Source organism: Sinohyriopsis cumingii, chromosome 6, assembly GCF_028554795.1.
Source record: "Sinohyriopsis cumingii isolate HCF-2022 chromosome 6, ASM2855479v2, whole genome shotgun sequence".
Lineage (NCBI taxonomy): Eukaryota > Metazoa > Mollusca > Bivalvia > Unionida > Unionidae > Sinohyriopsis > Sinohyriopsis cumingii.
Window position 1 is genome coordinate 57,528,074 of NC_142966.1, and position 64,682 is coordinate 57,592,755.

General features: G+C 38.2%; 1 protein-coding gene across 2 annotated transcripts; it reads left to right on the forward strand.

The window, feature by feature from the left end:
- Nucleotides 1–21,691: 21,691 nt before the first annotated feature.
- LOC149797018 (copper transport protein ATOX1-like) lies at nt 21,692–59,266 on the forward strand. 2 transcript variants are annotated; one of them, XM_089961676.1, is made up of 4 exons: nt 21,692–21,725; nt 43,510–43,585; nt 46,327–46,469; nt 54,873–59,266. In XM_089961676.1, exons 1-3 carry the CDS (start codon nt 21,714–21,716, stop codon nt 46,458–46,460), a joined length of 222 nt encoding a protein of 73 aa, XP_089817802.1. In that variant the 5' UTR covers nt 21,692–21,713; the 3' UTR covers nt 46,461–46,469; nt 54,873–59,266. The 2 variants fall into 2 exon arrangements, with proteins under 2 accessions (XP_089817802.1, XP_089817801.1); XM_089961675.1 differs by lacking the exon at nt 21,692–21,725 and adding an exon at nt 33,938–34,009.
- The last annotated feature ends 5,416 nt before the right edge of the window (nt 59,267–64,682 follow it).

Sequence of the window (64,682 nt, forward strand, 5' to 3'; positions counted from 1 at the left end):
CCTCATCCACACATTCCACATCATCATCGCATGGCTGTCCAGGATTCGCCAAGAATATAATAAATCTAATCTTGCAAATAAACACCAAAGATTGCTAAGTACCCTCTCCAATAAATGTTGAGTCCTTCGAACAGAATTATATTTTCGGCGGCCAATGGTTCTTATAGTGTAAATAGGAAACATTCTGCAACATTACCGTCGATTATACGTGTTCCTGGCTTACTAATATGCCTTTTATCATTTTATAATATTGTTATTGTACCCAACTCGCGTTTATTTCCGCTTTAGGTGAACACGTATGTTCTGAACTTGAGACCATTTAAGATGAGGTTTAGGAGTGTCAAAGGCATCCCCAAACCATCGAAAATCAGTGGACCATTTGGTACACTCGGGGTTTATTTCTCTGCTTCAGTGGCTATTATTCCTGTAATTTCAGCAGATGAACTTACTATATGTATTTGTAAAGGTAAGGCAGATAGCACTGGGTGGCCTTTGTATTGACGAAGTCTTTGATAAAAGTAACCGACATACAAGCGTATATAATTACCCAGTTTCCAGTGATTTCGACTACAATCTTCGCGAATGCGCCTCGCGACTTCAAAACGGTATCATTTTATCGCGATCGTAAATGACACCAGGTATTAAATATACTATCATATGTAGTTTCAGACTGATAATATATAGTCAGTAAGTGTTTCCAAGGTTGGGGAACTTTTCGCGAGTGCATGCAGTGTCTCAGCAACATGATGTCAACATATTGGGCCATCCATTCAAGTTTGTAACTAGCGCTCAAGGTTAACCGACGACTTCAAGTCGCGGTGCAAACCCGTGCGAGACAAGTGACAATAGACGTCCAAGCGTTACCACGTATGTAAACCAATGAGTTCTATGTCCCGTTGTCTAACCGCCATTTTCAAAGGCACTCGGGATGCAGTTTCTGCGGCCTATAATGTATCCGCTTTTTGCAATAGCGTGAGTCTCGGTAGCTAACAAGGCTTGAATGGCCGCGATGAACATAAATATTCAACCGCTCATTTCCAATCGCGTCACCTCTGACTTAACATTAATACCACCGAGGTGTTCTTTTGTTTGGCGGCTATGATCTGATTAATATATGCTTGGGTTAACCACATAGGGACATTTACAGTTAACGTTGCCAGAAGAAAAGTTTTAATGTGAGCCTGCTCATGTTTCTCTTTATTTTTCGCAAGCTGGTTTTCGCTAAAGCCTACCTTAACTCCATGATATTACATTACTTTAAATTGTGATGTTCAGATACGAATTTTTCCTCAGGCGCATCAGTAACCCTATTCAGGCCGCATATACCCTTCGACAAAAAAAATATTGTCAAAGAGAATCATATCAATGCATCTTTCTCTATTGTTGGGGTTAGCAGGTGGATTAACATGTACTTGAAGTACATGTCAACCACGAACTGCCTGAACAACTCCATTTATTCCAATGAAAAGTTAGAAATCATGTACAATGTGATGAAGTCGTGTTGGAAAATTTACAGAACTGTGTCATGGTTCGATGCCGATGCACGAACAATCATAGCTTGTGATATGCACATGCGACTTGATTGCTTTTCAAGTTAAGCAAATATTTTTCATTGGTTTGCTGATGAACGTTTTAACCACAGAGAAACGTCGGACACTCCATGCTGGTCACATATAATCGCACTACACTCTTGATTCTTAGCATGGATTCTATTTTTGAAACGCCACAAACACGTGTATTGGTGCGCTGAGAAAATCTTAGTACTTATGTGACATGTAAACTGACCATTATGGCGTCAGATAAGTGGTGATCGTGAGACACAACAGCGTTGACAAGCTTCTAGACTACATAAACGATAAAAGCGCGCCTCCGTGTCCATTATAGGGATTAGCTCAGACATCCACAATGTCAATATTGCCTATGCAACTTGGTTATCAATAGCGCAGTTGGAATGTCAGTCGTTAGCTGTCCCGTTATTAATTAACATGACTATGTTGGGCTCTGGATATAGCATTGGGAACATATCTGCCAAACCCGAATATATGACCTAGGGGAATCGTACACGAAAACATTTACGAACCTTTATAAAGTTATCCTGGACGCTGTAGAATACAAAGTTGTAATTTGGGTTGACATCGATGACTACATCTTGTACATCTACGTCTGCGGAAGCTACGTGATTTTGAGGATGCCCACGTACGTGTGGGAGAGGATATGCTTTTGTGGATCCATCCTTGTGAAACATCATTGTCGGGTCAGCAGATCTCGTATAATCATCGTTGTATCTTGGGAGTCCAAAATATCCTCGTGGCACTATCAACGTTGCTTCGATAATAAGTCGCGTGCTGAACAAGGCCATGTTGTTGCTGCTGTTGTTGTATGGTTTAACGCCATTTTCCGCACACGATAGGCTATACATTGCGGCCAGTATTAGTGGTGGAGGAAGAACCCGGGAAAACCCCGGAAAGAACCACCGACCCACGACAAGCTACTGGCAAGCTTTCTCACATACCCACATTGGCCGAAACCAAGACTCGAACCCACCCAGACAGAGGTGAGATGGCAATGGTCCGTAACGGAGAGCGTTTTAGACCACTCGGCCACTCGGGGACCCCGAAGAAGGCCATGATACGTTAAAATGTGTAACTACCGGGATAATTAGTTTTAGCGTCGACGTTTTGTAAAAGTTTTCCCTCGATTTCAAAAAAGGCCTTATACGGAAGAAAAAGTCTTGACATGTTCTGAACTTGTAGTTTTATTTTTAATGACCTGAGGTAGTTAGCTGGATACGAATAATACTGAAAATCTCGGACGCTGCGATCTAGCGTCACATGTGCACCCAGTTCAAACGCGATATTGGGCACATCTTTGAAATGAGACATTGTTTTCATTTATATATTATCTGTTTCGTCAAATACTTTTTTGGTGAATTCGCCATTGGCGTCCTCGACCATACTCCGCTCCCATTGCCACATTTGTAATCGTCGAATCGGCTACAGGTTGTAGACCGGCTGCATGAATCTACCAACCAGTGCTGACACAGATGTTGTTGATGGAAGTATAACCCCTTTATAGTACTTGAGTTACTAATCGTCGGAGTTGGTCTCGAATCAATTAAACCGCTTGCAATCCCAGAATTTTTAACTGATTCCGGAGCTGCGCTTACATTAATGTTGTCAGTGATCCACATTGCGACTTGCTTAGCGGCTGGTGATGCACGCGAGGTCAGGGCCGCAAGAAACTTTGGGGCTTCTATTAACAATTCCCGGAAAGCATCACCGAGGCACCAAAACACGGGCGCAAAAGATCTCAGGGCGCCATGGCTCCATTGGACCATCATCGTCGCCCCGGGCGCCATTTACCCTTAGTACGCCACTGATTGTATTGTCAAGGTCTCTCCATGGAAATCCAATCGAGAATTGTTCGACGCAAAGACTGTATAATATCAAACACGTGCGGTGAAGATTTAATCGAAACGACAGAGCTGGGTGTGGGTTTGTAATCAAGTATGAAAATTGTTGAGTCTTTACCGGTCATCAACAAATACTCCTTCAGATCTCACCATTGATTGAATCAGCAGTAGTTAAGTGGGCCACATTAGGGACAATGGGACTTAGCATTAAAAACACCCCTGGGCCACTTTAGGGACAATGGAAATTTAACATGGAGAAAAACGCTGGGCCACTTTAGGGACAATGGGAATTTAACATAGAGTTTGGGTCTGTCTAGGGACAAGGGAAATTAACATGGGAATAGAGTTTGGGTTTGTCTAGGGACAAGGGGAATTGAATATGGGATTTTTTTAATTTTTTTTAAAAAAGTTTTTTTAAATTTAAATTTAAATTTAAATTTAGAAAAGGGGTAGGCAATGGAAAGGCTATTTCTTTTCGAGAAATATGGCTGGCCCTGAAAAGGGCCTTTGGGTTTTTTTCTTCTTCTTCTTTTAACTTCTTAACTTTTTCCACCATCCTCTTATTTTGTCCATCATTCCTTTCTTCTTTTTCTTTTCTGTTTCTGGTATCCAGTCCGGGTGACCCATGGCTCGGAACTTGGCCTGTATTTTCATCCAGTTGCTATTCAGTTGGTCGAATTCTAATTTCTTCTTCTTATTCTGTTCTTCCTTTCTTTCTTTAGTCCACCTTTCCTTTATGTTTTCTACTTCTTGGGTCATCACTTGTTTCATTATTTCTTCTCCTTTTTTCAACCTGTTCAGTCCCCTCTTCATATATGACAACTCCGTCCAATACACTATATGTTCTAGGAAGCACCGGACTTGGATGACAGAATCCAGTGCTTCCTTCAAACTCCCCACTCTTACATAAGGTGGGTCAATAAATCCTCTTGATTTGTTGACTTCATCTTCTATCATTCCTTCTATTATATGTCTGGCGGCCTTTATACGTTCGACTTGACTGGTTACCAAGTGTTCTTTATCTTCATACTCCCATTCCTTTTGTATCCTTTCTATAGCATATTCTGCATCTATTATCCAGAAATAGATATGCCTCAATTGATTAAATAAATCAGTCACTTGCGTCATCTTGTCTAGATTATTCTTTGTAGAATGGTTTGAACGACGAATACTGTGGGTTCTTATACGAAAAGCGCGGACGTGAAGGAAAACATCCCCCTACTTTTTCATTTCATATAATAAAACCCAAACTATACTCTCCACATACGCTAAGAAACAATAAACAAATCCATAATCTACTATCCACACAATCGTACGTGAGCGGGTACAAACACAAACACACAAACACAAACACACAAACACATACGCTAAGAAACAATAAACAAATCCATAATCTACTATCCACACAATCGTACGTGAGCGGGTACAAACACAAACACACAAACACAAACACACAAACACATACGCTAAGAAACAATAAACAAATCCATAATCTACTATCCACACAATCGTACGTGAGCGGGTACAAACACAAACACACAAACACAAACACACAAACACATACCCTCACACTATCTTAAAAAAGAGTTAGTGTTTATATTCACACTACTCTACCTACACATTGGCAAATTGATGGTTATTTCTTTTCTAGAGTATTGGGTAGCCCTGAAAAGGGCTGTTTTTTTGGAACTTTATGGACACCTGGTTAATGGTGGCACCTTCCAGGCCTGGCGCCACATACACATCTTATCCCCCAGTTACTTTTTAGTTTCTTGGGGGAGAGAGCAGAGGCAGGATATGTCGCTTCAGAATCCCAATTTTCGCTCTCTGGGATTCTGAAATTTATTCTTCTTCTCTTCTTTTCCTTCTCCTCCTCCTCTTCTTTGTTTCTTCTCTCCTCCTCTTTGTATCTTCTTTCCTCTTCTTCTTTATATCTTCTCTCCTCCTCTTCTTTTTTTCTTCTTTCCTGTTCTTTCAACAGGCGCCTGGCATATTCCAGATGCACATGAAGTTCCAACAGTTTAGACAGTCTCGTGTTCATTTTTGGTGTTGATCAATCAACAAGGGTAGCTAGACTGCCCAGCGAGTTTCAATGTATAGTGAAAGCGCGGACGTGAAGGAAAACATCCCCCTAAAAAAACATAAAATTGATGTTACCTACATCATGACCAAAAACAACAACGCGCGGACCTAAAAGAAACACTCACTCACTTTTTTATGCTACCCATCACTATTTTAAAAATTTTTATAAATCACTTCATTAGACTATCCACATACGCAAAGCAATCCAATCTAACTCCAAATATACACCTCAAACACCACAAAAACATGATTTTAATCTACTATTCATACCAACTTACTTAAGCACTTACTAACACACAAACACATACCCTCACATTTTTTAAAAAAGAGTTAGTGTTTATTTTCACACTACTCTACCTACACACACTGGCAAATCGATCGTTATTTCTTTTCTAGAGTATTGGGGTAGCCCTGAAAAGGGCTGTTTTTTTTGTTTGCTATGGCATTCTTTTTTTAGTTTCTAAGAATGCGATGTCCTCTGAGGATAGACTTTCTGGCGATAGGTCTGCTTCTTCGGAAAGAAAAGAAGAACTCTTTGGTGTCGATACGGCAATCGACAAAGCCTCTGTCAGGTTCAGGTTGCTGCTGCTGCTGCTGTTGTTGTTGTTGCTGCTGTTGCTGCTGTCTCTGAAGTCTGTACTTCTCTGTCCATTCTTCTTTCTCCCTGTTCATTTCTTCTCTGAAGAGCTCTTCTATCAGGTCTTCAGTGACTTTTAACATTCTCACATTCTCTATTTCTTCTGGCTTCGGTATCAGACTGTGTCTGACCCTATGCAAATTCACGTAGGCTTCGTTGAGTTTAGCTAGTTTGGAGCACATCTTCTTAGGAGGATGAGTCGACAATGGATGGTTAGACTGGAAACAACCCGGTTCTTAAAGTCAAAGCGCGGACGTGAAGGAAAACATCCCCCACACGGTTTTTGAGTCGCAACGTTTAGTGAGTGTCATGAGAGGGATAGTAAGAAATGAAAGAGCATCAATCCAACAGCTAAACAAAAGACAAAGGCATTTTTTTCAAAACACAACATTTTTTATTCAAAAATCACTTAACACTAAACAACAACTCTAACATTTTTAACAATAATCCAACATCATAACATCAAACAATTTTTTTCAAAACACAACATTTTTTTCCACAGTCTCATCACATTCCATCTTTAAAGTTTCTCCACTAGGTAAAGAGGGATAACAGTCTTCCATGGTTTCTAGTAATCTAGGATGACTTCTCTCAAACTGTTGATTTCTATGGTATTATCGAATTCTGCATACAGGATGACGTTCACCGTTTCATCAGGGTCTCGGTCTTTAAACTGAATTTCCACACGAATCTGGCCGGATTTTATAGGGTGGAAATGTCCCTCGTCGCTGCCTTGGTCTGGAGTGAAATTGAAAGCCCACAAAGCGTAGCCTCCTGCATAATCCTCGTACGTAATGCCGTGACTGGTATTGGTTCCTAACTGTCCGGTGGCTTCGTACAGGGACAAGTACGATCTCAAGTAATTCTTCTTGGTAAAGTCAGGTTCGAAAGGTCGGGTACACAAGGTCTTGCCATCGCGACTGACTTCGATTTTGGACACGCCAAAGTGTTGAAAGTAGAAAGGATTTTTTTCGGCAGCTCCGTTGAAGGCTGTATTCTCGACGATACCAACGATCAAACGTTTGGGTAACTGTCCTTGGAACAGATGATCTTCGATCATGGATCGCTGTCCCTTGGGAATGGTGAAGGTTTTCACTTCCACGCGTCGTATGGGATACTTGGCGGTCGTTCTGCTCAACGTCTGACTGATGTCGTTTCCCACTTTAGGTAACACTTCCACACGGCGTACGTAGAGTCTGGCTTCTAGGATTTTGGTTTTGTAACCGTCACTATCAGCCATCAAATGGAAAGCGGCACTGCTACGATTCAGTCTCAGGCGGACATCCACCCCGTTCAGCAAATACTTTTCTTGCAACCACATGTCCAAATGCAAACGATCCATCAGTTCTAAACTTGTGTCGGCTCCCGTGATTCTCTTTCTTCGTTCTACAAATCCATTATTGTTGTCTTTCTTTTCATCAGTTTCCAATATTTCAAACTTGGTAGGTTCGTCAGCTTCCCATACCACACAGGCATTGAGATGAGTGTTCTTGGCATCTATTCCGTACGTCAAGAGATTTTCCAGGTAGGCACGATAAGGGTAAGTATCCATGCTGCTACTGACCAGTTTGTTATTCAAGTACAAGTCCACTCCACTGAACAAGGAGTGCATGAAATTGTTGACGGGAGCTACTGCTTCATCGTCTATAGCACCTCCAGTCTTATCTAGAATTTTGACTTTCAGGTACAAGTAACTGCTATTCAGATCGATGTAATCTTCGGGCTGTCCTTTGATTTCAAACTCGATGGGAGCGGAATCGGTCAGTGAGGAGACGGGGTGAAATTCCACCCACTGGGATTCTTGCATGGTCATCATGGTAGGGGGCATGGCAAACAGATCCAGTTCCGTCTTGGAACAAGCGCAAGATTCTCGGTGCATCATTTTTTTGTCTCTTTTCTCAATAATCGAAAACGTCTAAGTCTCGAACGGTTCTTCTTTTCTTGGCCTTTCTCGCTTGAAGTCTGGTGAAAGGGTGTTTTCTTCGTCGTCTCTTTCTGCCTTGTCCTTGCTGAATGCCTGACTCGGTAGCGTGCAGGGCATTTATAGGTGTTTCTCGTTGGCCTAAAATGTCTTTGCCCGTTTGCAGCAAGACATTTTTGCCTGCCCTCATGAAGGCTTCTTTAGGGTTTTGTTTGTCGATGATGACATTTTGGAGAAATTCTTTGCCTTGCGTCAGTGCCGCATCTTTCAAGGCGTGCAATCCGCGTGTCACCATCGGTTTCAACACCGGGGCCACCGAACGAAAGGCCGATTTTAACATGTCTCCTAAACCGTGTCCTCGCTGTCGAGCAACCCCTCGGTACACTGGATACATGACTTAAGAGTCGTGAGAGAACCGTTTTCGAAAATGGAGTTTCACCGTGACTTTTCCTTTGGTGAATGGAATATTTTGTCCCAGATCTCCTTTTATAGCAATGTTGACCGTGTCCAAATACGGCTTACTGGCAGGCAAATAGTGAGGATGTACAAATTCGCGGTGGACGTGGTAAGTGTTTCCACCTTCCTCGTCAGCGTCCGTGGCAGAATCCACTTTGAAAGGAATGACACGCAGTAACGGTACGGAGGTGTGTCCCACCACGTTATACTCCACCACATCGGAATACACAAACATCAAATTCAGTCCTTGGTTCAGTTCTACCGGGGCACGAAATAACTTGCTAAAAGACTCGTTGTCGTAAACGATGGGTAATTCGTTTTTCTTGAGCATGGTCTTTCTCATGTCCATGTCTCCGCCCAACATGTCAAACAATTCAGGACAAAATAAAATGGACATGATTTTACTTCGTTCAAATTTCATCAAGAAGCGACGAGCTGCTTTGTGGTACTCCATGGTGACACTTTTGTTGACATGCTCCAAAGCTTTCAGAAACACGACATTAAACCTGGAGGTTATGGTGCTGACCAAATGTTGACCACTAAAATAATAGCCTGGGGGAATGAACAAGTGATAGGTGGTGTACTTTTGTGTACGGGTTTTCTTGTCATATTTGACATTGCTATCCATCCACTGTTGCATTTGCTCGTCATGAACTTCCACATCAAAAAAATTTTGATTGGGAAGGACATTGAGGACTTGGGTCGGGTGAATGATTTCTACTAAAGCCACTTCCCAAAGGGCTTCGTGATCTAACTGGATGGCTTGAGGTAATTTTGCCGTGTAACAGCACAACGTGTTCTTGGGAAACACCTCCATGGAACTGTCACTGGGTAAAGTTAAGTAAAATTGGTTTTGGTGACTCATAATTCCAGAGTTCTGTGGCTGTCCGAGGGGTTAGTGGACGTCAGAGGCGTGTCTCCGTCTAAAATGGGGTTCTGGTTGTGATTGAAGTGGTGACTGGCACTGGCACTGGACACAAGGTTCCCGGGGTTCCCGTTCGAGGTGAATTTCAGGGAGGGATTGGGAAGCAGGTAACCGATGCAACTGCTCAATAAAATGGTCCACAATTGTTTGTCTCCTTGTTGCAAACTCAAATTGGCGATGGCTGCCCCGATGACACAATACACCACGAAGATTTGGCAGAAAAAGACGATTTGCGTTTTAGGCACACGTTCTCCACACCACACCCACAAGGGTTGTTTTTGTAAATCTTGCACAGAAGAACTAGGTGAAGGAGGAGTGGTCGACGTAGCTGCGTCTGTGTGAAAGGGCATGATGGTCACTTCTTTTTATAGTCGATGACTTGCGAAGCGTCGATCCAAGAATCGAAACTGGGTGGATATCCTTTCCAACGTACTTTGACTTCTTTGACACGTCGTTTGCCCACTTTACGGGTTCTGCGTTCGAGAATGCTTTCGATGTCGTACACGTCGTCTTCTTTTTTGGTGACACGTTGTAACTCGGGCAAATAAAACGTTCCTTTGAGCACTTCTCCGTTCATGTCTTCCAATTTATAGACGGCAGGATGACGGCCATGCACTCGTCCAGTGACGCGAAACAATTCGGTCGTCCAGTTAGGTAAGTAACCTTTGTCGAAAGTGCGTTTGGTTTTGCCAATGCGCACCCAATCTCCTACGACCAACATTCCACTTTTCTCGGGGACAGCCCTCGTCGGGGACGTACCAAACAGGCGCTCAAACATCAGCACTTCGTTGTCGGGAGTCACGTCTTGCGGGGCACGTCCGATGCTTCGATGGTAAGATTGGTTGTACGCTTGCACCAGGTGCGGTAAGATGTCGATGTACTTCAGAGTGTGGTGATGCGTAAAATATTTCCACATGCGTTCTTTCAAAGTGCGTTGAAAACGTTCCACGATGCTGGCTTTGGTTTCGGGATTCTCGGTGGTAAAAAAATGAATGTCACGTTTCTTTAATTCTTTTTGGAAAGCTTGGTTCAGAAATTCGGTGCCTTTGTCCTTTGCCATCGAAGAGGGTGACGACCGCTTTGTTTCAACACCCGTTGCAGGGCTCGCACTAACTCGCTGCTCGATTTGGAAGTCAAGGGCACGACCCAGCCAAATTTGGAAAAGACGTCGATGACACAAAACAAATATTTGTAGCCACGATTGTAGCTGGCCAAATGAGAGACATCGGCTAAATCGGCTTGCCATTGATGATCGATGCCTTCCACTCGGGTGCGACTTCTGGCAAACTTGCGTCGAATGGGTTTGTGTAAAGTGTCGGTAGCTTGTTCTTGTAACCATCGTTGCACTTGAGGTAAACGGAGACTTTTCAGTCGCGTTTTGGCAGCACGATACAATTTTTGAACTCCTGCGTAACCTGCAGGATGGGAGGGATCGTAGTAAATGCTGGCTAAGACTTTTTCCATTTTTTTGTGTTGGTTGGTGTGTTAATAAGACACCCACTCTTGGAGGATGCTACTCTTTTTCTCTTGGGGTATTTTCTTGGATTGCAATGCTTTGCGTGTGCGGCCAGCAATAGGTGTCGAAGAGGAGAAGGATGTCTGAGCGGGGGATATCGGTTCTTGTTTCACTTCTGTCTTCACTTCTGTCTTCACTTTCTTTTTCTCTTGTGATGAAGAAGGGGTGGCCATCATCTTTTTAATCCATCCAATTCTGGAGGTAGGTGGTGTTGTTAACTTGCGTACTTTTTCTGGTGGAGTTTGAAACCCTTCCTCTTCTTCTCCTTTTTCTGTCTTGGTCACGGGTACTGGTGGTACTGGTACTGGTACTGGTACTGGTGATGGTGCTGGACTTTTCATCAAGGTCTTAAAATCTTTCAGAGTGGGTAGAGCTGTTTCGTCTAAAGCTTTCTGGTGAAAGAGTTGCAGTCGTTGCAAGAGTTGACCGTACTTTTGCGATTTTTCTGTTTCGGACAAATCTTGGCGATCCATCAAGGACTGCAATTCGTGTTGTAACTGGGACATCTCGCTCAAATGGGGATTGGGAGGTAAATGCGGGGTGTGTTGTTCTTGCCACCGATGGTATTCCATCCATCGTTTGTAAGGCACTAAAGCTAGTTTTCGTCCTTCCATGGGGTTGTCAGGGGTCGATTCTGAGATCTTGGAACTTCCGAGGCCTTTTTATCTTGCTCCCACCAGTCCTCCCAACATGGTTCCCAAGACTCCTTTCAGTATGGGGCCTAACAAGAGAGGTAAAATACCTCCACGTTGCACTAACATCTTCTTTTTTTGACGAATGGGAATTTTCTTTTGAACCATTTGGCGAAGAACGTGACGATGTTTGCCTAAGCATTGTTTCTGGTGTTTGGACAAAGGGATCGTGCCTTTCAAAACGTTCAAACAACATTCGCACACGGTATCGATGACCTCTTTGGAGGCTGTTTGAATGAGTTTTTTTCGTAGGGGTGGAGAAGCTTTGGACAGGACAGATAACATGTCCCCATGTTTGGCTAAACGTGGTGGCAGTCCTTTCCTTTTCTTTCCTTGGGGTTTTCTGGAGGGTGACATCTTTGAGTCTTCAGGAGCACCAAAAAAACACTGATACCCGACTTGGTCACAGGCCTTTTTTATACTGGAACGCGTCGCCACTGATTGTCTTTACGTCGTATCAGTTTGAGGGCAGGCATGACACGTCGTGCAGGGGTACGTAACGGACTAAATCGAGCCAGTTCTTGCTTGGACAAATCCAGTAAACTTTGTAACATGCCCGATCTTTCTTGAACTTTGATTTTGGGAGAAGGTACTTTGTGAGCAGCAGCCACTGCCACTAAATTGGAAGGTCCTGCCACTGGGGAAGTTCTTTTGGGGGTCATCAACGGAGAAGTTCTTGGTGTGATCAACGTCTCCAAGTACTCTTCAGTTCTGGGTGTCATTAACGGAGAAGTGGACAAACGTGGCAGGTCGTGGTTTGCGAGTGTAAGGTTGCGTCCTGGCCGAAGTGCCTCTCTTGCGACTAGTTTTCTGTGGACTTTTCTTTTTCTGGGGGCTTCTTTTTTTCTTTTTCCGGGCTGGTGGTGGTGTCTGGTCAGAGGAAGGTCCTGCCACTGGAGAAGTTCTCCTTGGGGACCTGGTCTTTTTCTTCTTGGGGCTTCGTTGGACTTTTGTCTTGGGGATAACTTTGGGGGCATTAGGATCCCATCTTAAGAGTGAGCGAATGATGACCCCTCCTAGAGTACCGCTCCCTCCAGGTTTCAAAATGATTTGTTTTTTGGTTTGAGTGTCGATGCGGGGATCGGCCAGTTGGACCAAAGCGACTTTGTTTCGATCGAAAAAGCGTTTGGTTTGATGAGGAATCTGAATGATTCCTTGGAGTAATTGACGTGCCGTCACCGTGAACCATCGTAAGACTTCTTTGAGACTAGCTTCTAAGACACGAGCTCGTGTTTGTGGATCTTTTTCTCGACTGATGCCATACAAGGCACGAATCAATTTGACAGGAAGATGCGACTGAAGGGACGTCATGTTCGCACTGAGAGTGAGACAGACGAAAAAGGGTCTGAGGTTTTTATAGATTTTTTTATGTGGAGTGAAATGAAGTCGAGGACGGAGACGTGTACAGGACAGGCCCTCCGTCTTGGCACCAGTGGTGAAACAAGTGGGTACGAAATCGCAAATCCTCAGGAGTCGTAGGTTTCAAATCGACGAGTAAATAGGCGTGTGGCGTTTGAGTGGCATCGTCGTACGCCTGAGTCAGCCAAGGCGTTCCTAACTGTTTGGCTAAGACTTGCACTTGCGATTTATCTCGAGGGCTTTTAAACAAGACCACGTAATGCGCATTGAGACTGATGGTGCGATGGGCTTTACTTTGTTGAAACAAATTTTGGGTGATGTAAACGACACTGGCATTACGGTGATGCCCTTTGCGCGTGAACCACAGTTTAATTTCTTCTTCGTCTTCTCCTAACATGTCGTCGAAAATGACCAAATGGGTTAGACGGGAGTCAGAGACGATGCCATCGTCTTCTTTAGGAATGCCTTCCACAAACACGATGGAATCGCCTTGACTTTCTCGCAAGAGGCTGTACGCCGATTGCCACTCTTTGTAACACCACACGATTCGTTGAGGGGGTCGATCGATCAAATGATGTTTATGTTCGATCAAACGTTTGACGAATTCGGTTTTGCCTGAACCGCTAGGTCCAGCAATGAGCATGTTAAAGGGATGGCGAAGATACAAAGCCTCCCAACTGGCACGATCTAAGTGTTCGTCGATGACTTTGACAGTAGAGGAAGAGGGTGCAGAGACAGCAGAGGTAGCCATGGTGTGAGAAATGTCACTTGTGAGACGAAAAACAAACAAGACAAGAGTTTATATACTTTTTCAGAACACGTTTATTGAATGTTTCAAACATGAATACGAAAGACAAAAATGCATAAAAGCCAAAGGCTTAAGTACAAGAATAAAAGGCACATGATAACCATGAACGTGGAATAAACACAAGTGTCTGTACAACATGTTTTGGGTAAAGTTCTAACCAGTTCTATAGTAGGGGGTAAGGTCACACAAGTGTCCTCCCGAAAGGGTCTTTCAGGCCTGTCCACGACAGTCCTGTCCTGGGTGACGGGTTCTTCTGGCACCGTCACTAACACAGGTTGAAAAGTAACTTTTTTCCTTGAATAACTCTCGTGCATACTGGGCCACCTCTTGTGTCCAAGCCTCAAAAGCCTGGTCTCGGTGATGTCCAACATTTGACTCCTAACCAATGACATGGTAAGTTACTTCAATGAACAATGAACTATCGATCTTGCCTAGGGTTCCTTTTCATATACAGACCAATACCAACGTGACCGTACGGTAAGGTGAAGTGATTGGGAAGTCGCACTCGCTTCTGGTATACAATTTGATAGACTTTTTCCAAGGGTCGACTGACGATGTGGTGAGTGGGTAAACGTACAATCTTGTTCGGTTGATAGGTGGTCACTTTAAAGTTTCCATCCTCTCCCGATTGCAAGGCTTCTTTCAATACCCCAAAGTTGACCACACGACTGGTACGATGATTCAGAGTCAGTCCTTTCACTTTGCACGTCGTGTGCACTTCTCCTTGTTTGTCCCGGTATTCGTAGCCGTAATTTTTGGGACCACCACTGACGAAACTTAGAATCTTGTCGTCGGGATGCTCGTTTGTCCAGGCTCCTAAACGGTCTCCTTCGATGTCAGGGTGCTGTTGACTCGGGTGATGGATGTAAATGCAACTGTCCGTGTCAAAGTACAGGACGCGTTCTTCTAACAGTTCTAAAGCTTCGTACAATTTTAAGCGAGCATGAGCTGTCACGTAAGCCGCAATGATGACGTTTCCAAAAGGGTCGTCTTGTACAAAGTCCAGATCTTCTTCGTAATTGACCAAGATCAAATCCTCTCGAACGACGTCCACGTGTTTCATGTATTTGGTTTTGTCGTGAATCATCTGGAAGTAGCGGAAGGTTCTGTCAAATATTCCGTCTTGGGTAAACATGGTCGTTGTGCCATTTTACCCCACAAGCAATTTAACATCACTTTGGCAAACGATCGCCTGCCTTCGTTTTTTTCGATGTGGTCTAAAGAGATGCCTTCTTGTGCGTAGTATTTCTCTTTGAATTGTATTTGGTCTTCGGGAGTGTGACACCAGGAAGGATAGCCGCTGGCTTCTTGCTTCAGTTTCAAAAAGGCATCCACGTAGTCGGCAAAAATGCCTTTCTGAGTAGGGTCACCCTTGTGGTACTGTTGTGTCTTGGGAAAGTGGCAAATTTCGTACACTTCTAACAGTTGGTATCCCATGTCCAGAGCTTTGAACAATTCTACGCTGACCCAGGTTCCCGTCAAGGCACGTTCTTCCTGGCTGTGATGGCAAGGTTGGTCCTGGTTGCACGTTTCGGCACAAGTACGGCACAAGGGAAACATCAGTTTGCCTTGACAATGGTGAGGTAAGACGGGATGGTATAGGTTCGTGGGAGGCAAAACTTTACACTTGATCAAGCCTTCGTATTGTCGAATGTTTTTCAGGTCGATGTGTTCCGTCAACAATTGCGGGTGCCCTACAGGAAAGCGACAATATTTGCACACGTAGGGATACAGCGAACACACGTCCAAGTATTTGATTTCTTCTCCTTTCTCTTCGTCGGCTTGGTACAGCAAACAGGTGGCATTGGTCCTTCCTCCGTACAAACTATCCCTCGGGTTCAGCGGGTCCATGAACTGGTAACTTTCCACGAGGTGTTTAAACTCGGGATCGGTTTTCAAACGGTGATCGTACTCGTGTTCCCACATTTCCACCACTTGGTATCCTTGCTGTTCTAACTTTAGGCGTCGCTGACAAGTGTCCTGGTACAAGTCTTCCATGGTTCGTTGCAAAAACTGATTTTTAGTGCCACGGTCAGGGTAACAGACGGGACATCCGTGAAATAAGCAACCGTTAAACTCGTACACGATCTTGGGGTTTTCTAAGTCCCAGCCATCTACCGAATACGTTCCGATGGTCTTTTCGCCTCCTCCGTTGCGGGCATGCTGAATCCATTTGTCTTCCTTGTCGCACAAGTAATGTAACCAACGTAGGGCTTTGACCGAGTATTGACGCTTGACATAGTGGGTCGTTTGAGGACTGATGACAGCCACGGTGTTTTCAGGCATGAATCGTTGGCGGTACACTAAGGAACACGCTTTGGCAATGGTGCAAGCTTCTTTCAAAGGATCGACCCCTCCGTGTTCCATGAACAGTTCTTGAAATTTTCCACAGCAACGCCGTAAAATGTCCACGTCGGAACGACAATACTTTAACATTTCTTCCTGAAAGTCCAAAGGGTCCGAGGCGTGACCTTGGTACCAAGCGTAGAAAGCTTCTCGTTGTTCGGTACGCATGTTGTCGGGGTCGTAATAGTGAGCCTCAGGCAAATGGGGTAGAACAGCATGTTGATTGGCTTCCGTATTGAAAAAGTGTGGAAAGTACCCTTTAGCCATTTCTGTCATTCCAAACGTTTTAGGCATTCGGCTCAAAGGCATGGCCAAGTAACTCATCGAATCTTTAAACTGTACTTGTCCTACTTGCATGAAAATGATTTTGGCTCCGTTCAAAATCACTTTAGGACGTTCGGTGCCATGTTCCGTATAGTACCTCAAAAGAAACTGTCCATCGTATCCGGAGAAATTGTGAGCCATCACCGTGGCATGACGATGACAATCTCCGTAACGTTCGATGTCCTCTTGGCTCCACGTCTTGTCGATGGGGTCTAAGACCCATTGGGCAAAATCGGCTAACGTGTTTGGTCCCCGAAAGATTTTTTCACGTCCTCCAGCAATCTTGCTGCAGTGAGGGCAATGACTGAAGATAGGTTCTTGAATGCACTTCTCGCACGCTCGATGAGCCACGCAGAAATTAGGGATGTGAATGCCAGTCTCTTGCATGCATTCGAAATCGAAAAAGATGAAATTGCCTTTCTTCTTGTGACCGTCCTCTTTCTCTGGTGGGGGTTGGTATTTTTGCACGTAACATTCGTGTTCCAAGTCCACGATGTGGTGACAAATGTGACATTTTTTCTTTCCTCGACATACGTGTGCCTTGGCTTTGTTGGTACGTATGCCTTGTCTACACGTAGGGCACAATCTCAGGAGTTGACAAGCACATTTCTTCTGTGAACCTTGTGTTTTCAAATGTTGTTGGTAACAGGTAGGGCTGACAAACGTGCGCAGACAAGTCGAACAAGGCACTGGTTCTTCGCTCAGACAGGGTGGAGAGGCCAAACATCCTGGGCATTTCCATCCACAATGCTTGTGTTGCTCTCGATTATTATAACCATAGTCACATTTCTCACAGTAATATCTGTATCCCAGGAATCCGGTGATACTGGTAATGGTATCGAAATGGTCATCGTGATGATAAACATGAATGTATTTTCCGTCCTTAAAGTCTTGGCCTCGAAACAACAGAGACCCACGCATTTCTTGAGGGTGCGCTTTCAAGGTGTAGCGTGGAGCTAGGGCATCTTGCAATTTTTGCATCTCAGGAATGCCACAGGGTGTGTCTTTGGACAGGCCAGCTTGTTGCAACAGGAGTTCTGCTTCGTTTCGTTGTTTGGTTCGGTTCGATTTTCGAATGTTCTCCCAGGTTCTTTTCCATTCTACCGTGTCGTTCTTGTTGGCATAGGTTCGTCCCACCACGATGGCACGGGCTAAGCACATCTGGTCTTGAGGGTTGTTAATTCGGACGAGACTCTTTTTGGTGTTGCGAAGGTCGTCCACCAATAACATCTTTTTGCGTCCTGTCCCTTGAGGAAGAGAGACGTGAGCCATTTTCAGTGTGGCTTTACCATCGGTGATGTCAAACTGGTCATTAGATTGTTGTACGTGTTGAATCTTGTCCATGACTTTGGAAGGGGTTAGTTCTGCGGGTCTGCTAAACTCGATCCAAACAGGGGATTTCAAACCGTCGTGATCTACGGATAGTGTCAAGCGATCGTCTTCTTTGGGTTGACATTGTAGCTTTAGTGAGGTGAGCAAAGAATCCCACATCTCGGTGATAAACCCTTCTGCTTTCTCCAAGGGTACGTCGGCCTTGAAATCTTTAAAATTAACCGTGTATGTGTAAGCCGTGGTTCTAAATTTTCTAGAGGAGCGCTTTTCCGTCTCTCGAATGGAATAGTACTTTTCAGGGTTGACTAAGGGTGGTGAACTTGGTTTAGAGGGTTCGGATTCTGGTTCACTAATGTCCTCTTCAAAATCACTGGCATGAATTTGTGCCAAGATTTCAGCCCTGGTACGAGGCGATAGATCACCTTTCTGCCTCTTACTTTCTTCTTCTTCTTTCTTCTCGAATGAATGGGATCGTTTCATCTTGAGTGCAAAACGTCAAATGACTCAAGTTTAAACACCACAGACTAATTTATAGTCTTGGCAAACCAGCGTATATAAAAAGGGTGTGTGTCTTGTCCTTTCACTATTCATTTCACTCTCAAGCCGAGCACAACGATGGAAGAGACTACCCAGATGGAACGTTTCGTCAGAGCTTTGCGAGGGGTCATTAGAAAATTCTCTTCAGACCAGCCGACGGACTACTCTCCTTCCTTTCGAGATAAAAGTCAAGATACTTGCTATATCTGTCAGAAGAAAGGGCATTGGTCTTCAGAGTGTCCAGACCGTCAAAAAAGAACAAAAACAGGGACTAAAAGAGACAAAAGTCAAGATACCTGTTATTATTGTAAAGAAAAAGGACATTGGTCTCCAGATTGCCCAAAAAAGAAACAAGAGGAGTCAGAAGAAAAGAAGGATTCTTCAGAAGAAGAGAGGGATTCTTCGGAAGAAGAGAGGGATTCTTCAGAGGAAGAAGAGGAAGAAAGAAGACAATTCTATTTAAAAGAAGCAAAGAAACAGGAGAAGAAAAGAAGAAGGGAAGAAAATGAGGTAAAAACGGTGAAGAAATTCAAAAAACAGAGAGACTAAACAAGGAGAAAGAAGAAGTCAATGAACTTTTAATTAAAGTGTTCTGTGGTGAATTGTGAATTGGATTGTAAAAAAATGGATAAAAGAATACATGAATGATATAAGTTAAGTGTCTTTGAGTTTTGATTTTAAAATAAGAAGCTACACTCACGCACTCATACACAGACACGTACTATAAGGGTAAAATGGGTGGGGTTTATTTTTTAGTTATTGGCAAATTGAAATTGTATTTCTTTTCGAGAAATGTGGGTGGCCCTGAAAAGGGCCTTTTTATTTTGGTGTAGGGGTGAGTTTAACCAATCAACTTTAACTGCCTTAAGCCTTTGCCACGGCCAAGGCCTACTTCTGATGATTGGGTTGAAATCACTAAGGGTGGTACGACAGGCTTAGTCACAGGGTTGGCGTGTTTAGCTCGGGAAGGTCGTATTCTCTTCGGTCGTGATAAAGAAGTCTGATACATTTGTTTCAGACTTCTTAACTCCGCTAAAATGTCCAACAGTACCGTAGCCGTTTGATTTTCACCCTCTTGTTTCTTTGCTGCTACTTCTTCTTGCTGTTGTTGCTGTTGTTTTTTTCTTACCTCTTCTTGTTGCTGTTGCTGTTGCTGTAGGAGAAAAGCTTGTTCCGCTTCCTTTTGTCGTTGCATAAATTTCTCCAATTCTTCTTTCTGTCTCTGTCTAAAATTCTCCACTTGCGGTAATGAAGAAGGTAACGAAGGTTCTGGAACAAATTCTTGCGAGGTAAGAAAATCCACAAAATCCCAGTGTACCTCTTCTGAAAGTAAGTCCGGGTTCCCTTGGGCAGTCTCCCCTGCTGGTGCACCCCAATGGATCGTTTTCTGAGTTTCCGTCATGTTGAATCACTGTCGCATAGATTGACTGCACACAAGCGCTAACGAATCTATATAGACCACGTGACGTCACAGACTGCTGTCTTCGGATTGGATGCGAGCTGACTGAATTTTGTAATGCGTGTTCGGATTGGTGAATGAATTCAATCCGTTTCAATCCTTCCTGTACCTATAAATAAGCGCAGTTCACTGCATTGATTCACCTATTCTCGTCGCTTCAAGATGTGGACCACAGTTGAGTCATCCACCCTTGTGTCTTCCATGATGTTTAGGACGGACATGCTCATGTATGTCAGGTCCAAGTGGGCTGTTGTTGATAGGACAGATACTAGTCAATGGATGAGGAGAGTTTACATAGAAAGACAAGGATGTCTCAAGAGGGTACTTGTGTATGGACCGGTAGTTAGAAGGAGTTTAAGAAGAAGAAGAAGATGTGACAGATGCCATCTATGTTAATATTAATATTAACATAAACCCAAAGGCCCTTTTCAGGGCCAGCCATATTTCTCGAAAAGAGATAGCCTTTCCATTGCCTACCCCTTTTCTAAATTTAAATTTAAATTTAAATTTAAAAAAACTTTTAAAAAAAAAAAAAAAAAATCCCATATTCAATTCCCCTTGTCCCTAGACAAACCCAAACTCTATTCCCATGTTAATTTCCCTTGTCCCTAGACAGACCCAAACTCTATGTTAAATTCCCATTGTCCCTAAAGTGGCCCAGCGTTTTTCTCCATGTTAAATTTCCATTGTCCCTAAAGTGGCCCAGGGGTGTTTTTAATGCTAAGTCCCATTGTCCCTAATGTGGCCCACTTAACTACTATCAGCGTCGTACGCGTCCATATCAAGTCCAAGAGTGTCCCAGGCACACACACTCTCTCTGTCTGTCTCAGTCTCTGTCTCTCTCTCTCTCTCTCTCTCTCTCTCTCGCGACCGTACTCTACCAAAAACATGAAAGTGTTATTCACATCAAAACCTGGAACGGCCGCGATCGAACATTAGTCCAACGGTAGTAAACGCGCAACAATGCTAATTATACGATCTCGAGTATGCAGAATTCCGGCGCGGCGATTGGCGTAAAGAAAACAGTGTCAAATTCAGGTTTCGCTCCAAACCATACGCTACTTCGCAGCAACGCTTTCATGAAGAACATGAAGCGCTTCACAACTCGTCATAGGTGTTGTACGAACGACGTTCGGCATATGCATCATAGTTGTCTTCAAAGAGTTCGTGCATCAACGTGCGAAACGTCGAGGTCCATGATGGCTTTGGCGAGCAAAGCCCACACGTTGATGTGGCCTCCTTGATAGCTTTTGGTGCGTTGTTAACCGCGCGAACCGACCTCTTAAGTATTTCCAACCGATACACAAGGTCGTATGGGTCACACATCCCACCAAAGTTTTGCTCCTTTCTTTCTGTTTTGACTATTTGGCCGCTAAGATATTCAGTTTCTTCTCGAAACGAGGCAAGTTATTTGTTTCGTATCTGTTCATGTGAAAGTAAATGTTCCTGTTGGGTTTAAGCGGAGAGAAGATGCAGGTCTTTGCTGCTGTTTATGTTTTCTTTCAGCGTGTTTCTCCACTTCCGTCCGTTTTATTTTTTGCTCGATAAGTTCTATTTGTCCTGGGGAAATTTTGCCATTGTAGGTTTAGGTCTAGGTTAGTACGATGGCCCTGGTTCTTATGATGGTTGGAATTGCTAAGTTACTATAGTTGTTGCCTCAACAAAAAAAAAAAAAAAAAAAAAGACAACTGAAAGACATGCACAGTAAGAATTGGAAAGTTCATTTAATGATAACACTTCTGCGAATCACGTTAAACGTTTCCACTTTCTTCAAATTGTAAAAGAATACGAAACATACTGCTAATTATGGATATAGTATCATCTTGAGATCGCTTGTGCCTTTTAAGAATTCAAAACTAATCTGTTCATAACTTAAAATCGCCTCAGATCTGTACTTGTACACTAAGATGGCTTCTCAGGTAAGAACGAAAGTGAAATTGTCAACGTGTAAATGTTACAATTCATCATATTACATTACTCATTAAACCATGTAGTTTGACCATATAAATTTACATTGACACAGCAAAATAGATGTATATTGTAATGAATTATATGCGAATATAGTACCAATATAACACTATAACACTCCCAGATGTCTATAGTACGGTTATTAACACTAACAGTATTGTTTTGTTTTTCTTGACTTTCTAAACTTGAGAACTTCACCCGATATTAGCAAAGTTCAAAACATTCATATGCAACTTTTAATCGACCCCTTACGCATGTTGCTGTAAAGTTGAGGTTACTTGCCCGTGACATCAGTGACCAGACCAGTACAATCGTCAAATTCCGACTAGTGGGGTTATCCTGAAAAGTAACGTATTGAGTGCTACTAAAACCACATTTTTATATTACCTACATGTAAATTGGCTTGTTTTTTTTAATATTAATGTGCCAAGTCAGTTCCAGCACATATATAAAGAACGTCTTTTTGTATCACGTGCTTCATTATCTGGAAGCGCCGATTCCAAAAGTAATACGTGGCAAGCAGAACTATGGAAATATATCTTGGTTTTGGGGACATTTTAATCTTTGTGTAATATGGTGTAGGCACAATCATAGTCTTAATTTGTATATAGGCCATAAATATGAGAGAAAATAATGAAGTGACCGACTAGACTGATTTTATTTCCTTATTTCATCATTGGTCGGATCTTTCCACATTAATAATTACAAGCTAAGTCCGATCACCCAGGAATACTTATGAGCAAAAGCAGAAGTCATCGCTAAAATTGAGCACTTGGCTTCAGCTGGAAAATATAATTTCAAAAACATAAAATTGCTTGTTTTCTTTATTAATCTAAAATTATATTTAAAAACTATTTTCATTCCCCTTCATCCCTCCTCTTTGTCACTCTCTCTCTCTCAGTTTCTCTGTCTCTCTCACAACTACTTGGACTGTATATTAAACAAATGGTTTAACCCATTAAGAAACTGCACATTAGTGATTCACAAATTGATTAATAAAATTAGAAGAAAATTAAAATATAATTTTAATATAAAGAAGCGATTCATTAATCAGGAATTTACAACTCCACTTGTTTGAATCAAATTCGTATCAGGCAAGCTCAGGTTTACAGTAGGGATGAAACAGTTAATTGATGCATAGATAGTTTTTCTACAGCTATATCCTTATTGATACAAGAGGTGAATAATTGATACACACAATACTCAGGGGTCAACTAAACATGAATTTTATTGACAAAATTCTCTCTCTCTCTCTCTCTCTCTCTCTCTCTCTCTCTCTATATATATATATATATAATGAACATGTGTGTATGTGTGTTTTGGTTCTCATATTGAACCATGTCTATTTGTCACTATGCCTATTTGCATTTAACATTAGTTGCAAGCAATATTTTATCTTCATTGTGTAGAAAATTATGTTCATTGTATTGATATTATGAAGACATTTTGTAGATGTACCAATGTATCATATTCATATGCAATATAGTCATACTTGAAAATATATGTTGAGATGGAGGGTGCAGTGTAGATTGGCCATTTGTCTTTAAAAGAGCACAGTATAAACTAAACATCGTAATTAATTTTAACTGATAGGAGTAAATTGATTACATTATTGTAATTGCAAGTTGGCAAAAATGATTATTCAACAACAACTTTAAAAAATATTGTTTTTCCTTTCTAAAACTTAACTGTAAAATGTCAGTCAAGATTTCTAAGCTATTTGATTCAATCCCCATAACATGTACATGAGAACACATGTACAAGTGTTTTAATGCCATATTGCATTTCCAAATTTCCATGTTGCCAATAAAACATTAGCAAAACTATTCATTAACAACAAACTGAAGCATTAAAGTCAATATATGAATGAACTGGACCCTTCTTTCAAGCCAAATTGATACAGCCAAGAACATCTATGGTGTTCCACGTGATGTGGGTACATCTGTTGTTAGAAAGAGGGAAATTTTTAATATAATCACACTTTCTAGCTTCTTTACAACAATCCACTGATAGAATTACAGATTTATTATTTCAATATTTGTTTATATTCTTGAATGAATATTGTATATTGCTTGGATATTATTTACTTCACTGCTTTTTTTCATATTTTCAAAAAAATGAGCAATGTCGGAAAACAACCGTAACTTTACAGTGCTTCTCAAATTCAACAACATAGAATTGTCCCATACATTTCTGACTTATATAATTATATTTCTAAGCAAAATCTTCTGTCACATACTATTTAGATTTTGCTGCTTTCCTTATTTTATTTGCCCAATAAGTTATGAAACACTGAATCTAATGAAGAGTTACTTTCAAGACACAGTAATGTTGGCCATTATCACCCCACAACAGGCTCATTTATGGTTTCAAACTAATTTTACGAAGAAAATAATGCAATCATGGCAGTTCATTTTTCTAACAAATTTGAGAGTGCTTTTCTATTCTTAAAACACAAATTGCTTTTTACGTAATAATGTTTAAGTTTTGAAACACATGTTGATATGTTTTCATCATCAAATGATAAGTTGTGGAAATTGGGAAGTGATAACTTGCTTGGGAAAGAGTTAATGGTCAACCAGCTATTAAACACATGCAAGAATTTTATTGTTGGTGCAATTGAAAAAACTAGCGATTTAACCCATGCAATTTATTTTGCCTTGGGCTATAGGACAACGCTGGAACTACCTGGCTAGGTCAAGGGAGCATGTCAGTAGACATAAACTACAGTTTCTGAATGTGCGGCTCAAAAACCGCAGGGTGAAGTCATTTTTGCTTTCCAGGTTGAAGATGGCAAAGTTTACATTTTTTTAGGCAACTTAGTGACCCACTTTGCCAGATATCATGATCCCTGGATACTGTTACACATGTTTAATTTACGTTGTGTGTTTGACCTTTTACCGTGATGTAAGGATGTGGATAGTTTTTGCCTACCTGACTTATGTGATGATTGTAAACTGTTAAGAAAGATGTTTACTAGAATTTGAGTTCAAGTGTTAGTGGAATTTTTCAAGGAAATTATTAGTTTTCCGGAACATTCTGTTGTGACGTAGGTCAAGTGTAGATGTATGTAAAGGGGGCTTGGTAAATGAATAATTCATTCCTGTTTTAAGATCAGTCTTTGGAATCATTTACAGATGTGTTCAGATATAATGAGAGGAATTATTTATTTAAATTTTTCATTTGAACAAAGTGCTCATTGACATTGTGGACTAAAACAATACTTTGTTATCATAGAGAACTCATTTAAAGACATTCCGGAATGTATCATTGTAATACATTAGGACATTCAGGACTATTGGTACATCAGGACATTCAAAACTAGTAAAATTCATTCAGAACATTATATATTTTTGGACTTGTGGCAGAACATTTAGGATTATTGGGGATTTAATTCACAATACTGTGTCTTCACTTTGTACCTTGGAGAATAATTTATTTATTGATTTTGCTAGACTTGTTGGTTTCACTTTTTTATGTTACATAGTTTAAGACCTAGAGTCTTAACAATAATTACCATACATGTTACTTAATCTTTAGCAGTCATGAATAACTATTAGTTGTTTGCCATTTTATTCATTAAGCTGAGAATTTATTAGAGACAGCTGTCACAGACATATGCCCTCACTTCTGTTGGATTAAGACAAAATGAAAATTATTGATAACACCTACTTGCCTTCTGCAAATTAACATAACTCATATGGTTTGAAATATAGTACCCTCTTGCAAATTCCATACTGAATATTTCATCACATCAGTATGTTCAGCCACTGATAACAAATACCAACATTTAGGATACATTCCAATCATGTTACTCGTGTATGATTTAAATACTTTCTGATCATTTAATAATGACATTTACACAAAGCAAATCTGGTGCTTCATATCTTGTCAACTTTCAATGAAACTGAAGGCTACACTTCCAGTATCTCACATTGTTAAATATGTTAAATTCATTTCTGATTGGTAATTATTGTTTATTTGAGTCAAAGGAAAAACAACTACCACCAATCATAAATAGCTGTTGCTTATTCACTATGTGGCATACCAGGAACATTGTATCAGAACACAATCCCATTAGGCACAAAGCAATAAATAAAGCTTCAAGCAAAAGCAGCTATTAAATGATCCGTAAAGTAGTACAAAGGGAAATAACTTTGGAATATCTACTTTTATGTTGATATATGTAATCAGATACTGAATGTGCCAACAGGATTTAAAAAAAAAAAAAAAAGACAAAATTAACTATTAAGCAGATTCCAAAATGAATGAGTTATAGTCACCTTGTTAATTTGTAGAAGGGGAGTGGGTGTTGTCAGTGATTTCCTTTTTTGCTGCCAAAATGCTTGCCTGTGGTAGTGCCAGTTGTCCTGCATCTGCAGTAAGTACATTGAGATGGGTTTTTGGTTGTTCTTCATCTTAGTTGACACACTCATACTTGATCTGGAGAAATTGCACTATTTCTTCTGTTCCGAAAATATGACTAAAGCCTTCTTACTGTAAGTGAAGACATAAGTAAGATGTTTTAAATATGCATGCACTGCAAAACAAAGGGTGCAGTTAACAAAACAAACTCCAGCATCTGATTGAACAGAAAGGGCCTAAAAGGTTGAATTGAAATCAACAACAACTAAAGGGTATTTCTTAGTATCTTTTAATCTTGTCAAGGATGAGACTGATATGTGAACAGATGTAATCCGCATACTGAAAATACATATAAACCTACCACTTTAAGATTTTCTAAAGATGAAAATTCCATGAAGTTGATATGCGTATCAATAATGTATTATAGGTTGTATATCATGAATCGTATTGATACATGGCACATCTGTATCATTTCACACCAGTTTTACAGAATACCTGCCCATGGACAGTCCAACATATTTACATGGAATGTGTCCCATTTGTAATGCTTTATGTTCTGCAAGTTCTATGCCCTGCAGACTCACAAAATACATGTACAGGATCTTTATTTAGGATTTATATGTACTGCAATATGTACATAATCTTTTTTTCTAGCCTATATCATTTCCATCTTGTGGTTAATGTAAGGTCAGTCTTACATTTTCTCATGCAATGATGATAATGTGAATATTTACTAATTTGAGTAGATTGCTCTGGTGGCATAGTGGTTTGAGCATCCGCCTCATATGTGGGAAGTAGTGAGTTCGATCCCCGGCCGAGTCATACCAAAGACTTATAAAAATGGTACAAGTTGCTGCCTCGCTTGGCGCTCAGCATTAAGAGGTTAGTGTTAGGACTGGTCAGCCTGGTGTCAGGATAATGTGACAGAGTGTGACATCATGCTACATGTCTGCAGCATGATATCCCAGTACTAGACATCACTATAAACTGCCACACTGCAGACATCATAGCGATATGACTGAAAATTTTTTAAAGCGACATTAAAAATCCAAATCACACAGACACACACACTAATTTGAGCAAGTTTTGACAAATAAGGACTGCTCCGGTGGCCTAAGTGGTTAGAGTGTCCACCACAGATGTGGGAAGTCACCAGTCCAAACCCCGGCCAAGTCATATCAAAGACTTCTAAGAATGGTACTAGCAGCTGCCTCACTTGGTGCACAGCATTAAGCTGTTAGTGTTATTATTGGTTGGCCTGGTGTCAGGATAATGTGACTGGGTGAGACATGATGCTACATGTCTGTGGCATGATGCCCCAGTGGTAGAGATCACTATTAACTGCCACACTACAGACATTATAGCAATATGACTAAAATTGTTAAAGCTACATTAAAAATCCAAAACATACACACTACAAGTAAAAGAATAAATATTTAAGTTTTAACTTATCAGTTTACCTTTTAATCAAAATATTTGAGTGTTCTCAATTTTAAAAGTTGGCTTGTCAAATATTTTGATACATGTCTCTCATTTCAAGGTGACTAGATGATAATTGTTTATTTAATGGATTATATTCGTGATCACAAATCCTGCATTGGTGGGTATAAATGAATCAAATACAAATTACAAAATGGCCTGTCCTTCATTGTTGTTGAAGTAGTTGATTAGATGAGTGCTCTCCTATCCAGACAAATACCTCATATTTTATTTTATCTTTTCATAATCGTGTTGGAATATTATTTGAGGCGATCGCAGGTTTCCCAAGGGCAAGGAAATGTTCAAGTCAGCTTGCCCTTGGCAAGGTGACTTCTACAAAATCATGTAAATGCCTGCATTAATACATGTGTTGTGATAAGAATTACCCACTTCTAAAGGCAGTTATCCACTTGGTGGCCAGAATTTGCTGGTTTGATTTGATTGGATAAATATATAATTTCTTCTGTTACATGTATTAATACTTCTATGTGACATGTATGAATTTCATTGCTTTAAGTTCTCTCTTTTCAGCCGTTAAGTGTGACTGACTTGCACAAAATTTGCAGATACACCTAAGTATATTTGTACAGGAGTAAAATCCCAGAATGTTTGTAATATGTCCCACTTATCCTACTCAGTATAGTGTCAGTACTGGTATATATTACCACTGCAGTAAATAGGAATTTGTGTATTTACTCACCTGTGCATTGATTGAAGTTGTTTTAAAATAACTTTGCAGTGTTTTGGACTTGGTCATTTTTTGGGTGATTGTAGAAACAACCACCCAAAATAGATTGTTTCTTCAAGTATAAGTTGTGGGTATGTGAGAAAGCCTGCCAGTAGCTTCTCGTAGGTCGGTGGTTCTTTCCGGGGTTTTCCCGGGTTCTTCCTCCACCATTAATACTGGCCGCCATGTATAGCCAATCGCGTGCTGAAAAATGGCGTTAAGCCCTACAACAACAACAACAACAACAACAACAACAACAAGTATAAGTTGATGAAATATTTGTACCTTAATTTGCAATTGCCGTAAATGAAGTCTAGGTACTGCCAGCACTGTATTGCTTCAGTCATTAAACCAAATATATTGACCATTTGTCTTCAAATGAACAAAGCAGAATGATAGACAAATAAAACAGGGTTTTAAGGAGTTTCAACCCATTTCAGGTTTGGCCCATCAAGATTTTGAGGTTACAGACCTAAGTGAGATGCTGCCTATGTGAATATATTTTGAGGGGAAAGGCTTGAAATCTTTATTTAACGTATTGACATGTTCTTTCTGATTAGTAAGTTTTTATGTTTAAGTCAGTTCTTTTCATCATGCAGATAATTTGTCACATTGAGGTTCAAACTTTTGAGTTTGCAGTTTTCTGATGGACTGTCATAGGATCTCATTGTATATGCACAAAAATTGATTTATTCAGAAAGCCACATTTACCTTTTATTAGTCATGATATTTCATGAAATTTATGCATTACACAGCCAGTAAAACTCTGCTAATGGCACATAGTTGATTGATGATCCGCCAGTTATTTCTTCATAGTTTTGGATTTCTGTCCTAGCTGTCTCATGCAGTCTCCCCCTTTACTTTCGAGAATTTGAACATATCAGGTTTTATAAAAATTTTTAATGAAAAGGTCCATTTTCTGCACAAACATTTAAGTGATCTTAATGTTTTGTTTTGCTTTTATTCAATTTTATTATAAATATTGAAACATGTATGTAATGTGATAGACAGGTGACAGTACAATGGTTGGATGTATACTATATCTATGACCCAAGTACAAACTGGAAGAGAGATAGATAGATAGATTGATAGATAGATAGACAGACTGACAGACAGACAGTACAATGGTTGGATATGTACTATATATATGACCCAAGTACAAACTGGAAGAGAGAGAGAGAGATAGACAGACAGACAGACAGACATTACAATGGTTTGTTGTATACTATATCTATGACCCAAGTACAAACTGGAAGAGGGAGAGAGAGAGAGAGAGATAGATAGATTAGATAGATAGATAGACAGACTGACAGTACAATGGTTGTATGTATACTATATATATGACCCAAGTACAAACTGGAAGAATGTACACAATTCAATCAGAATGTCCTCAGCCTCTTCATTAATGCAAGAAAAATCTCAAAAGTAAATAATGCCATTTTGAACTGCCGTCAATCACACCATAATAACTTCACTTAACAGACATTGCAGTGACTGTATGTGTCATTATTGAACTAACAGCAACATATGTATAGTTTCAGGATAATGTAACTAAATGATTCCTTCAAATTTTCTAAGTTGCTGGAATAGCATTAAAATTACATGTATTTCATTGATAGTTGAAACATTGTTGAGTGTTGTTTTTTTTCATGACCTACTGGTATCATGTTTCAAGGCTCTGTTTTTGTCATGTGTAGCCCATGGAAATCCACCAAAAACTTACTGATTTGGGAAGTAGTACAACTTTTACATCTGAGTTTTCATCAGAAAGAGACTAGATGTTCCAAATGTTGTGCAGTTACCAAACAACTATAATTTTGTGACTGGCATAATGTACAATTTTGTGACTGGCATGATGTTTACTTTTTAGTATTCAGTGGACACATATAGTTGTTGTTGTAGGGTTTAACACAATTTTTCAGCACATGATAGGCTATACATGGCGGCCAGTATTAATGGTGGAGGAAGAACCCAGGAAAACCCCAGAATAAACCACCGACCCACGAGAACCTACTGGCAAGCTTTCTCACATACCCACATTAGCCGAATCCGAGACACGTATAGTGAATTTTTTTTTACAAATATGCAAACATAATATTCAGATCATGACAATGTAAATTTTTTTGGACATTATAACAAATTTGGGCATGGGCACACAAATTTACAACTGTTTGTTCTTCTATGCCCCCCAATTTTTGACCTTCTGTCCCTCCTCTCATACCAGGAAAAGAAATCAAAAATATGCCTGCAAATTTTCATTAGTGGGTATCCACCCATGTCAGTGTTGGTGCTGTATCGATGACCAGAGTTTCATGAGGTGATAAAACTGTAACATGGCGATGAATATCTATTTTAAACAATGTATCTGGTAATTAAAACATGCAGGGCTTGTGGTAGTTGGCCAAGTTGCAATATAAGTGTTTGATGGTGATTAGTGGAACATATTTCCAAGGATTGAGGTCACCCCTACAGCAAGAAAGATTTGATTTATTTTGAGGTTGAATGAATCACAAAAGAAACTAATTTATTACAAATGCAGAGTTTGTCATTTAGTTGTTGATTTGTTAGTTTGGAAAGAAAAGTAATTAAAAAACATGGGTATTTATTATTAGAAATTCTGGCAGGTAAGGAGTGTACATTAAAGTTGAATGATAGCACAATCCAGAATGAAAAAATTCATGGTGCAGACATTTGCAGGTTAGCCAGGTATTCAAAGAAGTTAATGTTTTTGTGAGTTGCTTAAGCACATGATAAAACTTGTATTGCAATAATGTAATTGTCGAAGAAAAATGTGATACTGTGCAAATGACAAAGTTAAGGTGGTAAAACAGTTGAAACAATCAAGATTATCTCATTTGTATAGCACTGTGCATTATGTCCTATTGTTTTCATTTGGCTTATTAGTCCCTCTAAAATTGTTTGTCCCTCAAATTTGTAGGATTGGGGGGACAATATGCCCTGTCCATATGATCCAATGTTCAACATTGCAGAGACAGATAAATTTGAAATTTGTTTTAAAATTTATTTATGTTTTGTTTTATTGTGCAGATTTTTTAACTGAATACAAATGCTTTAGAAACTTCCTTCTTTTAAACCACTCCGGTGGCCTAGTGGATAGAGTGTCTGCCTCAGATGCAGGAGGTTGTGGGTTTGATGTCCGGCCAAGTCATACCAATGACTTATAAAAATGGTACTAACAGCTGCCTCACTTGGTGCTCAGCATTAAGAGGTTAGTGTTAGGACTGGTTGGCCTGATATCCGGATAATGTGAATGGGTGGAACATCATGCTATATGTCTGTGGCATGATGTCCCAGTGCTAAACATCACTATAAACTGCCACACTGCAGACATTATAGCAGTATGACTGAAAAATTGTTAAAGCTACGTTAAAAATCCAAATTACACACACACACACACACACACACATTCCTTTTAATTATGTAAAGGTAAGGTTTAAAATGACATGCTAATAAAATTATGACTGAGGAACTCAATGCCTGTTCAAGAAGAAATGTTATGTGTGTGTCAGAGTCAGTAAAGCATCTTTATCTGTTGGTTAGTAAATGCATCAAATTAATATTTAGATATTTGTTGAGGAGAAAATGTCTTGAAATATAAAATGTGTTAAGGTTAATGATTTGAATAGTATTGTTATTATCATTCACATTTGTTGTCAAGGAAACAGTTGCAGTATAGCATCAGTTAATGCTTTGATTTCCATATTTTTTATTACATAACAAATCATAAGGAATAATAAATAGTAAGACAATAACAGTGAAATAATAAGAAAATATTATGAAGATATATAAGGAAAATCTTTCTGTTGCTACTCATCCTGACTGGAATGTCATATTGACAAGGAGTTTTAACAAGTAGACCGTTTTTAAGTTGTATAATTGGTCCAGATTAAAAATGGTACCAGTCATACATCCAGTAGTGCTGCCATGCTGGTTGTCTTGAATATCTTGTCACAACTACCCTTGAATGGATGATTGAAGTGACATAAAAACTTATAATGGTATCTACTTGTCCTTTATGAAAATGGTGCCACTCTAACTTACAATATGTCCCCCACAGCAGCTATTTAGAATGTCTTATTACTTAAGAGTATCAGAGTTGGTTTCAACCAGCATGCAGGCATGGGACACCGCTCTGGTGGCCTAGTGGTTAGAATGTCCACCTCGGATGCGGGAAGTCATGGGTTCGATCTTCGGCTGAGTCATACCAATGACTTAAAGAAATGATACTAACAGCTGCCTCACTTGGCCCTCAGCATTAAAAGGTTAGTGTCAGGACTGGTCGGCCTGGTGTCAGTATAATGTGACTGGGTAGGACATCATGCTACATGTCTGCGGCATGATGCCCCAGTGCTAGACATCGCTATAAACTGCCACATTGCAGACATCATAGCATTATGACTGAAAGATTGTTAAAGCTATGTTAAAAATCCAAATAACACACACACACACAGAGGCATGGGGCTCATTTTGATTATAACTGATTACAGTGTTAGCTGTAAAGCATAATCATAATCATTGATTTCAGAAGCTCTATAATCATAATTGTAATCATAACTGTCTTTCATTGGCAGTGTAATCGCAGAGTGTAATCATGATTACAAATAATTACAACCAAAAAAATTACTAATTATTAATAATTGTAAGAATAATTAAAGTTTTCTTAAATGACCATGAATGTTGACTATCATAATGAGGGATTAGTAAATTAGGTGGCCAATATACAAACTAATTTTTTTATAAATATACTGTGTCTTATAGTTTTAGGTGACCATTTGTTAATTAAAAATGTCATGTTCAGTTAGCAAATCCTTAACCAGGTATAAGTAAGCAGTGAAGAAGACTTCAAATGAATATACTTTACATGACTTCTAAGGCATAGGTCCAATTCCCAAGAGGATTATAGAAACCAAGTACTTTACAGAGAGCTAAAATTATTTGTTTTTCAATTATACAATGTATGATATCTGCACAGAGCAAAAAAAGATAACAAGCAAATGCAAAGCAGTTGTAATCGTAGTCATGGTTTCCAAAACAAGTGTAATCATAATCATCAGTGCCAGACAACTTGTAATCGTAATTGTAATTGAGCACATGTAATTGACTCCATGTCTGGTTTCAACACTCAGCAGTTAAAGGGATACAAATGGTCTCATCTTGAATTCCAAGAAATTTGTTTTGTTCAGGAGAGTGTCAGTCCCTTCAAGGGACTCTTGTTTTGAATTTTATTAACAAATCATTGAAAAATGATGGGCAAAAAATAGCAGATATATTTAAACATTTTGTTTGCCTATTGTGGAACCATTAAAAGGAAAAATTTGAAATATAAAAGATTGGTTATGGTCATGTTTGGTCAACCTCTTTTGTTAACAGATGTACATGGGTTTTTTATTCATAGTCACCCACAGCAGCTGTTGGAGACAATCCTATAACTGAGCAATCAAGAAGCAAATGAATATTGCAAAAAGTGCCTACAAGAAGAAAATTTAGGTTTAGCAGAATTGAATCTAATGAAATAAGTCACTGTTTTGAACATCAGATTAGATTTGAGAATGTACTTGACAAAATATCTTAGACTGGTTTGACAACATGGAAAAGAAGGTGACTGCCCTTGTGATCTTGGCATGGGGAAACCATTCACAGCAGGTACTATTCATTATATTCGACAATGTCATATTTTCCTTGTCAGATTTCAGCTTGCTTCAGCTAATTTTCTGTCATACTCGGTCACCTGAGTCGGCATCTGTTGTGATAAGATTTTTGTTTGCTTAGGCTTGGAGTTTTATGACACTGCAACACAAGCAGGTTATTCAATGTTGATGCAGTTGTAGTAAAATGCCGTTACCAAGGACGCACCTTGTTAGACCCAAACTGATCTAATATGATTTGAATCAGTGCATCTCAGTCACGAGTCTGACAGGCTGTCCACTAGCTATATGAAGTAAAATCCAGCATTAAAATGTAAAGCTTACCCAATTCAATCTGAATGTATGAAGTGTATATAGTGTGAATGTTCCGTTGTTTTGAATAGCCTGAAGTGTCAGTGTACATGTAAAATCATCTCCAGTATGGTTCTAATCAGTCATATTCATAACAGAGAATGAGTGTTTATACTCACTGTCATTGTCTAGTACATGTATTAAAGTTCTTTTTATTCTGATTCAATCACTCTTGATTATGACTCAGAGGTACAAGTCAGGGGACAGTTGAGAATGAGTTTTATTACAAAGATATACTGTGATTTGATTACATAACTGTTTTGCAATTTATTGCAAAAGAACAAGATATTTTATTTGACTTAAAATGTTTTAATGCCTACCAGACCATTGGTGAATTTATTTATGCTCATTTTGGTTTGAATTTGAAGGGATAATCAATTCCAGTATAAAATGGTTAATGGAGGTGGGGAAGGAGTTCACACATTGTGTTATTATTATTATTGTTGGGTTTAACGCCATTTTTCAGCACACGAGAGGCTATGCATGGCGACCAGTATTAATGGTGGAGGAAGAACCTGGGAAAACCCCAGGAAGTACCACCGACCCACGAGAAGCTACTGGCAAGCTTTCTGACATACCCACATTAGCTGAATCCTAAACTCAAACCCACGCAAACAGAGGTGAGATGGCAGTGATCCATCACACATTGTGAAAAAGCCCTTTTGCTACTAGTCAATTCACTACCATGTTCATATGTCCCAATAATAAAATAATTGTAAATATAAACATAGTATATTTTAGCCAAGATTTTGTGGCTTTCATTTATTTATTTTTTTAAAGTTTGTAATGTGAATAATTTGCTTGATTACAGGTACAGTGGTTTATTTGTTTTTCTCAGTAATTGATCATCTTCAATGACATGATTTATGATGACACATTGAAGTTAAATCCTGGTTATATGTCATTGTCATTGACAATAAACAACAAGACCTGCCATCAAAAATAAAAATTTTTTAAGTAATCCTAACAGTTTTCATAACATGCCTGTGATATTGAATAGGGGAAAAATGTGATATTGAATAGGGGCAAAATGTGATATTGAATAGGGGCAAAATGACTAGAGACAGAAGGGGCATTAGGGATTATGTACTTGTAATTTTAGGTTGTTGCAGATCAATGAATTCTGTCTTTTGAGTGATTTTGTAAATATTGATTAGGGAGTTTTGACCAGTGAGTTTTGATTTAGGGTGTTTTTAATTATTAATGAAGTCTGTTATTTGACTGATTTTGTATTACAGATTTTTTTGTGCACAGAATTTTCTGCTATAGTTTTTTAAACATCTGTTTCACTTCTTTAAAGGTTCAAGATTTTTGCATATAACATGCAGCAGATCTCGTATTCTTTCTAGGTTGCAGGACTATTTCTTGTTTGTTATTTAGTTTTCTGCCAAGGATGTCATTTAAACACTTCAACTTGTGTATGGACATGTATTTTTAGGCTGTGTTTTTCCTTCAGTACATAGTTTTTGGTTTGTATTGGGCTTTTTAAATAACTTACGGTATTTTTGCTTTTCATGTTATATTATTTCATGTGTGTTGCCCAGTTACCAGTAAAATTGTTTCTTTAGTGTTACTGCAAAATATTTTATATGATCAACAGCTTTCATTTCTGTTACATGCTGTGAAGTTTGTATTGAAAGACAAGATTGCTTTTTTTGCTTGTTATCCTTTCAATTTCACATTGTTTTCAAAGTTGAATTCTGTGTGCTACTCTTGTTTGTTTACATTTTTCTAGGAGTATGGAAATCATTTTGTAAAAGTTGTATGTCTTTGTTAGAATTAATTGTTAGATTGACAATGATATCATCAGCAAAACATTGTTTTTAGCATTTAAGAGGAAGTTTCACTATTACATTCTTGATGGTTCAATAAAATCTGCATATACATTTATTGTTATGACTTTGCAGCTACTTTTATACTATTATTGTCCCAGTCTAAGTCAGAGAGATCAAAGTTCCCTTAGATTTAAGTGTTACTATTGTTTTGTTTTAAATTTGACTGATTTCCAGAATTCAGGGAGATTATCTGCCATCATTTTCATAAGGTTTATGGTGGGCTGTGACAAATGGTTTTTATGTCCTTTTACAAAGCTTGGGCCAAGTTATGTTGCAATTTGTTTTAATAATTGAGGTCAGCTTTCTCTGCAACCCATCAGATGAAAATTATTGCCATGGGCTCTTACAGTGGTGGCCAGATAATAAACTGGGTCAAGAAAAGAGCACATCAAGTATAATCATAACTATATAGGGTAGTAAGAATTTGTTTATCAATATGTGTAGCTTTTATTGTGAGATCACAGTGCATGACATTCAATCTGGATTATACTGGATCACACATGGAGGTTGATCTAATCCAGAAATGTCCACATACATTGATTTTGCCATATGTACTTCTTGGGACATGTAAATAATGACTTTCCAAAGAAATATGAATGTATAAGGATCCAAATAAAGCAAATAATTGTCTTATAATGGAATGTAAAATCAGGTTCTAAAAATGATACCTGTAAATAAGATAATTGCTTTTGAACACCTGCATGACCTGTATGACTTTTACTGTAGTTAAGTTCATCGTGGAAATTTCTGATATGAGAATATTCCCTTTAAGCAAAGTTTTTTGTACAAATGATAATGTTTGGTTTTAATCTGATCAAATACTTGATGAAAGTTAGGAATTCTTTTTGTCAGTAAATCTTCAGTTGATGTTATGTAGTGTAAGTCTTGCATTTTTATTCAGATATTTGGCATTTTGTTTAAAATAAGATTTTGGCATTAAATTTTGTTGCATAAAGTTTAGTGGGTAGTATGCTGACTCCAGATGAGTATGCTTAATACAGAGAGTCTTGTGACTTGGAGGGAATGCTCTTCACATTCATCTTGGAGTCCAAGTAAGAGTACATGTTTGTACCATAAAGAAAATGAAAAGATTCTGCTAGTGAATAATAATTTGGTAGCCTGTAGGGTTTTTTCTCCATGAAATGCACAGAAAATTTAGTGTTGAACCATAATCATAGTTTTCAACAAAAAATTCCTTTCTTGCTGTAGAATCTAGAACCGTCTTAAATGGCCCAGTCTTTTCTATATTTATAGTAGAAGACCAGTCTGAACATGAAAAAGGATGCACAATCCCAAACAAATCTTCCTGATGCAGTGCAACACTTCCAGTTATCTCTCATTTAAAAATTCTTAAAAACACAAATGTCCACAAAGATAACATAAAATAATGCCCCAACACCAAAATCACCCCCAAAACAAAATCAGACTGAACTTTGGCAGGCAGTACAAGGGGTTTGATGACCCAATAAAATTGCATGGAATGGAATATTAGGTTGTTTTTTTTTTCTTTGTTTTTTTTTCTTCATTTTTGCTAAAACAAAATATAACAACTAATTCCATCAAGTACTATATACTGTATATAGACCAACCAGTTAATTTCACTGCATTTTGCTACACTGTTACATGTATATAAAATTGAACATTTGGAAAACAAGATATACATGTACAGTGTATATTCAGTTTCTAAACAACATAAAAGTAATGAAAAGAATATTGAACACTCAATATAAATCAATACAGCAATAATATCATCACTAATTGTGTCCTGAATCCCTTCCAATTTATTTAGTTTGGTACCACCATATACACATACTTTACTAGATTACAGTGTGCACTGAAGCAAGCAGAGTAGACCCTACATGATAGAGACAATCTACCATGGATATTTATAAAATTATGGCAGTTAGAAATTGCAAGGACCTTTTTACATAATACTGTTGTGGGTATGTGAGAAAGCTTGCCAGTAGCTTCTCGTGGGTCGGTGGTTCTTTCCGGGGTTTTCCCGGGTTCTTCCTCCACCATTAATACTGGCTGCCATGTATAGCCTATCGTGTGCTGAAAAATGGCGTTAAACCCTACCAACAACAACATAATACTGTTTTGTCTGGTCAAATGAATAATTCATGTGTCACATCTGCCCCTGTGCACCACACATTTACATTTTGTAAAATTCTGAATTTCTCAGATTATCACTGTGGTAACAATCCATTCCATCCTATCATCCTACCATGAACTTAGCAGAAATGAACATTCTTCTCCAGAATGTGTGTACATACTTTAGTTAATGCCATTTTCAGCCATTTAATATTGTTTTATCCTTTTCCTCCTCCAGTTCAGCTAATTCAGGTAATGGCCAACACTACATGTTCAAATGCCACTTGTTCTGTAGGACTGAAAACCTAGTTCTTCAAACCTAAACCACTCTTTTGATGAGAATAGGCCTTTGGCTTGCAGTTAGTCGGTTCTCAGAAATATAAGAACAAAGTCATTGGAAGACAAATGAAAAATACTGTGGGTCTTTTTATTATTAACTATATTTTGCATTTGTTTCGGGGTTTTTTTTCATCACATGCATGTATGGAGTGGTATTTCATTCTGTCACTGCTTGTGTAAGAGGTTTATGTATATGTAAGTCCCTAATTGAAAGAGTGGATAGATCCTTTTCCTGTAGCCAAACAGTTTCCAGTTTTTCTTTCCATTTAACAGGTACCACTTTATACTTACTAGGCTTACAGTTCACCAGAATGTCTGATTGTCTAACCCACTTGGGACTCTGTCATTTGAGTCATAATTTGGGTCACCTGGTTGCATTGTAGTCTGTCCATGTATCTGTATCAGGGATTAGCTCTCGAATGAATTCCCATTCACAATTTATTCACTGGACTGGTGGGTCTCAACATATTTTTGTTATATCTTATTTAAGAAGAAAATATCTTCCATGTTTTCAGTTTAAACCTTTAATTATCAAGAACATGGATGACAGTATGAACCAACCCATTTATGACACAACTTGGAAGATGTGCCTTCTGGAACTAGAGAACAGTGTAACCACACTTTCTGCCCAGATGAAATTGAGACTTTTTATCCTTTTGCTGTTTGTACTAAGCTTGAACCAGCTAGATGTTTTCCCTATTTTCTATACAACTCATGACTTTCAAGAATTTTGGTCAGATGTGATCGAGCTGATTTACCCATTGTTGAAGAGGGTATTAATGCTGTATTGATTGGAATATGACATTCTCTCCCAAACAGAAGAAAATATGATGAAAACTGTGTTGATTGAGTTGAAGGAGTCGGACTATAGCTAAGCATCACACGTTGTTATAGACTTGTCTGTATTGACTTTATGTCTGTTACTACATTGTTATAGACTTGTCTGTATTGACTTTATGTCTGTTACTACATTGTTATATACTTGTCTGTATTGACTTTGTGTCTGTTACTACATTGTTACAGACTTGTCTGTATTGACTTTATGTCTGTTACTACATTGTTATAGACTTGTCTGTATTGACTTTATGTCTGTTACTACATTGTTATAGACTTGTCTGTATTGACTTTATGTCTGTTACTCCAATGTTAGCATGTGAAAGAGGGTTTTGATGCAGTAAATGTGTCATATTCTAAAAATTTTAAAAGAAGCTAACATTTATTCTAAATATAGCTAGTGTGCAGTATCCTTCCCTTGAGTATTTAAACCAATACATGTATTGGCACTGATGTTAAATATCTTTTAGTATCTGATTACACTTTATACATACAATCTACATTACCTGTTGATCAGAAACCTTCATATATTATCTTCACCGTCTTATTGTTGTTTTTAGATGTATTTATGCCACAGGGGCCCCGAGTGGTCGAAAGCGCTCTCCGTTACGGATCACTGCCATCTCACCTCTGTCTGCGTGGGTTTGAGTCTAGGATTTGGCAAATGTGGGTATGTGAGAAAGCTTGCCAGTCGCTTCTCATGGGTCAGTGGTTCTTCCTGGGGTTTTCCCGGGTTCTTCCTCCACCATTAATACTGGCCGCCATGCATAGCCTATCGTGTGCTGAAAAATGGCATTAAATCCAACAGCAACAACATTTATGCCACTTGTTGATCCTGAACAGCTTTTCATACATAAATCATCTTTTTATGGTGCTATTTAGCCACACAGTGGTGGCATGCTGTAAGATCCCAATTAATCAGTCAATAATTTTGATGCTGCAAGTAACGTTATGGTTGCAGTAATTATGTGGATTATTGTGATAAGTTATCAGGTCTTAGTTCTACACAAGTTGATAGGTGTAACAGTAGACTACATTTATGGCTAAATATTGTTTTTGTGGGAATTATTGTAGACTTTGGGTTTGTGAATACAATAAATTTTCTCTTTTCACCATTTGATTCTTTGGCTTTCCTTCTGAGAATACATGTATTTGGGAACAAGCATGTGTGATTTGGTAGTTAGCAAGTTTTCTTTTGTGGTTTGTGGTTTTGTGGACCCAGGAAAACCTTGGGTAGAACCATCAACAATGATGGGAAACTAGTGGAAAGTTTTCTTACATTCCCATATTTACCGAGCTCTCGATTTGAACCCACGTGGACACAGAGGTGTGATATCAGTGGTCAGGAAAGGCGAGGACTTTAGACCACTCTGCCACTTTATTGTGTTTTGCTCTCTGTATACAATTCAAAGAAATGAAAAAGAACATACCTGTTTTAATCCATTAAGAAGTTTTGGTCATTGTGGATGGTTGTTTTTGTGTGATCTAAATGTTCCCAGAGCATTAAACTCGACAAAGACACAACAGAAACACATTGCTAGTTTTCAATATGGTCATAATCCTTGTCCCATGCTGCAACTCATGGGCACAGGATGGTACACATACAAATGGGCAAGAGTTAGTCGATGAGATAGGCAAGAGTGTTTGAAAGTGTTCGGTGGAGTTCTTGACAGCTGTTTAGGTTAACTATTACAGCCAACTTTCGAAGGTGTTCACAATTCAGATTTTCTGATGGTCTTAATCTATATTAATGGCAGTATTTTTGTGATACGAGAAATGTTTCACCTTTCAGGGCCAGAAGTGAACCTGGGTAATTTTGAATATTATGACAGGGCAATTAAATGTGCGTCTGAAGAGCGAGGTGGTGGAGCTTAAATTCTTTATTGTGTTGGAGAACGGTGACACATCCCTCTCATGACTTTTAATCATTTGTTTTAAATGTTGCAGCCTGCCGTTGTATTTTTTTATTCTTTAATAGCTTCAATATCCAGGTGATGGTAAATGTGCTCACGTACATTATTCAGATGATCAATTTTATGGTGTACCACAAATGAGATACTTTATCTGATGTAGTCGCATCAGTCTTGAGATTTGGGGGTTAATTTTCATCATCATTGTCATTATCATCATCATCATCCCCGTCATCATCATCTTTAGTAATCTGCATTTTGAAAACAAATCATCAGGCTTTCTTTTTCAATTATTCCATCCTACCCACCCCCAACTTTCCCCCTTCCCCTACTCCCCACCCACAATCCCACCCCAAAGGGACAGGTGGCAAATAAAATTTAAAACTTATGCAATCTTTGAATATCCCACCATTATAGTACAAGTGTTGATTGCCTTAAATGATGTAAGAAGATAATACAAAGTGCATTCTATCGATTTTTGGGACTTTGGTCCATGGGGAGTTCTTTCAGTGAAACTTCAGTTTTTTTTCAAAAGTACCTGCAAGGTTTAAGAGAGATGTCACTGATGTCTAAATATTATAGATGGTATTTTGAGGGGATACATAAGACGGAGAAGGACATTGATCTTATTTTGTAGATAGGCTGCACTGTGTACACAATCAGTGCTTTATTATTTTGCTTAATAAAATGAACAGTTATGTGCAACCCTAAATATAAAAACTGATCAGGTATTTCCCAGTGATGTGTTTCTAAAAGTAAAAAAAAGTAGATTGTCTTGACATCAGAAATAATTTAGGGTTTAACATTTGACTTTTAATCACCATTCTCTGTATATATATAGAATTTCATTCAAAGTTTTCAGAAGTTTCTTGATGTTATTTGCAAGAATTAACATTATCGTCAGTGTAGCAGATAAAAAATTCTGTACCTTAAAATGTAAGTTCTCTGTTAAGGTACTAGTTATTAAAGGTTTTCATCATTTACATATGTAGCAGTAAAAAGCAATATTGCTACAATTCAGAAGTTGTTTTAGCAAAAGTTTTATGTATTCGAGAAAGACCTTTCTTACAGCTTAAATTATATCATATTATTTGAAAATTTTATCCCATGCAATATCATTGTTATGGTCACAGGAAAGTATTCTAATAATCAAGCAAAGAAAATTTAGTTGAATCATATATGTTCCATAAATTTGTACAATTTATCAGTTAATTATATAAAAGGAATCAAGATATCCTGTGCGCATAGCTCTTTGATCAAATATTGTAAACACCAATTTGCAACAAGAACAGACTTTCAGACAATATTGGTGGTGAAAGATTGTAGATTAACAGAACTGTTTGGCAAGGTAATAATAACAAAATCTAAAGCAACCTGTTGAAGTTTGGGTCTCTTTGTTCTAGGTCTGATGCCTTAATTTTGTTCAAAATAAACATTGGCTTATATTACTGTATATAATCTAGTTTAAGTCCAGTCTAAATGCAGTAAACTTAGACCCTTATCTGCACTGGCACTGGCAGATCAGGAATTTTGATGTTTATTCAGCTGGTTACTCCAAATAGATTGCATGGAGCCAGATGTGCCATTGCATTATTTGGCATCAGTTTAAAGTATATACAGTTTGCAGTAAGACTCAATTTATAAGCAAGTATGTACATCACTGGTACAGTACCATAATTTTTGTTCAGATTATTTTTATAAGTGGCTGAATTTTTTTATAATCTTGTTTAAATTCTTTGTTTTGAATGTGATTCTGTATTGGTTGACTTGGGGAAAATTGTTTGGTGTATTACAAAAATATGAAGGAATATTCATTAAATTCCTACTTGCAGTTTGAACTTGTGCTATATTCACAGATACAGTTTTATTGTTAAATTTTAAAAGTAGTTTAAAATATTTGTCTTTCTTCTTTGAAGACATGTTTTCATTCTCTCCCTCTCTCTCTCTCTCATTCTCTCTCTTTCTCTCTCTCCATATGAACACTGACATGCATGTGTCTGGGGGCTGGCTTACTTTTGATGGCAAAATATTAAAAGGATGGGATTCTTTTCTTCATTGTGAGATTACTTTCACAATAACCTTAATTCTAAATTTCTAAGGTATTGCTCTTCAGAATTCTTCATGTATATTTACAGGTCCACGAGTTCTACATGGCCATGACATGTGAAGGTTGTGCTAATGCAGCAAAGAGAGTGCTGCAGAAACAAGGAGGTACATGATGTAACAGCAATAAAATACATCGATTACCGTATATACTCATATAAGATGTGTCCAACTGCAAACTGCACAGACCCAGAACTGCCATTTCATAATGCATGGGCATCTGGACCTGTGCAGTTTGTTAGGAATAACCAGTAGAACAAATAACATAGACCTTGATCTGCAGGTGCATTATGTCTAAGGCAGATCGGGATCGTTTTTGTTTGCAGTTTGACTCTACTTATCAGCAAATATTTATGGTATGTCTTTCTGACAATGGAAATAAAATATTGTGTCTAGTGCTTGTGTGCAGCTTACTTTTCTATTTCTTATATAGTTCAGAAGATTCCTTTTTTGTGTGTTATGGCATAAAAGCACTCAAAGATTATATAGCATGCTGAGGCATGTAGAATAAAATACCTTGTCCAGCAATGGTTTTGGTCCACAGTTAAATACCATACAGTGTCACAAATGCTTTGGATGGAATATAACATGAATTTGTATGTTCAGGTTAGATATTAATTATATGAAAGAGGAATTAAAATGATATTTAAGGTTCTGATTGTTTTCATCTCTCATAAGACCATAAAATCCCAAGAATGTACTTAAGTTAACAAGCATATTTGTTGGTTAAAATAGTGTAGCTTGAATCTGAGTGCCTGACATGGAAATACAGCTGTATTTAATGCCATATCAAACATGTATATGGTTTAATGTGTATATAATAAAAAGGATCCTCAACTTCAAAGATATCTTTTCTTTAGAATGCATGGTACCGTAGTTGTGATCACAGCGTATATACTCTATCGCTCAGAAAATGCAAAATGAAAAGAAATATTCCAAATAATATCCGATATTAAATGTGTTGATGTGCCTGTGTACTTGAATATGCTAATTTGCCAGTGACCTGTAGTGTGGACCTGTGCTAACAGTCTTTTGATAGATCACAATAATATACTCCAAAAATGTTCTTATCTGAAATCACTGTAATTCCAGATTAATATTCCAGTTCAAGAATATTACTGATGGGCACTTTGCATTTCCAGTGAATAATAATTTTGAACAAATATTTCCACCCAAAGATATACTAAACACAACAATTGGACTGTTTGTACCTCAGATGTTAAATGCAGGAATGAGTAATTTCTCAAGTAAGATTATAAAAAAAAAGCTAACGTACAAATTTAAACCAGGATGAGGGCCACAAGTTCATTTCTTGACAATTCTAAGATGTAGGCAAGATAAAGTCTGTTACTAAAATTATAATAAAGAATGTGGTAAACATTAGGTCGACCAGGCTTTTTTAATGGGAAATTCCAGTGTCCTAGACCTAGATCCCATCAAACATGTTTACCTCTATTGATAATTTAATATTTAACCCACACTCATAAAGAAAATATTAACTATGTGTTACTTGTTTGCAAAATATATGTTGCTCATCAGGTACACAATGCACTTGATTTTGGACAAGGTCAGGACCAAAATGCAGTTGTACATAACATAATTATGGAGAAGAAAAAAAAAACAAATAAAAATTAAATATACATAACCAAATGTAATTGATATACATTCTGTGAAGTTCATTTCATTTAATTGATTAATCTTGCCCCAAGTGAATGGCTGTAATTGCAGTCAGCAGTTTTAAAAGCGATTTTAATTTGTTGGTTACTGTTGAAAGTAACTGACCCCTAATTGCACATGGGTCCTATCTTGTTGATCTGGCAATCACTTTTAAATGCCAGCTTTTCTGAGAACCATTTTTTAAAGGTGACTAGACTATATTTCAGTAATTAAAAAAAATAACTTGGAGTTAATGTAAGAAGTAAGTGGCCATAATAAACACTTTGACATTTTTTAATTGTCCATGAACTTCTGTGGCAAATGACAGTGTCTTTCAACACAAGGCTGGGTTATAAAATTAGGATTAACTCAGCTGTGTCATTTTCTCCCAAATATTGGGGTGTGATCAGATCTCAACAGGCACCTGATTGGACAGTTATATGCATGATTGTTTTGATAGTGACTCCTGATATCCTAGTTTTTCATATGCAGCCAGATTTTCATCATGTTACATAGGGAAATACCAAAACATTTAATCTCCTTTTGTAGGGCAGTGGAAAGGAACATTTTCTTAAAATTAAATATCATAATACACTTTTTAATGGTTGAATCCATCTGCAAACAACATAGACCATTATCTACAATCACATAATGTGCCGGCAGATCAGGGTCTTTGTTGTTGGTTTCTTCAGATTATGCCAAACAAACTGCACAGACCCAGATCTTCTTGCATAGTATGTGATGGCAGATACAAGTCTGTCCATTTTACAGTTGGACTCGATTTATAAGCAAATATATATGGTAACCTGTTTTGGGGAGGCGTACTAAAATTTTCACCAGTCAAACCTGTGCAGGCCTCCATGGGTAATTATGTAAAACTCACATGTAAGATTTTTCTTTTTTCTGTCAGTTTTCCTACATGTATTTTTGTAAAAAGTTTACTGAAGGAAAAACTGTTTGAAATGCTGAAACCTCTGAATTACAAGTCAGGTCTAGCAATATACATAACGTTTGCAGCCTTGTCAGAAAATATTTTCTATTGACTCTTCTGGAAAATGTTGTCTTATGGTAGTTGTGTCCATTTACAATTCTTATCTTTGTCAAAGCAATACATTTATGGAAATGTCTGTGCTTACAAATTGTGTGCCTGCAAACATGTTTAGCCTGTACTTTATTGAGACACATTTTTACAGATGCTGTGACAGATATACAGACGGATGTGGGCAGCAAGAAGGTTACTGTGACCTCAAGGCTGACCTCAAATGAACTTCTTGAGATTCTGAAGAAGACCGGAAAGGAAGTTAACTACATCGGTGTGAAGATGTAGTGTAGCTAGGTGTGTGAATTTATAGTCAGTTATGCAGGATGTATAACATTGTACATGTATGTGAACAAAGTACAGTTGAAATCTCTCTTGATTGAAAGCCATCAGGATCAGATTAAGGGTTAACCTCACTTCAATGAGAGCTCTTAGGACCAGCTTAAGGGTTAACCTCACTTCACTGAAAGCCCTTAGGACCAAACTAAGGGTTAACCTCACTTCACTGAAAGCTCTTAGGACCAAATTAAGGGTTAACCTCACTTCACTGAAAGCCCTTAGGACCAAACTAAGGGTTAACCTCACTTCACTGAAAGCTCTTAGGACCAAATTAAGGGTTAACCTCACTTCACTGAAAGCCCTTAGGACCAAATTAATGGTTAATCTCACTTCACCACAAGCCCTTAGGATCAGATAAATGGATATTGTTTGGGAAATGTTGGAGCATTAAACTTTTCAAAAAATGGTAATAATTGTCTTGTACTACTCTTAGTTGAGGGTCTAATCCATGTTAGCATCATTAATTGAGAAGTAAGGGGAAAAGAGTAACCAGTCATCACTACATAGAAAAGTAAAGGAAAAAGTACTGTGCCATCATTACGTTAGAAAAGTAAATTAAAAAGTACCCAGACTTCATGACATAGAAAGGTAAGGCAAAAAGAACCCTGTCATTATTACATTAGAAAAGTAAGGGCAAAAATACCAAGTCATCATTATATAGAAAAGTATGTGTGTGTGATATGGATTTGAATGTAGCTTTAAAAAATTTCAGTCATATTGCTACGACATCTGTAGTGTGGCAGTTTATTGCGATGTCTAACACTGGGGCATCATGCTACAGACATGTAGCATCATGTCCCACCCAGTCACATTATCCTGACACCAGGCTGACCAGTCCTAACACTAACCTTTTAATGCTGAGCACCAAGCAAGGCAGCTGCTTGTACCATTTTTTAAAATCTTTGGTATGACTCAGTGGGGGTTCAAACCCATGACCTCCAGCATCTGACGCTCTAGCCACTAGGCCACTGGATTGGTATGCATAGAAAAGTAAGGGAAAAAGTACCCTGTTATCATTACCTAGAAAAGTAAGGGGAAAAAGTAGCCTGTCACTAGTTGTTGCTCATGCAGTTTTTTAACTCAAAGTTAATCATTATGCATAGGTTGGATATTATGAATCCTCTTATCTTGTACATTAAAGAGAATGTTGGTGAGTCAGTCTTTTCACTGGTGCATTTATTGATATCAAAAGATTTCTGCAACAACAAGCCTGCAGAGTTCATCTATGGCAGTTTCAAAATCACTGTAGGAATCTCACAAACTCAGACAATTGGTTTGGGCAAGTGGTTAGAATAAATGCAATTAGCCCAGTCTTAAATTCACTAGCTCAGAAAGCTAATATTTTTCATCATTATTTTTTGCACAGTGTAATGAATTACTATCGCTAATAATTTGTATATTGCAGTATACCTCACTAAAATTTGAGTGGCTTTGTTCATATAATTTCTGGCTCCATTTCACTTCAAGCCACAGTTTTCAATATTTTTATTTCAATCATTACTGTTTTTGTTTAGAAAACAATAACTTTAAGTCAAGTAATTAGGACAGTGGACACATAGTAGTCAGGATGATGACCATGCTGTGTTTCTAGCTCAGGTGTTATGGAGTTTCAAGGCCTGGTTTGTTTTCATAAAAACAATTAAATGATGATCCAATTTGACAAAATATCAATACCCAGTCCAATTTTAAAATATATTTTTATGGTAACAAAGGTTTAATTGGATCTGTGTTTGCTTCCATGTTGGGTTTTCTTTTATGCTGCATTGCCCAAGGCTGTTGAAAGACCATAGGATAACCACATTCCTGTTTGAGTTCTGACTTCTTGGGATTAATCTTAATCTAAAATTAACTCTTGTGACAGAAAATTTCATTTATTTTTCAGATTAGAAGGATTTCGGTTTCTGACTTAGAGTTTATTAAAATTGTTGAAGGAATAATGTAGGACCTGACAAATTATTCTGTTTGAATGAAGTTTGGTTTAGAGAGGTGTTAGTATTGAGATGTTTAATTCATTTTCCTCGAGTTACAGGATTTAACATCAAAAGATAAGCATATGATATCCGTTCATCGGTGTCGATGAGGATCATTCAATGTCATTGATTCACTGGGGGTGGGTCCGGAGACGGCTGATCAGTCTGATCTAAGCCTGGAAGAGTCTGTTGCAGTGGGGACATGGATGTACAAGTTGCTGACTTGGAGTTGTGGAACTGCTGTTCTGCATTTGCGCAGATCATGTTTCTCAACTGCATCCACCAGTCTTTTCTGCTCAAAGGCTGCTGCACCAGCATGGACTTGACTGTGTCAAAGAGATCGATTAGCAGCAACACTCTCCCAGCTGTCAGGATCAATGCCTAAGTTCTTCAGCGAGGCCTTGAGGGTGTTCTTGTACCTCTTTTTTGACCACCTGAGATCTCTTGCCTTGCTGTAGCTCTCCATAGAAGACCTTCTTAAGTAGGTATTCTACTGGCCAGCCCATCGAAGTTGTGCCTTACACAGCATGATGTGGATACTTGTCATGCCAGCCTGAGTGAGCACTTCTATGTTCAGTACCTCGTCCAGCCATCTGATTTTCAGTAGTTTTCTCAGGGAGCTCATATGGAAGTGGTTCAGTTTTTAACATGGTGGCTATACACAGTCCAGGTCTCAGAAGCATAGAGGAGGGTGGGGAGAACAACTGCTGCATATACTTTGAGTTTGGTAGCAAGCTTGATGCCTCTCCTATCCCAGACATTTGAGCAGAGTCTGCCAAATGCTACTTTGGCATTCCTGGTGTTGACCTCATCATCTATGTGGACCGCTTGCCAGAGGGTGCTGAACCTGTCACATTTTTGAGCTTTTGGACATTGATAGTGATGGGTGGTTCCAGGTAATCTTCTTCAGGAGCTGGCTGATGCAGAACATCTGTCTTGCTATTAGAGATGTTGAGTCCAAAGTTGGTGCATGCTGTGGAAAAAAGGTCCATGCTCTGTTGCATGCCTGCCCCTCTGCTGGAGTTGAGGGCAGTCATTTGCAAACAGGAGGTCGCGACTGTTCTCAACTTGGACTTTGGTTTTGCCTTGAAGCCTCCTCAGGCTGAACAACTTCACATCCACATGGTATTGGAGACCTGCTCCCACATCACTGTCCTTGAAAGCATCCATCAACATTGCGGAGAACATGAGGCTGAAAAGAGTGGGGGCTAAGATGCATCCTTGTTTCACACCATTCATAACTCTGCAGCAATTCGGAATAGTTACCCTGGTCCTGGACTCTGGTAAGCATGCCATCATGAAAATGTGTCACCATTTCAGTGAAGACTTATGGACATCCAGATTTGGCCATGATCTTCCAAAGGCCTTCCCAGCTGACAGTGTTGAATGCCTTTGTCAGGTCCATGAAGGTGGTGTATACCTGGATATTTTGTTCAAGACACTTTTCTTGCATCTGCCTTGCATCTCCTTTCTGAAGCCACACTGATTTTGGCATTAGGCCATGATTAAGGTGCTCTGTGGGTCTGTTCAGCAATAGCCTAGTGAGGACCTTGCCTGCAATGCAGAGTAGAGAGATTTCTCTATGGTTGTCGCAGGATTGGTGATTGCGTTTGTATTTGTGGATGATGGATGCATCTTCGAATTCCTGGGGTATGTGTTTCTGCTTCCACATCCCACAGAACATCTCTTTTAGTCTTTCCACTAGCTTAGGCCCACCAGACTTGTAGATCTCAGCTGGGATGGAGTCTGCTCCTAGAGCTTTCCCACTAGACGGGAGCTCAATTGCCTTACGAGTTTCCAGCACTGTTGGAGGGTCAGCCAGTCTCGTTGATTTCCACCTGGAATAGATTGTTGATTGCTTCATCGTTGATGGAAGAGGGTCTGTTGAGGACACAGTGAAAGTGTTCCGCCCAGCAATTCAGTATCTTCTCTTTCTCAGTTATGAGAGTGCTGCCATTGGAGCTCAAGAGTGGGGCTGTGCCTGATGTTACTGGGCCATAAACATCACGAAGAGCAAACTAGAAATTCTTCATGTCATGTTTGTCAGCAAAGGACTGAATATCATCAGCCTTTCAGCTCAGCCATGTGTCTTGCATCTCATGCAGTTTCTTCCACACAGCTTGGCGGACTCTGCTGAAGGTTTCTTTCTTTGCAGCAGACTTTGGGTCAGTGTTGTACATACAATGAAGACGATGCTTCTCCTTTAGTAGGGAATTGTTTTTCAACATTGTTCTTGTCTCAAACCAATCTTGTGCTTTCGCATGGTGACACCTAGGGTTTCAGATGCATTAGAGTATACCAGATGTTTGAAGGCTGCCTAGCATTTCTCTACATCGTTGGCATCAGAGTCTGTGGTTTCCAGTTGGCTTGTCAGAGCTTCAGACAGAGCTTGCTCAGTGATGTAGACTTTCAGCCTGGAGATGTTGAGTTGCTTTGGAACTTGAATTCCCTGTGGATATCTGGGAGGATGAATTCTAAGATTCATCTTGGAAATCAGTAGCCTGTGGTCTGTCCAGCAGTCAGCACCACACATGACTTTGGTCACATGGACAACCTGCCTATCATTCCTGTGGACTAAGATGTAGTCGATTAGATGCCAATGCTTAGACCGTGGGTGCATCCAAATTGTTTTATTACAGTTAGGCAGGCAGAAGATGGTGTTTGTGATCAGGAGATCATATGTTGTGCACTTCTTAAGAGCAGATGGCCATTGCTGTTGCAGTTGCCAATGCCAGGTCTACCAATAGCTCCCTATTACAAGATGTGGTCCATGCCAACTCTGGCATTAAAATCACCAAGAATGATCAGCTTGTCTGACTTTGGTACTGAAGCAATCAGAGCTTCTAGATCCTGGTATAACTTGTCTTCGGCTTCCTCCAAATTGGTCATGGCTGGTGCATAAGCACTAATGAGTGTGGATTGCTTTTTTCCCTGTAAGGGTAGCTTCAGCATTATAAGCTGGTCATTAATTCCCTTTGGTAAGATGGAGAGTTTAGTCACCAAACTCAACAGTGAAACCAATTCCAGACTCACAACATTCATAGGTGCCACGTCCACTCCAGAAAAAGGTGTAGCCAGCTCCAACTTCAGTCAACTGGCCTTCATCGGCCAAGCGATTTTCCTCAAGTTACAGGAAATAACATCAAAAGATAAGCATATGAAAGAGTCATATCTTAACCAGAAAATATAAAACTGTTTTTCCAGAAGAAATGCTTTTATTTCAGTCCTGAATAATTAATATTATACACTAATTGTCTAATTAGACTTGTAAAAGCTTTTGTATTATACATCTTAAAAACCTGTCAGAAAGGCTAGTCATGGATGCATTTGGCCTGATTAGATTTTGGTGTTATTAAATGATTTTTACATTCCTTTCATAGGCAGGCTATGTTATGTTCTGATATCCATCCATCATTCCAATTATCTCTCTGTTACCAACTTTATTTCTGTAGAGTGGCTTACCAAACTTTGTGGGTAGTTTTCACTTCAGGTAAGGATGAATCCCGTTGATGTCAGGTCAAAAGGTCACTGTTCTGTGTAGCTGTGACTGAAAATGAAAAAAGGTTTCCACACCAGAATTTGTGTTTTCCATCATGTGTGCTTACCAAATTGTGCAGATGGTTTACACTTGGGATAAGGAGCCTGTTGATTTAATTTTTGTGGTCAGAAGGTAAAAGGTCAAAACTAATTTGTCAACAAGAACAAAAAAAATGGTTCCCATACACTAACTCCATCATTTACAGTTACCAAGTGTTGTAGAAGGTTTACACTTGGAGCAAGGCATGCAGGCCATATTATGTTATGATATCCAGTCTTCAACCCCCATCCAACAGTTTGTCGGTCTGTTAACAACCTTGTTTCTATACAGATAATATGAGTTGTCCACCACATATTTTCAGACTTACTGGATAGCTTGCACTTCATGCTGGAAAGAACCCTAATAGTTTTGGGATCAAAAGCTTAAAGGTCAAGGTCACTATGACTGATAGAAGAAAAATAGCTTCAACTCAGGTTGGGAACCAGTGTACTTCTGGGTATATTTGATAATTCTTGATTTGGCTAGTCCCATTGCTTTTGAATAATTACTCTGAAACTTGACATTTTTGACAGGAGTTTAACATGTGCATCATACTAATGATTTTTCACTTAATTTGAATGTTGTTTTGCCAGTTGTACATAAATCCTTACATTCTGGATGAAATTATGTGCTCTTCTATTTGTGACTCTCATTCAAGAGTGTCCACATAGGCATCCATGTCCAGTGGATACATTACCTAATTGGGAATCTCATTCAAGAGTGTGCACATAGGCATCCATGTCCAGTGGATACATTACCTATTTGGGACTCTCATTCAAGAGTGTGCACATAGGCATCCATGTCCAGTGGATACATTACCTATTTGGGACTCTCATTGAAGAGTGTGCACGGGGGCCCCGAGTAGTCTAAAGCGCTCACTGTTCCGGATCACTGCCATCTCACCTCTGTCTGCATGGGTATGCGGGAAAGCCTGCCAGTAGTTTCTCGTGGGTCAGTGGTTCTTTCCTGGGTTTTCCAGGGTTCTTCCTCCACCAGTTATACTGGCCGCCATGTATAGCCTATCTTGTGCTGAAAAATGGCGTTAAACCCTAGAACAACAACAACAACAAATCAAGGGTGTGCACATAGGCATCCATGTCCAGTGGATACATTACCTATTTGGACTAAGAATCATTTGGTTGCACTGCATATGTACATGTTTTAATAAGAGAAATCTCGTCGATTTTTCTGTCAGGTGGACTTGACCTACCTTTCACCCCCATCACATCACTAATAATATCCTTTCTTCTTCCTTGTTTTGGTGTGACAGTACCTCCATCTTTTATGAAATTATAGTGTAATGTGCCATTTCATATTTTAGGAATGCTTTATTCATTTGTTTGGAATAAAGCATTCCCAGGCCTACCATTTTAACATGCCTGAGTTATTTTTCATCTTTTCTGCTATCTTATCTTACAATAGCATATTAAAATTGTCTTGGGCTTCACAAGCCATATACACTTTCAATCCAAGGAGTCATTATGAGTGTGTAAATGAAATTAGGGCCTGAGACTGGGACTTTTGGTTGCCATACCTCAGTGTGACCAATACTCTGTTATCTACAGAAAAGAATTTTCACGAATTAAAGATAAGACCATTTCTTCTTTTTTAACTGTTGAATATTGAAACCATCTCTGATATTCTTGAGCCATAACAAGGTTTTGAAATTATTGTGGCCATAATATATGTAAGATCATCACCTTTTTCATTTAGAATCAACCTGTCATTCACATATGATCATCCATTCAGGAGGAGTTGGAGTAGCAGTATGTCCCCCAGTAAATTAAGGCTGTTTGGATACAAGATTGGTACCATTGTCATTTAGGCCCAGCTTGATGTCATAAGCAGTCTTTTATGGAAATCTCCATGTTGATATAGCCGTCCTTTCAGGATAAGTAGAGGAAAAGAAGATTTTTAAGATGACCATAAAAAAATGTTCATTAGGGTTTTTGTTAAGGGATTTTCAGTTGATGATATTTTCTAATGCTTTTGATAGCTGTTCATCTTTTGGATGAAGGCATTTTGATGCATCATACTGTGGCACACCCTCATAGCTGTTTGTCCTTGGGGTCAAGGCCAGACTTTAAAAATGCTTGAAGGTTTTGATTAAAGTTTGTTCATTTGCTTTTATTTTCTAAACCCCTTGATGTAAGTATATTCCTTAATTAACACCCCCACTCTAATTAACACCCCCTTTTCCTTTTTCAGAACAGAAAATTTCATTTATAGATGCAGTGTAAGACCCGTGCTTTTCAAAACCTATTTGCTTCAAATCTAGGATTACAACAGAATTCTAAAACAGTTTCATTTGATCACACTATCACTATGTATATATAAATTACTAAAGTCACAGGCTACATGTAGTGTTAAACATGATGCAAAAGACTTACCAGTCCTCCTTCAACCAGCTGCTGATTAGGAAAATGTGTTGATCATTTTAACTGTGCTCATATTTACAATGACTGAATTATTAGTGGCAGAAAGACCCCCAGGTGTAAATGTGGTTATCAAAAGAACAACTTTATCTTTCATTATTGTACTCTAATAAATGCTCACATTTATTTTTAAAAAGGTTTTTAAAAAAAACAGTGTTAATTAGGGAATATATGGAATTTTCTTCATGCTTGGGATGAATCGTTATGAAAGTATGATGAGTCCTTCAACAGCATGCTTACTCCGCTTTTGTCCTTAGTCAAGGTCAAATATTTTACAACAATGCTTGAATGTGGACTTGACATGGCGACCATGGCCTTCTTGTGACTACTTTACTTTCAGTGTATTATGGGTTTAATGAGACTATGTTCTCTTTTCCAGGACCAGAGGAAAGAGTAACCTGTCTTCAGAGTCATGGACATTCCTTCAGGTTTCTTCCACTGTTTCACCAAATATTCTTCCTTCAACCTGCTGGAGAAGTCACTAATGAGGATGTACTCAGTACCTTTTTAAAATGTGAATGCATCGTGATTTTCTTTCAATAAAATGTACTTTCATTAAAGAAATTATCTGATCAAACCAGACATTCATTGTGTGGATATACATAATGTATTCATATCTGTATTATTGCCAGAAAAGATTATTAATGTTATTTTTCAAAGATTGTTTGCTGTGATTACTGTAAAAACCTGGCAGATCATTTATTGGATTTAGATGTATATCTAATTATGTTATCAGTTTGGCAAGATGAGCATTATCAACGTCAAGTTTAGACTTAAGTAAAAGTTTGCTTCCTGTATTATTTCACCGTGTGCAATTCTGTTATTTATTATGTCATGTACAGCAATATGTAACACTCCATAGTGTAATGAGCATGTCAAACAAACTTCTCATAAAAAGCAATGGTATCAAACATACATGGGGCAGAGTATCTTATGACAAATTATAATTCAAGTATGTCTATATTTACTAATTAGTAGTACAAGTATGAGCATTTTTCAAAAAGTACTGATATAAACATATGGAGTACTCTAGTACTAAATTGATAGGATAAAAGAAGCCTAGGACTAAACTGATTGGATAAAAGAAGCCAAGGACTACAATGATTGGATACAAGAAGCCTAGGACAACACTGATTGGATAAAAGAAAAAGAATTACATCACGTTTTGTATATACTTACTGTTCTTCACATACCACAGTAAACTTTGTTGTTTTTTAAGTACATTTGATTAAGTTTTCCAAGAATGGTACATGTTACCATTAATACTGCATGTTGGTTACAATTTTGGAGAGGAAATTCATACTGTCATTTATTAAGTAAGCTTCCCCAGGCATATACTGTTTGTGTATCAGTTTCAGATCCTGGTAGATTATTCCAGTTTCTACTTCTTGGCTGCTAAACATGTTTTCCGTTGCACTCCTTTATAAATATGTTTTTAACAGTTATATCACTTGTGATTACTTGGAGAAATTTATCTTTCCTGATGATTCCACACTTCTTCATTCTGTTCACAAAAAACCAACAAAACCGCTACATTTTTATTCTTTGGTATCAGAGCAAACATTCATTCAGATAGGGTTCATCTAATAACCATTAAATTTAAGAATATCTGGTTCAAACATCAAAGGTTTGTAATAAATTTAATGCAAATCCTGAGGATTATGTCCTTTATTTGTACGACCTTTCATGTGCTGAAAAATGGCATTAAATCCCACATAAAAAAATCACACCTTGTACTATCTTAGTTTTCTTACTGTAACTGCTAATGTCTTAATTTTATATCTTTGACTATACATAAAAATAGACTTCAGAAAGTAGAAGCATTGAATGTGTTATTGTACAAGATATTAGCAATATCATTTTATCTAGATAAATCCACAGATGCATTTAGAAATGAATAAAGTTAAACAAAAGATGATGAACTTCTGGTTTAATATTAAACTTGGTGTGCTTGAAAATCATTGTTCTCACATGCTTCAGATGTCTAGTCAGGTGTTATGATGTTAACAGCTAAAATAAAGGATTTACAGTTTGGTCAAGTCCATTGATATACTATCAGAAAGTTGTGTATATAAACATCAGTTTTAGCAGACTGGTACTGTGTTCTTGCCATGTGTTTGATTGCAGAGATATAGGGTATTAAATGTGATTTTTCAGTAGTTACAAAAAATATAATTATTTCTAGATTTACAACTAAAGGTTAATCAAGACAAAAAGATGATCATCATTTGAAAACTACCCAGTCCTCATTTGTCTCAAAGATTAAATTGGTAATTGGTCAACTTAAACTTTTAACTTAAATTTTAGAGAGGATAGACTCAAAACTATATCTAAATTTCTGTTACACTCAAAAATGTACTCTGGAGTACTGGGCACTGAGCAATACAAAACTTAGAACATTAATACCCATGTTAGAACATTAATACCCATGTTTTTACTATTTAACAATTTGGGCACAAGTTCTTGAATTTTTGGAGCCCCAAAATACAAAGTAAATGAGCATAGTGTACTCTGTCCCATGTCTAATATCAAATGATGTTGATTCCAATCTTGTAAAATATCTCTTATGCAGAATCATGTTTCTGCATGCTTCTTCTGCACCATAACAGTTGTATCATTTATTCATAACTCGAAATATACCCCATAAAATGGTATGATTTATTCATAACTCGAAATATACCCCATAAAATGGTATGATTTTTTCACCTTTTTTGATCCAGTTTTGAAGTATGACATGTGATAATACTTGCATATTGTAACATTTTTAGTCTTAATATAATGGGACTTAACATTTTTGGGTCAGGACAACAATGGGATTTACTGATTTATTTGTGTCCACAAATTACTTAGGTGGAATTATGATGAAAAAGACAAGTTTGGATATGTTAAATCTGTCTATTGTCAAGTTTCAGGTTAATTTGTACTTTGAAGAAAATCTTGAATTAACCAAAAATGTCAAATTCAGTTTAAATCAGAATTTAATTAAACAGTAATAAAAAAATATAAATGTTAAATCTTATCATTAATTAAATTAAATTATATTAAACACTATTTATTTATTTATTAAATGTCAGTTTGATGAAATATTTATTAATCTGTCAAAGACATGTGTATTGCAAGAATGCTTAATGTAGTAGCTTTTGTTAACGCATTGTATATATCCTTAGCAATTATTTCTGAAACTATACACACTATATTTTGCAGTCTGCTGGCAGATAATGTGCTGCTAGTTAAATGTGCATGGGCCCTGGGTAGCCCAAATGGTTTAAGGTGCTCGCCTCCACAGATCCCTGACATCTCACTTCTGTTGATGTGGGTTGGAATCTTGACTTGGCCAACATTTGTGTGTGAGAAAGCTTTCCAGTAGCTTACTGTGGGCTGGTGGTTTTTCCTCCACCAAATATACTGGCAACCATGCATAGTCTATCATGTGCTGAAAAATGGCAATAAACCCACAAAATCAAAATGTTATAAATTGTGCAGTGGGTTTCTTTTACTAATAACCTCAGGGGTACAGAGTGGGTAGGTGTGTTCTAAAAATAGCTGTTGCAATATTGTATTGTGATTCAGAATGTGTTTCAAAGTGTATGACTCTACTAAGGCTTTCAGACAGTATAGACTTTGATCAAAGTGTATGACTCTACTAAAGCCTTCAGACAGTATAGACTTTGATCTAATTGTATGACTCTACTAAGGCCTTCAGATGGTATAGACTTTGATCTAAGTGCATGACTCTTTTAAGGCCTTCAGACAGTATAGACTTTGATCTAAGTGTATGACTACTAAGGCCTTCAGACAGTATAGGCTTTGATCTAATTGTATGACTCTACTAAGGCCTTCAGGCAGTATAGACTTTGATCTAATTGTATGACTCTACTAAGGCCTTCAGACAGTATAGGCTTTGATCTAATTGTATGACTCTACTAAAGCCTTCAGGCAGTATAGACTTTGATCTAAGTGTATGACTCTACTAAGGCCTTCAGACAGTATAGACTTTGATCTAATTGTATGACTCTACTAAGGCCTTCAGGCAGTATAGACTTTGATCTAAGTGTATGACTCTACTAAGGCCTTCATACAGTATAGACTTTGATCTAATTGTATGACTCAACCAAGGCCTTCAGGCAGTATAGACTTTGATCTAAGTGTATGACTCTACTAAGGCCTTCAGACAGTATAGACTTTAATCTAAGTGTATGACTCTACTAAGGCCTTCAGACAGTATAGACTTTAATCTAAGATCACATTTTGTGAAATGTGAAAGTCAAGAAAATTTGTTCAATTTCTTCCAGAGGGTCTTGAATAACAATGACACCTCTCAGGTATCCAAAATGGCAACTTGTAAACTTGTCCACTCTAACACATGAAACAATACTTTTATTACAAATCTGGTATGTTGAAGTTCTCCAGAAAATATATGAGATAATTTCAGTACCCAGCAATTAAAAAGAAAAGAAGGGAAGAAATGGACTATTTTGTGAATTTCAAGCATTATTTTTTGCTCTCAGTACCATCAATGGATTTTGCTGTTATTGACATTATTCAGTGCAGTTATGATATTTTTTAAAAATGTAAAAGCTGTTGCTGCTGTAATAGAGGGCGTTATTATCCTCAAAGTATTAGCACTATAGCACTATGTCATTAATTTCAACTATCTTATTAAAATATACATACCGGTGCATGATGTTTTGTAATGTCTGGACATTTTACTAAGCCTTATATTGTGTATTCTATACATGCAGATGAAAGGATTAAAGTGCCATCAAAACTCGACCACATGTCATTTGTATTCATTGGTTAACAAATCAAGCTCACTCCTTATAATCCCATATTTTAAGATCTCTACCTTCTTTACCTTTTTTGTTTTACTTTTTAAAGAACTTTGGCATCTTTTTCTATTGATCTTTATTTTGTAGGAATAAATATTTTCATTTGGAAGGATTTTATTGTCCCGAAATATTTAGCAATTTTTAGCTTTATCGGTTATAGACCAGGAGAGCTTATCAGGTGGCCAATTGTCTGTCACTGACCATCCATTTGCACAGGTACCCTATCACTATTCCTCCTACTACTTAGAAGATTGCCACCAAACTGTACACACACCATCATTCCAAGGTCTAGTTAATTCTAAGTGAAAATGGTACTGCTCTGACTTCCAGTATGGCTTCAACAGCAGCCAGTTTGAAAATCTTGTTATCGCTACTCTGCCTGAATAGATGGCTATTATCAACATACGGTTTTTACTAAAAGATTTATGATATCCAGCTGCTCCTAATTGAAAATGGTGCTGATCTCCTCCTCATGATAGCTAGTTGGCCCTATCTTAAGATAGTTCAACGCATTATACCATCTTGAAAATCTTGTTATTACATCTGAATGGGTAGTTATGTCAACATGAGATTTTCACTGAGATGGTTTAAGAAATCTAGTTGGTCCCAACTGAAAATGGTGCCTATCTGACATCCAGTATGCCCTCCATGGTAACCATCTTGAAAATCTTGTCACTTTTCTACCTTAAGAGAAGCTCAGATTGACATGTTTTTTTTTTACTGTAATACTTCTTGTGATGTCTAGTTGGTCCTAAATGAAAATGGTGCTGATCTGACATCCACTATGGCTGCCCCTGAAGCCATTTGTAAATATTGTTATTGCTACTCTGGCAGAATGAATACTCATATTGGCATAAAGTTTTTACGACTTTTTATGATGTCAAATTGGTCATTAATAAAAATGGTTCCACAAGGATATCCAATATGACCACAACAGTTAGTATCTTAAAAATATTGTTATCTAACTGATGTTATTAATACCTCTCTCTCATCAGGGGAATTTCCATCATTTTTCAAAACTGCCATTGTAAAGCATCTGCTGAAGAAACCAACACTAGACCATAACAATATAAAGAACTACTGCCCAGTTTCTAATCTCCCATTCATATCAAAAATCTTAGAAAAGGTTGTTCTATCCCAGCTTGTATCTCATCTGAATTCAGTCTTTTTAGCAATGTACAATCTGCATATCACCCTTGCCACAGTACTGAAACTAATCTTCTAAAAGTAGTTAATGACATTCTCTCTGCTTTGGATAGTGGAAAGATTACAGTCCTCACCCTCCTTGATTTGACTGCAGCATTTAACATAATAGACCATGATATATTACTTCACCGTCTCCAGCATGTATTTGGCGTTCATGATACAGCCTTACTGTGGTTGAAGTCCTACTTGGTCAACAGGACAAATTGTGTCTGCAAATGGAATACACGACTCCAGCCCAGTTGATCTATGTTGTGGTGTTCCACAGGAGTCTGTTCTCTTCATTCTATACACTCAGCCGCTCTCACATGTCATAGATCATCATCCAGTGTGTCACCAATTGTACGCTGATGACACCCAACTGAAGTTGATCCTACCATCCAAGGTGTACAGAGGTGCATTTCTGATGTGAAATCATGGATGACATGTAACAAGCTGCAGATGAATGATGATAAAACTGAGGCCATTCTGATTACAACACAAAGATTTTCTCATTCCCATCCTTTACCTCAAACAATAAATATTAGCAACATCAACATTAAATTCACACAATCAGTACAAAACCTAGGTGTTACTCTGGACAGTACTCTCACATTGCACCAACATGTCATGAACATATGCAAGGCTGCATATCTTGAGCTGAGACACATCAGCTCCATTTGCAAATATCTTTCAGTTGATGCCACTAAAACACTTGTGTATTCATTAGTACTTTCAAGACTGGACTATTGTAACTCAATTCTGTCTGGTTCATCTCAATATCTACTCCAAAAACTTAAAATTTCAAAACACAGCTGCTCGGATCATACTTAGAGTACCACGATCAGAGCACACCTCCCCGCTGCTCTGTACCCTACACTGGCTATCCATTCAATCCAGAATCAAACACAAAATCTATTCTCTGTGCTATGTTTCACTGATGGACTCTAGTCCAACATACCTATCTGACCTCACCCATGTGTACACACCAGCAAGATACTTACACTCCTCTTCTGATAATCGTATACTCATTATTCCCACTGAAAACAAAGTCATATGGACAGCGTTCTTTTGCACAACAGGGCCCAGCAATGTGGAATGAATTGCCCACTGAACTTAGACACAAAGACACAGTGATTACATTCAAGAGTGCTCTTAAAACTCACTTATTTTGACTGCAAGAACAAACTTAAAGACCTAATAATAATTTCTACCTTAAATATTCTCAGCATGTTTTTTTATGTTTTATAATTTCATGGTGTTTGTGTTTGTAATCATATCATTATATATGTTTTTTATCTTATAGGTGTTGTCTATGTTGTAAAGCGCTTTGACCTTCTAAAGATTGGGCGCTATACAAAGTCCTCATTATTATTATTATTATTATCTCTACTCCACCTGAATGGACGGTCGTATCAGCATATAATTTTCACCAAGAGATTTCTTATGATGTAAAATTAGTCATAAATGAAGATGTTGCCATTCCGACCTCCAATAAAACAACTGGCAGCATCTTGAAAATCATGTTATTGCTACTACTCTTGATTGGGAAGTTGTATCAGTCTGGGGTTTTCACCAGAAGACTTCTTTGCTTATGTTTACTTAAAGCCCTTGATATATTGCATAATATAGATCATGAAGCTGAAACACATCATTCTAGAACACTCATTTACCCCTTTTACCCTGAAGTAAAGGTCAGGGTCATTGATAATGCACACTGGCATTTTGGTTAATGTTTTTTCATTTGTTTATAATACCTAAACACCTGGGTATGTAATTTCTGGCATGAATTTTGCCCTATCATTATTGTACAGCTTCTGGAACATCCAACATAGGATATAATGTTATACCAATGACTGCCAAAGATACATCATCTGTGCCTGCCATGGAACATAATCAGTGGCAGGGATGGATCATACCCTTAAACATAGCTGATGAAATGTTCCTTGAGATATTTCCCAAATACTTGACCTCTGGACCATCCAGTCTCACTAATGGTTACAGAAACCCCATTTGTTGCTCCCACAAGCAATTAATTTCTCATTTGCTTTCCCAGAAAATCAAAATAAGAATAGATGTACCTAAAGAATTTCCAGCTGATAAAACAGTCACATAAAACATTCCACTTTGTAATTGTTTCTGGTTTGTTGTTTTTTTATCGGTAACTTCAAAAGGATAGATGTGATTATCGGAAATGCCCCTCTCATCAATGTTGTAAATGTACTGTGGTTTCTCCCTCCAGTTATTGCTACTACTCCTGAATGGAAGTTGTATCAGCCAGGGGTTTTCACCAGAATGATTTTCTCCAGTTCTTCAAAATTTGTGGTTACTTTCCCTCTGGATGTGCACTTTCAACTGCTAGAGACCATGGCTTTTTAATTGTTAATGTAGATCATTGTGATGTGACATTGCAATACCACTTTAGTCAAAGTGGACTATTTTTTGTATGACGTCCACTGTCAATAGCAGAGTTGGGGCCAAATCACATGCATCTGAATGGGTATAGCCACAGCCTACTTTTACCAAAAGAGAAATGTGGTCTTCAAGCCTGGCTTCATTGTTCCAAGGGAAATAATGGTTTTTACCTCAATTTAGCTGTGTCAATGTTTAATTCCTGTAGAAACAGCCATGTGAAGTTTTGCAAACATAACCATGTTTCTGTTTTATTTGTCTTTTTGGTCTATGTTTTGTATTTGCCTTTGAAAAAGACTCATTAAAGAGTCGAAAGCACTCAGGCTAGTTAGATACCAATTTTGCACTGTTCACTGTCAGTTTATTGCATTTATCATAATCAATCCCTGAACCACATGATCTCTTGCTGGATCCAGTGCACTTGAAAAGATTGTTCGCCATATGATTTGTATTATATATATATATATATATATATATATATATATATATATATATATATATATATATACACACACAAATGTGTGTGTATATATGTATGTATGTATATATATATATATATATATATATATATATATATATATATATATATATATATATATATATATATATATACATATGCCTGTTAGCGTTACAAACCATTTTATCTTAAATTTATGTATTTCACAGTCTGCATCTGTAGAAAGCAAGGCAACAGTAAAATTTTACAAATTTACATAATGCATTTGATGCAAGTATTGCAAACATGTCAGTACATTGTGTGTCAAGGCAATTTGGTGTGCCAGGTTCCACTCTTAGAGACAGAACAAGAAGAAATGTAGCCCTCAACGCCAACTCAGGACCAAAGAGAATTTTCAGTGAGATTGAAAGGGATCAATTGGTAAATGATCTAAATTACATGCCTGAGATCGGTTATGGCTACACTAAAGCAAATGTGCAGTACCTTGCATCAGACTATGCAGTTTCTTCATGAGGACCTTTGAGCAATTGCTGGTTTTATGGGTTGATGTCTAAGTGGCCTGAATTAACTTGCCAAGCTCCCTAACTGTCTATTTTGTAAGCAAATTATGTTTCAAGGGAAGTACTAAACCACTATTTTAAGGAGCTATCAAACATCCTTTCAGTTAACAATTATTTAAGAGATAGGCCAGAAAGAATATTCTAGATTGATGAAAGTGGAATCGCCACAGCATTTCCCTCCAAGAGCTGTACTGGTATGTGGCAAGATACCCAGACACAAGCAGTGACATCAAAATCACGGAATGTAACAATCATAGGTTTTGGCATTATTGTTGGAAACCACATCCAGCCATACTTTGTATTCCCTGGGAAGAAGTGGAATGATCAAACTGTAAAAGTTACTCCTTCTGGATCTGTAGGTGAGATGTCAGATAGTGGTTGGTCCAACTCAACCATATTTCAGAATTATGCCACCAAACACTTTACCAAGCATGGTAGAATAGCTGATGGAAATAACTCACAGACCACCCTCATATTGTTTGATTATGCAAAAATAAATGTCAATTCTTTTTGTCTTGCCACCTCATACAAGCCACATCATGCAGCCTCTGAACATTGGTATCCTTCACATACAACAGAGAATGTCAGCTGTACTTGCAGAAGAACCATGGCCAACAAGTGACAAGGTATGATATGACACTCTTCCTAGCTGGTAGAATAGCATAGAAGAAGAATGCTATCAGCTTCTAAAAGTGACAAAAATGGACAAAAATTATCAAAAGACTATACAAGTGTGACTTCTAAGTGTG

Bases quoted from the DNA above. Each gene is read 5' to 3' on its own strand.
- LOC149797018 (XM_089961675.1), top strand. From the start codon at position 33,953: ATGGAAAAGAAGGTGACTGCCCTTGTGATCTTGGCATGGGGAAACCAT. The intron at 34,010-43,509 runs GTACTATTCATT...GTATATTTACAG, and splicing joins GGGGAAACCATTCACAGCAG to GTCCACGAGTTCTACATGGC. The intron at 43,586-46,326 runs GTACATGATGTA...ACATTTTTACAG, and splicing joins AGTGCTGCAGAAACAAGGAG to ATGCTGTGACAGATATACAG.